The sequence below is a fragment of the Cryptomeria japonica genome, chromosome 8 (genome assembly GCF_030272615.1).
Source record: "Cryptomeria japonica chromosome 8, Sugi_1.0, whole genome shotgun sequence".
NCBI classification, from domain to species: Eukaryota; Viridiplantae; Streptophyta; class Pinopsida; order Cupressales; family Cupressaceae; genus Cryptomeria; species Cryptomeria japonica.
The window spans coordinates 603877794-603949882 of NC_081412.1; the positions used below are offsets into that span (position 1 = coordinate 603877794).

The 72089-nt window shown below is 35.8% G+C and overlaps 1 protein-coding gene across 1 annotated transcript; it reads left to right on the forward strand.

The window, feature by feature from the left end:
- Positions 1 to 5735: 5735 nt before the first annotated feature.
- LOC131071751 (ATP-dependent helicase BRM) lies at positions 5736 to 38910 on the forward strand. Its single transcript, XM_058007696.2, has 14 exons — positions 5736 to 6472; positions 12940 to 14286; positions 14459 to 15793; positions 15881 to 15993; positions 16099 to 16186; positions 16402 to 16488; positions 19150 to 19242; positions 19326 to 19409; positions 31538 to 31741; positions 33481 to 33723; positions 33811 to 35469; positions 35565 to 36137; positions 37473 to 37712; positions 37844 to 38910. The coding sequence occupies exons 1-14, from the start codon at positions 6236 to 6238 to the stop codon at positions 38510 to 38512; spliced, it is 6972 nt and encodes a 2323-aa protein (XP_057863679.2). The 5' UTR covers positions 5736 to 6235; the 3' UTR covers positions 38513 to 38910.
- The last annotated feature ends 33179 nt before the right edge of the window (positions 38911 to 72089 follow it).

Genomic DNA, 72089 nt, shown 5'->3' on the forward strand with positions numbered 1-72089 from the left:
TGATGGAATTGGCTTGTTTATGATACTCATGCTCATATTTGGTCATTTGGTTTTGGTCTGGTGATCAAATGCTATCCTGTTTGCTTGGAAGCTTGGTTTCTGATTCCGGCGAGGGTTTCACCGACAAAGCTTTTGATGAAGATCTTCGATGAATTGCATAAGTGGTGTTGGTGTAGCTTCTGGTGGAGTTTTAGGATGTTGTTGGTGATCATGTTCAAGACTTGGCGGATAAAGATCATTTTTGTAGTGTGTGGACCTATACCAGGTCCCGGTTGATTTAGGTTATGGACCGACTTTAATGTAACGTATGGATTGGACCTCTCGATGTATTTTTGGGATGTCTTATGTGTTGCATATTACTTGTTTGGTCCAAGGCCGACATGGTTTGCAATTATGTAATTGGTTTATTATCTAGTGGCCAACCTAATTGTTTATGGTCGAGGGTTTGTATATATAGATGTAAGATCTCATTGTAGATTATCATGGATATGTTAGAGGTCATGGTCAAAGGAATGTAATGTGTGAATAATTTAATATCATTCAGGCAGAGGAGTTGGTCGATCATTGGAGATCGAATTGGGTTTATGTAAGAGGATTTAGTCCTCCGATATTGAGCTTAACCGGAACTGTACTCAGGCATAGGAGATGCTATCTTTTGCAGTTCAACACTTCTCCGGATTGTAGTCTAGATTTCTATGTAGTCAGTGAGGCTCCTTTTGTGATGAGCGCTCTAGGTTGTTGGCCTTCCTGCAAGTGCAGGTCCCTCAATTGTAATTCACATACTTACTGGAAAAGTATTATTTGACTGTGGGTAGGCTTCCCACTGTGGTTTTTTCCTTTACCGGGTTTTCCACATACAAATCTTGGTGTTATGTGGATGGTATTTATTCTGTGATTATTGTTTATGCTTAATTGGTTTAACTGCTATTCCGGTATTAATGTTTTAGATTCTGATATTAAAGTTTTAAATTACTAATAGTTCTAATAATCTGTGACAACTGATTCACCTCCCCTCTCAGTTGTCTTCCGGTTATTTGAACTGTCTAACAGATGCTAGGGAGGACTACTTTCTTCTTCTTTTGAAAGCCAAAAGTTAGCCATCGTGGCATGCTCTCATCATGATCCTCACCTTGGGTTGTCACCTCTATCGTGACCATACGTAATTCTATGAGTTGTTCTTGCCCATCATCTTCTTGTTGCTCCTCCTCACGAAGCTATTCATGTATTAGTTGATATATGGGGTCGGGCCCCATAGTGGACGCCATAAATGTATGCCGGAAATGTGGTGTCAACCTATAGGAGGAGAAAACAATTCAAACACACACATGAAACATTGCATTAGAGGTTAGAAATCAATCAAAACAACAAGTTAAATGAATCTAAACTCTTTAAAATCGTTCCATGTTCCTCTATCTTAAAGGATCTTCAAGATTCAAGGTGGCTCTTAGCTTGGAAGAGCACTTGATTCTTTAAGATGACAACCTAAAGAACGAGATTTAAATGATTCTAAGATCTAAATGGAATGCAACCAAGATCCTAGTGATGATTTAGATATGAAACTAGATGATGATAAGATGCAAGATATTGATATGAAGCTTAAACTAGTATGAGAATGATACTAAGATGAAGCTAACATGATATATCTAAGATTAGAATGCTATCAAAATGATCTAACATGCTATTCTATCAAAGAGAGATAATATGCTTAATGTTATGAGACTATAATTTTGATGCACAAAGACTTGATTCTTTTGAAGAAGGAATGGGCTCTATTTATAGGAAAAATGGGGCAATGGATGGTCAAGATTGGATAATCTTAACAAGGGCCAGGATTGAAAGTTAATCAATCCATGTTCACAATTCTCACCAATGAAATGGTGACAATTGTCAACAAGAGACTGCTTGAGAGGAGATGTAAGAAGCATTAAATGCTTGAGAAGACCTCATGGTTACCTTAGGAGGTAAGGGTTAAGGTTAGGTTAAGGTTATCCATTGGATAAAGATTTTACCCAAAGGATAAACTCTTGTGCAAGGGTTAAAAAAATTACCATGGTCAAAGCAATGAATGCTTGATGAGACCCTTGGGTTAGACGAGGGTTGAGTTAGGCAAAAAGTCTATAACCATGTAAGAAGGTTGAGTTAACCATTAATGGTTTGGAAGACTTTCAAGGTTAACTTGTTGAAGACATAAAACCTTTAATGGTTTTCAAAGACTTTGAGGGCTTGAGAAGTGACTTCCCTTTGCTTAGGGATGTGACAATATTTAGGAAATGGGTTAGCCTAATTTAGAAGTGATTAGAAGAATCCAGAAGGGGGTTTAGAAGGCAAGTGGGAGATGTAGGATTTTGCAAGTGGGTGGAGAAAATAGAATTTAATTAAAATTAAATTAATTTATTTCAATTGTGGTTGCAACTTGCATTTGTAGGATTTTGCAAGTGGGGGGATTTTTAAATAAATTTAGATTTATTTAAATGCAAATGAGATTTTAATTAAATGTAGATTTAATTAAAATGGGAAAGGGGATAAATTGATATTTTTAATTAAATGTAAATTTAATTAAAATGGATAGAGGGGGAGTATTTAATTAAATGTGAATTTAATTAAATGGCTTAGATAGTGTCTACAAGAAGAATAAGATTAATTAGCTTAATTAAATAATTAAAAAATTATTTAACCAATTAGAGAAATAATTAATATATGATCAATGAGAGATTTTCAGTGTCTACAAAATGTATACATCTTTCTTTTGATATCAAGATTAAAATTTAAGATGAATTATTGTGAATGGTGAATTATTTCCTTTTTTTTAGGCTTCTACTAACCACAAATCATTTACAATAGAAGATGAAATGCATGCATAAAGCTTTTAGAGAGAAGAAACTAATTTTTATTAGCCATTCATATGGAGGTTTGATTGTAAAATGCTTTGTCTTTTTATATAAGTAGTTCATTTGCATGCCATTCCTTATTTTCCCCTCTTTCTAGTTGTATTGGGAAAAGATTGTATAAAAGGATTGTATGTATGCTATTTGTTGTAACATGAATTTATTTTGACAACACTATATCTTTAGCAGTACTTGAGATGACTACCAAAAAACACAACATAAGGACTCATTTAGGATTTAAAAAGAATTATTTTCAATATGGATATCTCATGATATTTTTCACATAATTTTTTCTAAATATAGGTATACTAGTTCTCACAATTTTTATAATATATTTTAAAAAGATTGTTTGTGTTAGTATAGTTTTATTTACTAATATATGCATTATTTCATAGGGAAGTTATAATAGATTTAATTCAATTTGTGTTTATTACATTAAGAAGAAGACACAAAGTCTCATGTCATAACTATTTACATAAAAACCATGATGTAATTTACATATGTTAAAAATTTTAAATTAAGAAAGTAAAAAACATAATGGACATAATAGAACATAGAAATATAACAAAGTAAATATATATTTTATTTTATTTTATGAACAAAAAAATTATATTATAAATTAATTAGTTTTTATTTATTACAATGGTTAATATTTATTTTTTAATTATAAAGATATTAATATTTTAAAATTTATATTAATATCTACAAATGAAACTATTAAAAAATAAGAATAAAAAAATACTAAACAATAAATAATAGTTTTTTCAAAGATAAAATTAAAAGACATTAATTTTTTTCAAATAAAAATAAAGTAAATAACGTAAATAAAATAAAATAAAACAAAATAATTCACAATAAATAAAATAATTCTAAAGTAAAATAAAATAATTATTAATTAAATAAAATAGTTTCTCTATGTATCCAAGAAAATAGTTTTGAAGTCAAATAAAATGATTGTTACATCAATTTTTGGTTTGTTTTATATAGATATATCCAAGACATCTATATTAGTTTATCTATCATTGTATGTGTTTATTTATTCATTTTAACTATTCACATTATAAGAAACAATAGTTTCTTTAAAAGATAAGAATAATTATTTTCATAAATCTAAATTCCAAAAGCTTTATCCATAACATTTAACTAGAGTTTTCAAAGGTGAATTTCAAAGAAGCACTAGAAATCCCTTTGTGAAGAAAAATAGGTTCCTATACAAATACGTTTAATTTTTTGAGACACAAAGAAACTATTTTAAGATTTTATATAGAAAAAAATATTTTTCTTTATGTTTTATTGTCAAATAGTTCTTTATGATCTTAAAAAGCAAAGATTAATTTAGTGTGATTAATATAAATATTCTTATATGAGAAGTTTAATTATTGCAAAAGCCCGAGCTTTATCTACACATCATTTCTTTGTGTAAAAGTAAAGAAATAATCTTTTTAATAATTAAATTCATATAAAAAAAGAAAAAAAGAAAAAATGATAAAAAGAAAGAAATTTTATTTAATTTACTGAAGTTAAAACTTAATAATTTAATTATTGGAAACAATTATATTAAAATAGTTTTTTTTTTTTGTTGGTTAATTTGTTTGTAACTCAAAAATAAAATCAAGAAAATGAATAAAAGCACCTTTAGCATCATAATTAAACAAACAAAAAATATTTGAACACTTTTAAACTTTAATAAATAAACAAATACTCAAATAACCATCAATGATTGGCAAACCACATCAAAATTATGAGATTGAAACTTGCAATCTAATATACCTTGAAATTCAATTAGACTTAGAAAGTTGCAAGAAATGTGTTCTTGTTCATTATTCACCTTTTATAAAACAAATCAATAGAAGAGCGAGCCAAATAATAATCCTATTTGTTTTGGGAACTCTACAATCACATATACAATTAATGCCAACATCAAGATTTTGCTTGCTTCATCTTGATGCACTACATTACTAAACTAATCTATTCGTTTTGGAAACTCTACAATCACATATACATTTAATGTCAACATCAAGATTTTGCTTGCTTCATCTTGAGGCACTACTGGACTAAACTAATCATTGACTTGTTTGCTTGTAAGGGTATCCACTTCACCTTCTAGTATCAGGACCATAACCTTAAGCATCTAGTCATCCATCCATATTAATGTATGCCAATTTTCATACATATATGATCATAGATAAAATAATACCATTTGTCAACTTTCATCTAATCATCTGTCCACATTAATATATGCCAATTTTTATACATACATAATCAAATATCATTTGTCAACTTTCATTCAAACTACTCCAATCTTTATACTACTTGAATATCATACACCTAAAACATAAAAGAAAATGACACAACTATACAAATTTCACCATTAAAATCTTAACCTTCCAATCTATTCCCACCAAACCCATTATAGAAAAATCAAAAATAAAAAAACAAAATTTCAGCAAGTAATAAAATAAAAAATCATTGGAATCTCAAAAGAAAAAAACCAGCAACTTCCTTTCATTGTGTGAATTCCACAAAATAATATTCTCCACATAAAGTTGGCAATTTGTTAACCATTTACACACCTCTTTAATTTAGAAAACGACAACCTCCCCTTTTAAAAAGCAAAATACAATGCGGGCCAACTTAATAAAAATATAAAAATATAAAAATTTGTTGTCTTTCATTTACTAAAATAAAAGATATTTACTATATATAAAACCCATATACGACAATATTTAATTAAGCTCCCACATGACCACAGGCAATAATAATAGGCCATATGAGCGCCCTTCATTAGTATAATTACTTCCCATGTGACCGGTAGCCGACTATTCTCTCCTGCTTTTAACAAACCCTAGGCCCGTGAAACCCTAGCTCATTTTTTTCCCTCTAGATTTTCTAAAAAATTTCCGCTGTCACGTATGGTAGAGAGAGGGGGCCTTTCCTTTGACCGGCTAAATCCAGACAAAGAAATGCCGTAGGGAAAAATAAAGGAGTGGGGGCTTAATTATTTTTTCTCTAGCCGTAAAAAATCCAGAGCAAAATAAGGGTCAATGGCAGCGCAAATTCCAATCCCCACCACCAACAAACAATAATAGTGCCCGCCACTACATTTGAGTATTCGTCCGTGATTTTATCTTTTCCCCCAAATAAATTTCACCAATACCCACTTAAAATTCCCTCAGATCTAAGGATTTGACGTCGTTGGGAATGGCGGAAGAAAAAAACCGTTAAATCGGATGATAGAAGACCGAGATTTGGATTTCTGGTGCCATAAGGAGGCCAAAAAAGCAATACCCACAAGTTTGTTTTTTAGAAATAATTCAAATAAAAGAAGGAATTGATTGGCGGGTGGGTGCATGCAATCCGCAGCAGCATCCCAACAGCAGGGGCTGCAGGGTGGCGTGCCCCCCTGCCGCTCCTCCTCTTCTTCTTCACCTGAGAATTCATCTTCGTCTTCTCCTGCTGCTGCTTCTTTGCCCACATCTCGTCCAGGGTTCGAATCCATGCAACAGCAGAATCATCATCATCAGCAGCAGAATCATCATAATCAACATCAGCAGCAGCAACACCAACAGCAACAGAATTTTCGTCAGGTTAGTTTTGCCTTCTCCTTTTTTGCCTCTTGGGTTGACCCCTATTTATAAAGTTTCCTTTTGGGGTCGTACTTGTGTATGCGCATTTTTAGGGTTTTGACCTTGGGTGCTTTTTCAAAGCATTTGTGTGCTAAACAGGGATAATTTTGGCACTTGCCCACTTCACTTGAAGCTCAATATGGTGTGTGGTTGGTCCCATTTCTGATATTGTGTACACTCTGTGTACTTACTGGGACAATTTTGGCACTTGCATCCTTTATTTGAACTTGAGTTTGATGTGGGATGGGTTTTATTGTTGATTTTTTTTGTTCCTGATGTTGCTTAGTTGGAGTTTGAAGTGAGCTTTCTCACATTCTGATTATCTAGCTACCTTATTTAGTCTTCAATTTGATGTGGTGTTGATCCCATGTTTGGTATTTTGGGCACTTAAGTGTTCTAATCAGGGATAAATTTGGCACTCTTACCCTTTAGCTGAACTTGACTTTTATGTCAGATGGTTTTCACTTTTGATGTTTTTGGCAGTTGTTATTGTGTCAGTGGGACTTTGAAGGATATTTATTGACTATCGAGATTACTGAAAAATTAGACACGTGGCCACCTTATTTATGCACCAATTTGATGTGGGGTTGGTTGCATGTTCAATACTTTGGGCGCATTTTTTGTGCCAATCAGCTGCAATTTTGGCAGTTGTATTGTTTAGTTGAGCTTGATTTTGATGTTGGATGCCTATCTTTTTTGATCGTTTTTGCAACTGTTAATTGCATCAGTTGCTGTTGAAAGTGGTGTAGCTGACATTAGTGATAATTTAGACACTTGGACTTCCTTATTTAGACTTCGAGTTGTTGAGGGGTTGGTTTCATTGAGGGGTTAAGAATTGATTTCATTTTCTGATAACTTGGCCACTTGCATTGCCATTTTTTTAACCTGAATGTGGTGTAAGCTGGGGGGACCTCTGAAAAAGTAACAGATATTTTGGTCAATCCAACAGCAGTATAGTCACACTTTATAGAGAAGCTTTAATGGATTGAAATTTGTTTGATTGCTAAATTCGTCTATACTCGGTGACTTTCGTCCTAGATGTCATGACAGAGGGATATATCTTCCTTTCAAATTCAACCAAGAGTTGCAGCTGACCTTGTCTGTTGGGTTATGGCACACCAGTGAGTTGGATGTGGGTTTTAGCCCAGTATCTAACTTTATCGTGTCTCCTTGGGGTTTGAACCTGGAAGGTCCACAATTTTATCATTTGAGCTCATTCTCTATAATGCAATGTCTCGTATCTAGTTATATTCTTGTACAATTATGTCCGCTGCCTCATTCTGGGAAACATACACCAATATTGTTGCTGTATGGTCTCTCTAGAATATTTTAGTCTCATGGACTTAAATAGAGTTCATATTCTTACTCATCTCATTTTTAACTTGCAATCAATGTTTAGATAGTTCCATTTCGATTTTTTTGTATAAATTGTCCCTTGAAACGGGCTTCTTGAGATTTCAGATAGTTTTAGCACATGTCCACTTTATTTAAAAATGAGAATGATGCTTGTTTGGTTGCTTTTATTGACATTTAAGACTTGGCTTCCTTTTTTTAACAGGAACTTGACCTGTAGTTGACAATATTTCTGTTTAATTTGATACTGGCCTGAACTTTAACTTGAATTTGATGTTGAGTGGCTACCATTTTTGATGCTTTTGTCATTTGCTATCTCATTCTAACTGGAATTTTAAGTGGGTTTTGGGCAGTTTGTGATAATTTTGGCATTTGCTACCCACCTTTTTTTGAATTTGATATGGGTTCACTTGGCACTCTTGAAAATTTCTGTCTCTGCTCCTACCTCCATTCATTAGAAAGCAATATTTTTTGCAGTTCATTTGGGTTTATTTTTTGATATTTGTTAATTTTTGCACTTGCCATCCTCCATCCTTTGAAGAAGAGATTTTAGCAGAGTCAGGGAAAGTTCTAACAAAAATCAACAGCAGAAGATCCACCTTAGTTGATCATGTTAGGAAAAATTAATAACATAATTCTATCCTCAGTGGATTGTATTTAAACATGATATTGTACAATGCTTTATTTATTCATTCACTCTGCAACAATTATCTCAATTTTTCTTGCTCTTTTGTTCACCTTGGCAATTATTTTATAATTAATGTAGATAAAATCTTATTTTTTGTCTTCTATGAGGTACGCTGCTGTTTTTGGTACCAAAGGTTATTTAGTCTCGTGGATGTGAAGAAAATTCTGACTTCTTAATTAAAATTGAAATTAACATTGGTCTCTAGGGATAATTTTGTCACTTTTCTGCCATGGTTCTGAATTTTTAGCTTGATTAAGTTATTGTATATTTTAAGTGGGCTTTGCTGCATTTCTAGTAGTTTGGGCACTTGCCCTACTTATTTAAACATGGGTATGATATGGGGTTAGTTTCTTTTATGATATTTTGATTGCTTGTATTTTAAAAAAAAAATGGCACTTCTCCCCTGTTTAATCTTGCATGTGATGTGGGATTGCTGCTATTTATGGTTGTTATTCAGTTGCTATCTACATTTTAGTGGAATTTGAAGTGGGCTTACTGCAAATTTTTATGATATTGACTCGGGCTCTGTCCTTAACCTTGCATTCCATTTGATGTGGGGTAGCTGATTTTATTATAATTTTGTCATTCTACATTTCTTTAAGATTGAATTTGGTTCAGGGATTGATAACCTAGCCATTCCATACCCAATTAAAACTTGCATTCGATGTTCGGGTTGATTCCATTTTTTAAATTTCTTGCACTTTAGATCCACTGAAAAAGTAGATTTAGTAAGGCAAGGGAATTCCTGACCAAATCTTAACATTAGAAAATTCACACTTCGTTGACAAATCTACAATGACTAGTATCTGATCTGCTATTGAAAGTCTTCATATATCCTCACCCTTGGATAAGTGTATTGCATTAGTGTTGCTTGTTTATTGCCCAATAGACATTTCAGTCTGATGGACTTTAATGAAATCATGTTTTTGCATTTCTGTTAATTTTAGCCCCATGCCTACCATCTAATTGCAAATTTAATTAAAGGTTGTGCCATTTTTTGATAATTTTGTCATTCCATCCGTACTTAAACTGAGTTTGGTGTGGGAATGCTGCCATTCTGGATAAGCTTATGACTCCACTGCTACTTAGCATTCAAACTTAAATTTGATGTTTGGTTGGCTGGATATATTTAACACTTGCTGTTTGCTGCATTGATGGGGTTTTTTGGGGTCTTTGCCCTTCATTGACTAAACCAACTGGAACATATATAGGCCCAAGTTTTCAAAAACACACTAGCTGATAAGAAAGATTCACTTATTGTTCTACATAAAATATTTGTACAGTCAGGAAAATTAGGGCAGATGGAATGCACATTCAGTGAAAATAATTTGATGGAGTAGACTACAGTGTTAAATAGATGGACACAGGTGCATTACAACTTTGCACATTACACACCATAAAAATAAGTGTGGGAATTAAAAACCTTCAAGAAAGATGATTTTTTCCAAGTTCTCAGGCTAAAGTGATATAATTTCATCTTGAGATATTCATGTTGATTGTGACGTGTTGCACTAAAAGACACTCTCTAAGCTGCAAATAGTGCAAAGATCTGCTATGCAAATTGCTTTTTCGATAAATATGAGACCATAAGATTAACCCAAAGGAGAGAATAATGAGTATTAACCATTGACAATATAATCAAGGAGCCAATCTTGAAAGAACTCTTCAGTAATTGCACCAGCAATCACCTGTGGATCCCCTTCAACAGCTAGCTTTGTAGATCCCGAAGAACAAGCAAACTTAAAATCTTTCACAATCGCTCTCAATTCTGTGCTGTTGTTGGTGGCACTTACCATGTCAAGAGAGAAAGTGTGTAACTGTATATATTAAAAACTTAAAAAGTATACCAGATAACATTGAAGATTTAAGAATGCTACCTGCCCCATGTGGGCCAGGATTCCTGCAGGATGCTGAGTGTGACCTGCCTGGCTACTTATCATTGGATCCCTGCCACTTATTCACTTGCTTATTTGTCTGCTATTGTGAGATAAATTTATTATTATGCTTCCAATTAATGGGAGAGTACTTGTTAATTGTTCCATTCAATCAGAATTCAAAGCAGGTTTATTGGCATTTCTGATTATTTAGTCTCACCTAATTTAAGCTTGTAGTTGATTCAGGGTTGCTGTTATTTTCAATACTTTTGTCACTCGCTAACTTCTTTGACTGGAATTGGCTTTGCTTGCGATTCTGATAATTTAGTGACTTGTCCTTGATTTTGATTTGTGGCTGTAGCCAATCCTAATAGTTTTGCGGTGCATTCCTGTAAAACTTGCACTTCATGCAGTTATTGTTCCATTTCTTCTATTTCTTGGTATTTAGTAGCTTTTTTAAGTGGAGTTTGAAGTGGATTTGATGATATATCTGATAATTATGGCCCTTTTCTCGTACTTAAAGTTGAATTTGATGAGAGCTGTTAGAATACTTAATAGGCTTGGAGTTTCTTGTCTACTTTAGCTGGAATTTGATGTGGGTTTGCTGCCAGTTTTCAAAAACTTGTTATTTTCTGCATCTTAAAGTCAAACTTGTCAGCTCAAGTGGGTTGCTGTTTACTCGGACTTCAACTTCATGTAGTTTTATCTGCCATTCTTGATCATTGTGTCATTTCTGCTCTACTTAACCTGCATTTAATGTGAGCCTGGTTTCATATTTTGATATTTTGGGTGCCTATTATATGTTTTTAACAGAAATTTGAATAGGCTTGTTGACATATCTCATAAATGTATTGATTGGGTCCCTTCTTTTCCTTGTCTTTGGTCCTTGGTTTTCTCTATTATATGGTATTTGATATAGATTTTTGTGATATTTTTGTCATGTTTTTTCTGCTTTTAGTTTCAGTTGATGTGGACTTGATTCCACTTTTTACTCATTTTGATACTTGCTATGTCCCTTTAACTGGAATATGACTTGGAATTGTAGTTTTAATAATTTTGGTTTGGTTTGGTTTTTTCACCTTTATGATACTTTGGCCATTTGCTAGCTGCTGCTGAATTTGATTAAACGTTGCTTCTATTTGTAATGATTTTATCAGTACTATATGCATATATGTTTCGTTAGCATCCTACTCTCTGGTACTAGAAGAAATAGGCTTTGGGGTGTGAGTCCCCCGGTTGATGTGTTAACAGCCTCATACAGCTTCTCTCTCTCTCTCTCTCTTTTACCAATATATGCTGATGTCATCTTTCATGGGCCTTCTCCAGCTTATTAATGTTATCTTTATGTAATGCCTGGTAATTTATGAGTCACTGAATATGGTGGTGTGAGTCCCTCGGTTGATGTGTTAACAGCCTCATACAGCTTCTCTCTCTCCCTTTTACCAATATATGCTGATGTCATCTTTCATGGGCCTTCTCCAGCTTATTAATGTTATCTTTATGTAATGCCTGGTAATTTATGAGTCACTGAATATGGTGGTTTATTCCCATGATGTGATTCATTCCATGTTAATAATTAACCTCGCCCCTTTAATTTAAACATATTTTTGGATTAAATTTGTTAGCTCCTATATGCTGAATTTGATTAAATTTTGCTTCTATTTTTCACGATATTATCAGTTCTACTCTAAAGCAGATTTTGTGGTGCAAGTATTGGGGTGTTTTGTTAGCATCCCACTCTCTGGTACTAGGAGAAATAGGTTTTGGGGTGTGAGCCCTCAGTTGATGTTTTAATAGCTTCACACAACTTCTCTGTTTCTTTTATTAATATATGCTGATGTTATCTTTTGTGGGCCTTCACCAGCTTATAGATTTTATCTTTTTATAATGCATGGTAATTTATAAGACACTGCATCTTGTGGTTTATCCTCATGATGTGATTCATCTCATGTTAATGGTTAACCTCTATATTCTTAACTTTTTTTTGGATTACTTATTTTGTAATTCATTTTTTCACTCTATTCTTAAGTTTGAGTTGATGTTACTGATACTTTATGGTTATTTTTTCTGTACTCAACTTTAACTTGAATGTGATAATGGATTGCTTCCATTTCTGTCAACTTTACTAATATTACTATATTGGCGTTATACAAATGCTATGCTCAGAGCATGGAACTTAAATTTGCTTTTTGGTGCTCCTGCTCAAGCTAGAAGATTTATTCTAAACCTTGATCATTAGGTCACAGGCTTATCCTCAATACTAATGGATCTGTGAATACATTTCATAAAGATTTTCTGCAACTAAGGACATGACATTACAAACATAGGTTTAATGCTAAATTGATCTACTTAGATATTAATATTGATTATAGTGTATATGTGTGATAGTTAGATTTTAATCTAAATGTATGATATGTTTAATGCTAAATTGATCTACTTAGGTATTAATATTGATTATAGTGTATATGTATGATAGTCAGATCTTGATCTAAAATCGTCTATTGAATTTACAGCAGCAACAGCTTCTACGGAAGTCTCAGGGAGATGAAGGACTTCTCACTTATCAGGCTGGTAACCTTCAGGGGATTGTTGTGGGTAGTGGTGTTAGTGGGCCAGTTGGTCCAACACAAATGTCACAGCAAGCAAGAAATTTTATGGATTTAGCCCAGCAGCAGCAGGTAGCTTCCCAGCTTCAAGGTGAGGGGCAGGCAAAAAATCAAAATCAAATGAATGCCCATGCCTACCTCCAGTTTGCATTGCAGGCTGCCCAGCACAAAGCTCGTGCTAACATCCAATCTCAACAGCAGGGGAAAGCAGCTGCAATTGGTTCAACTGTAGTAGACCAGGAACTCTTAAACAATTTAAAACATCAAGAGTTAATGCGTCTTCAAGCAGCAAACCAGGCACAGATGTCTATGTTTAAGAAGTCACCTGGTCAATTTATGCAGATGGATAAGCACATGGAGCAGGGACAAACAAGTAATGATGTGAGAAATGAAACAAAGACCCAGCAGGTGCAGGTGGCTCAGTTACCAGGCAATGTAGGAAGGCCAGGGCATGGGCTTCAAAATCAACATCCAATGCAGAGTCTTTCGAATAACCAGTATGCAAATCTTGCTCAACTACAAGCTCTTCAGGCTTGGGCAATGGATAAGAATATTGATATTTCTTCTCCTGCAAATGCACACCTTATTCCCCAACTTTTGATCCAGTGGCAAGCCCGCATAGCAGCATTACAAAAAGCCAATGATGGTAACCTTGCTGCACATCAGGCTCGTCTCTTACCAGGAAAATCAGATATTGCTTCTTCTTCAGTCCAGGGTTATGCTCCTCCTAGTAATCCCAGTACTAGCCATAGCAATTCTATGCCTGAAGTTCATGCTGTCCAGGGAGGTTTGCAATTGCATCAAAAGCCTAGGCAGGCTGTGGCAACTGGATCAGCATCAGCAGTAGGGAGTCCAGCAATGGCCAATCCAAATGTTACTCAGATGCAACACACAATGCCTCAGGTTGGAGATTATCAGGTGGATAGGGTAAATAGGCATCAGAATCCTGCTACAAGTACTATGGCCTCTATTCATGGACTGTCCTCATCTCCTTCTGTAGGTCAGGTGGGAGACTCTTCAGTACCAAAGAATGCCCAGGTTTCTCCAGAATCTTTACAAATGCAATATTATAGGCAATTGCATCAATTCCACAGACCTCCCATGCACCCGGCAGGTTTGAATGAAGGATCTACATCAACTCATCTTTCAAATCCACCAGTAAATCATCCAGCACCAGTTCAACAGCAGTATGGGTTTACAAAACATCAATTGATTGTTCTTAGAGCTCAAATACTAGCCTTTAGGCGACTCAAGGTAAGAACGTGGGTAAACTTTATGGCCTTGGTTTTCTGCTATTGGTAACAAGTTTGGTATTTTATTTTTGCATTCTTTCATTGAACATCTTAGGTTGGAGTATTGGAAAAGACAAATAATTGTTACTTTTGGTTTTATTTATACAACTTATTCTATTACATACATTTTGCAGCGAGGTGAATCCACACTTCCTCCTGATGTTATTCGAGCAATTGTTCCACCTCCTCTTCAGCCTCAGCAAGGCCAAACTGTTGCAGTACCTAAAGAGAAGAATTTTAATCAAAATGCTGCAGATCAACCAAGGGCTGTAGATCCAAGTGATGCACAACGGTTTGTGGCTCCAAATAAAGGGACAAATGTGCTCAAAGAAGAGAGAGATGTGAAAGAGCCTCTAATGAGCGAAGAGAGGAAACCAACGTCAAATGCATTCCCAGGGATAGTTGTTAGTGGAAAGGAGGTCTCACCAGTAGTAGTTTCGGAGAAGGAAGAGAAGATTAATAAAACCCCAGTAAAAATGGAACAAGAAGCTGAACAAGTCACCCAGGTTAATACACCCACAACAAGTGAATTGCCTGTTGATAGAAGTAAGACTATTGTATCAAAACCTCCTCAAGATGTATCTGCTCAGGTGAAGAAGCATCCTGGTGGAAACACTGCACAAGTTCCTAAGGATATGAATATCATTAAGAAGTACCATGGTCCTCTGTTCGACTTTCCACCATTTGGGAAGAAATTAAATTCTTTCTTGCCCACAAATTTGAATGGTAGTAATGGAGGATATTCACTATCTATAGGATATGATGTAAAGGATTTATTGTTTGAAGAGGGTAAAGATGTTCTTAATAAAAAAAGGACAGAAAATCTAAAAAAGATAGAACGATTATTGGCAGTGAAACTGGATAGGAAACGGATTAGACCTGATCTAGTGGTGAAGCTACAAATAGAAGAGCGGAAGCTACGTCTTCTTGATCTTCAGGCTCGAATAAGGGATGAACTAGATCAAGAGCAGCAGGAGATAATGGCTATGCCTGATAGGCCATATCGCAAGTTTGTTCGCCTATGTGAACGACAAAGGGCAGATCTTGCCAGACAAGTTCAACTTTCTCAAAAGGCAATAAAAGAGAAACATTTAAAAGCTGTGTTTCAATGGCGCAAAAGGTTATTTGAAGCTCATTGGTCAATTCGTGATGCTAGAACCACTCGCAACAGAGGGGTTGCTAAATATCATGAAAAAATGCTGAAGGAGTTTTCTAAAAGGAAAGATGAAGACCGGAATAAAAGAATGGAGGCTCTGAAAAATAATGATGTTGACAGGTACCGTCAGATGTTGTTGGAACAGCAAAGTCAGATCCCAGGTGATGCTCAAGAGCGATATCTAGTTCTTTCTTCTTTCTTGTCACAGACAGAGGAATACTTGCAAAAACTTGGAGGAAAAATCACTGCTGCAAAAGCACATCAAGAGGTGGAAGAAGCTGCAATTGCTGCTGCTGCAGCTGCCCGTGCACAGGCATGTAGAAAATGATTTTTTTCTCCTTATTCAAAATTTGTAACTTGTTCCATTATTGTTTTGCTTATAAAATATCTTTTTCTGCAGGGTCTTTCGGAAGAGGAGGTTAAAGCAGCAGCAGCCTGTGCAGGACAGGAGGTGAAGACAAGGAATCGATTTTCAGAAATGAATGCTTCTAGGAACAATATGTCCATAAACAAGTGAGTTTGCATTGCAGTTGACACACTAGCTAAGGGTAGATTAATATTTTTCTGTGATATTCTTTTAAAGTTCAAAAGTTTACTCACCTGTACTCATATGTCTAGGTACTATAATTTGGCACATGCTGTAAATGAGAAGATTTTAAGACAGCCGTCTATGCTGCGTGCTGGAACGTTGCGTGATTACCAGCTTGTGGGTGATTTCCCAGAAGATGAACACATGTTATTTCTAGCTGTTTAGGCATTTCTGAGATGATAATTTTATCAAATATGAATTCAAAGTTCAAATAGAAATCAATTTGCAATGTAGCAATAGCTAAGTAATTTTAATTTTTCTTGAAATATAATGATATAGAATGCCTACAAAAATTGTTTTAGTTCTAATTGGCATATTGATTGAAATTGCAGGTTGGGTTGCAATGGATGCTTTCTTTGTACAACAATAAGTTAAATGGAATTCTTGCAGATGAAATGGGTCTTGGGAAGACTGTACAGGTAATATATGTGAGGTTGTTTTGGTGTTGATTTGGATATATCAGTTACATGTTGTCCAAGGTTTTTTTGTTATTTCTTTCAATGGAAAGTCATTGTATGAATTTATGAGCACAAAGCACAGGGAAGGAGGAGGAACCATTCTAATTTTTTTTTTGATTTGTGGCAATTGCAAATCCTTATGTTTTATGGCCTAAAATATGGAACTTGAAGAAATTCGTTTTATAATGCATATTACTAAGAAAAGGTGATTAGTACTGCATGAAAGATGATAACCTATATGTGCGAAGCTTATTTCTTGAATTAGGCAGTTCCCACCTTTGATTGAATACACTTCCAAGTATGATGGGTACGATCGATCCTTTTGTAATTACAGGAAACATAATGTTACTGGATCTACTTTATTAACTTATTTTCTGTCATTCAGCTGCAACATGATAATGTCCTGTGTATTAAAATTACTTTCTGTTTGGAGAAACTAATGAAGAAAACATCAAGAAGGCATTTACTATTGTGTGATAATGTTAAGAATTTTTCAAGGATAAATATGGCACCATTTTTATCATCAATGTTAAGGAACAGACTAGATAATTGTTAGTACTTAGTAGTATTTAGTATTTACTATGTATTTTTGATTTGGTTCTAGTCTAGTTTGGAATGTAATGCACTCATCACATCTGCCAAGACTATTATTTTCATTTCTCAGGAAAACCAAGTTGTAGGGATTTATGTGTGTTAAACCTGGCTTTTATATGATAAAGGCACCAGTTCGAACTAAATATAATGTTACACATTGAAAGCACTTCAATTTGTACATGCAGCAATTCGCTTTTTTTTTTTTGATGCGTAAGAATAGATTATATTGATCAAAAAATTGATTACAAAATGATGTCCGGGGGGGACATCCCAGGATTGACTTCTGAAGACTTAACCCCAAATGCCTATTCCAATATTGACCACGCAGGGCCATCAGAAATAATTATAACTGAGGGCCCTAAATACCATTGCAAGATGATACAGAGGGCAAAATCACACGCGTTACCAAAAACGTGCCCTGAAATTTGAAAATTTACATATCAGATGTGCACAATGGCACAACTCAAACAGCCAAAAAAGGGGACTAACACAATACTAGACCATCCACGGTCAGCTATCCCAAATAAACATTGCACTGTTAGAGCAGGGGGACCTCAAGATCACTGAGCAGATTCACCATCTGAATATGAGAGAATCTCTGGCCCGAACATCCACGGAACTAACCAATGCAGCAATTCACTTTTACATTCCAGAAAGCTTTTTTTTTTCCTGTAGAATAAGCTAGAAATATTACTTAATTTTGAGGAAAATCACAGAAAATTGTTTTCAAGTGCGCTACATTTATATGACAATTTGGTTCATTCATCTCTAATGTAGTTCACATAGGTTGACTTTTTTCATCAGTCTAATTTTGGTGCCATAGACTTATTTTTTATGTTCTGTTAGTTTTCTGCCATTTTGAATTTTGTAAATTGAAAATGGAATTTGGCAAATACATGATTTCTGCACAAAATAAGTAGTAATAGAACATCTTTCTTTAATATTGTGGGAGGAGTGTTGATTTTTTTCCAAATGAGCTATAAGAAAATGCTTGTTCCAAATAGGAATGTTCAAATTGGAGATCTAAGTGCCTGAAAAATTGCTCAGCAAAGAATTATATTGCTACTGTTTTACTCAACCATCAGCCAGTGCAACTGATTCAAATCTCTCATGTATGAAATTACATGTTTCAACTATATACTAAATAAATGTTCATAGCTTCCTAGACAACCATAATTCTCAACTGTAGTTGAGACTTACCCAAACTTTATATTAAGAAGTCACCAATTGGAAACACCAGTCTGTGCTAAGGATTATTTTTCACTACAGTTGAACCTTTTCTAATACAGCAGTTTTCTTCTGATTTCTATGGTTTTGTCCAGGGTTCAGTTCTTGTAAATATAAATATAGTCATTTGAATGATCTTAGTAACTTCTGCCTTTTAGCTTTTTGTTAGCTTTAATAGCTGCTATTTACTTTAGGCAGGTGCATATGACGGGCAAGATAACCAAATTTCCTGTCAAGCAAAGTCTTCCCTGTGGAATTTTGATAGGCTACAAAAGTAAAAAATGTTGTGAAATGCTTCAAGAACACTAGAAAATGAAGAGGGCATATGCCCCTTGGCATTCCTGGTTCATTTCCAGCAATTTACAATACTTTTTATGCACAAAAATATATATTTTTACAGCGTGCAGTAACATTATTTTGTCATTCATTCATACCATAATTTTGCTTTGGATATAGTGAAATCATTTTCTGTTTGGAAAACCATTTTAAAACACGCATGGGACACGAGGAATCAAATTTGCAACCAGCCAGTGAAGAAAATATAAAAAAACATTTTTACTGTGTGATTATATTAGGATTTTCTGCCCTAATGATAAACATGACAATATTGGCCTTTATCATCAATGCCAAGGGACTGTTTATTTGAAACAATGATAGATAATTTCATTGTTTAATCTTTTCCTTTGCATTGTTTTGAATTTGTGTTGTGTTTAACATTAGAACATGTGTTGTACATTTAACGGGGTATATTTTGAAGTACACATCCTTAGATGAATTCTGATGTTTGATAGTGTTGTGAAGGTAATGGCTTTAATAGCTTATCTTATGGAGTACAAGGGGAATTATGGTCCACATCTCATAATTGTGCCCAATGCAGTCATGGTCAACTGGAAGGTAGTAGATTCATTTATTCATTTGGGAATTTCTTTTTTATTCTTAATAGCCTGGATTGTAAAATGATCTGTAACATTTTACAGAGTGAACTGCATAATTGGCTTCCTACATTGTCCTGCATTTATTATGTGGGCAGTAAGGATCAACGAGTGCGACTCTATTCTAAGGTATGCATTGGAGAATTAAATGTCAATGTTTCTTGAATAACAACCACTGATTTGCGTTACTTTCACATTTAATTAAGTATGAACTTAATAGGTCTCAGCAAACCATCTACTTTAGTTAAAAATAGTTGTTGATGCAAATTTTAATGTAGTTAGTATTAAAAATAAAGGATACTGAGTATAGAGGAAAGATTGTACTAGAAAGATTTGATTATAGATATTTGATATCCCATCCAACAATATGTTCTTTATATTGTTGATTGTGAATCTTAATTGCCATGGTATTACATATTAAACATAACTTGAGAAATCAATCATGGGCAGAAACAGGCTAGCATGACAAAATACTAATCAAGCTATGTGCATGAATATCTCGGATGTAAATTAAACACTATTTAATAAATTTGAATGTTGTACAACACAAACTTGGAAATTTTTTTTTCGTTGATAATTCAAGGCTAAGCTCTGGCCTTAGCACAACTCAATATACCCCTTTTAAGCTGTCAGGAAAATATAGACAAACAAATTTTCATAATTATGCCCAACAAACATGTATATATATATATAGTTTTCACCTCATATTTTGTATATCATAAATGGTAAATAATATGATGTCCTGTTCCCATCCAGAATACAAGACATCATGGCTTCATGAAAATCCAGATCTCAGCTTTAACCTAGTCAAATGAAATAAAATGGCAGTGATCCTATAAGGAGGTTGATAAATGGCAAGAGGCTTTTGTGGAAAGTAGGGATAATGCTGTTAATATTATGAAGCTGCCATACCATAGGGGCAGCCACAGAATCTGCCTAGAGGATATATGAAAGCCGTGTCTATGGTTTGGATGATGTTAGGATAAGGAATTTAGAGCACATACATGGTGCCAAGTGGAGTCCACCTCTGACTAAGGCCTTTGTGGAGAAAGTTAGAGGTTTGGTTAGTGAGATTGTCCTACGTGAGTGTATAATTGAGGTGACATATACACTCAGAGGTGTAAGTGATGAAATAATGCCCCTTTTTCTGTTTCTTGGCACATATGAGATTCTGGCTTCCTTGCAGCCTGGGCCTGGCTAGTCTGATGGTAGAGCATACTCACCTGAAATGCACTACTCAGGTCATCAATCTGCAAATGATGAGGGGGCAAACGACCCTCACAAAATTTGGAATTAGTTCATTTATGGTCTAATTTGGAACATGGAGAGAGTAGTGGCTGTGAAAATAACATATATTGATTAGGGTCCTTTGATAGCAAGACCTGTGACGAGTAGAGAGCATGATAAGACCATCATGGTTGTGGGTGTTTCTAGATGCCACTTACTCAAGTGCCACTTACTCAAGTGCCACTTACTCAAGTAGTAAGTAGGAAGTATGAAGGATGAGTGCTATTTAGAACACACTTTAGCAAATAAAAACACTTGAAGCAGCATTGAGAATGGGTTATGACGAATTGGAACACAAAAGTTCAAACTGCTGGCAGCTTGCATAAGAAAGGATTTCTAAATGTTCCACGTCCCCCAATTGCCAAAAGACATCAGAAACCATAGAGCACTTATTCTTTCATTGGTCATAGGTGAAAGGTGACTCCTGAATGCCCCCAGAATCCTTCCAAGATCTAGATTCTAAACAACTTAACAAGAGAGGATGACAAGAATAGCTTGCTTCAATAGCAAGATTGGTTGATTGAATATGAAATATGCAATGAGATTTTTTGCTTATAAAGGCAAGGTGCAAGGTAGGATTAGATAGGATGTTGACATGCATCTTAATCCTATACAATGATACAACTAAGACCTTCTAAAAACAACACTTAGGACCTAAGTAAACTTAAGCCATATGATTAAGTCCCCTACTAGGAACTAGCAAAAACACTAGGTACAAGACCTTTACAAGGTACGAGACTTAATTCACACCAGCAAAAAAATTATAGGAGAAAGTTGGCATGCACCCCTGAAATCAAGCTTCCTAAGCTAGATCATTGCACTTTCACCATCCTTATATAGACAAATAGAGAAACAATGATGCTAAATTTACACCAGCAAAAGAATTATGGGAGAAAGTTGGCGTGCACCCTTGAAATTAAACTTCCTAAGCTAGATCATTGCACTTTCACCATCCTCAAATAGTCAAGTAGAGAAACAATAATGGAAATCACCGGCACTAGTCCATAAAAAGTGAAGGGTATCTTGCTTCTAAACAACTTAACAAGAGAGGATGACAAGAATAGCTTGCTTCAACAGCCAAGATTGGTTGATTGAATATGAAATATGCAATGAGATTTTTTTGCTTATAAAGGCAAGGTGAAAGGTAGGATTAGATAGGATGTTGACATGCATCTTAATCCTATACAATGATACAACTAAGACCTTCTAAAAACAACACTTGGGACCTAAGTAAACTTAAGCCATATGATTAAGTCTCCTACTAGGAACTAGCAAAAACACTAGGTACAAGACCTTTACAAGGTACGAGACTTCATTCGCACCAGCAAAAGAATTATAGGAGAAAGTTGGCATGCACCCCTGAAATCAAACTTCCTAATAAGCTAGATCATTGCACTTTCACCATCCTCATACAGACAAATAGAGAAACAATGATGCTAAATTTACACCAGCAAAAGAATTATGGGAGAAAGTTGGCGTGCACCCTTGAAATTAAACTTCCTAAGCTAGATCATTGCACTGTCACCATCCTCAAATAGACAAGTAGAGAAACAATAATGGAAATCATCGGCACTAGTCCATAAAAAGTGAAGGGTATCTTGCTCACCGGTCATCAACTATGGATATAAACTTGAAAAATGTTGCACCAAGCCCAACTTCCTAAGCTAGATCATTGCACTTTCACCATCCTCAAATAGACAAGTAGATAAACAATAATGGAAATCACCGGCACTAGTCCTTAAAAAGTGAAGGGTATCTTGCTCGCCGGTCATCAACTATGGATATAAACTTGAAAAATGTTGCACCGAGCCCAATTCAGTGATCCAATAGGTAATTTCCTTGCACAAACCTGCAAGTCCACACATACTATTGCATAGCAGTGCAAATTCAATTCTATGAATGCTCCACCTCTTGCAAAGCAACTAGCATAACCGTCAACACAACCTGCAATGATTAATAAAAGAAATGAACATTCACAAGACATCACAAGAGTCATGATGCAAATGATTTACCTTGGAGAATATAGATAGGAAGAGGACTCCAGTAAAGAATCCAATATGAAAAATTATTGCTCAAATAATCAGATCATTTATTCAACAATATACAATCGTATATATAGAGATTACAAGACGATGTTCTAAATTAAGAACTAGTTGTTTAAGGGAAAACTAAAAAGCTTAAAATACTGAATAAAGCTAAAAGCTTAAAACTCTAAAGCAAACTATGTGTTCTTATAAAAGAAGCAATAGTTGACTAATAACTAACTAAATGACCATTAATAGAACCACAAAAGAAGGTAACTGACAAAAAGAATTAATTATTCTAATACCCTCCCTTAATGGTCATTGTATCAACTAAGTACTTGATAGAAGACACTGCAGGTCTTTTGATCATAAATGCATTGCAAAGAACACTCTGCTGCTATGAAGACCCTCCCAGGATCTACAAAGTGGTAATGACCAAGAATAGCTGATTCTAGATGATTGATGTAACCCTCACACACGAATTATACAGCTCGCACACGCGAATTATAGAAGTCTGAGACCATGATTTTGAGGAAAAATCGGCAAACTCTGCTGCTACGAAGACCCTCCCAGGATCTACAAAGTGGTAATGACCAAGAATAGCTGATTCTAGATGATTGATGTAACCCTCACACACGAATTATACAGCTGGCACACGCGAATTATAGAAGCCCGAGACCATGATTTTGAGGAAAAATCGGCAAACCTTTTTGCAAAAGAGTACTGAGCACTATCGCTCTAGTAACTCCAAAAACAAATTGCAAGATACCATGGTTGTAGATGTTCGTCCCGGCAACTCTAGGTGCGACCCAAATTTGACTGCAACAAAGAACGATTTTTGAGGAAAAAACCGTCAAACCTTGAAACAGAAAATCCTCCAAAAGAGTTCACGATTTTGAGGAGAAAATCGAAAAACCAAGAAATCTGAGGTTACAAATCATCGTTTTTGTGGAAAAAACGGTAAAACCCAGATATAACCAAAATCCAATAGGAACATCGCAGATTGCAGATGATAATTTTTAAGGAAAAAATTGTGTAAACCCTGCGAAGAATTTTTGAGGAAAAAATTGTGTAAACCCTACAAACAATTTTTGAGGAAAAAATCGTGAAACCCTACAATGTCGCATGGCAAAACACTAGACATCATGTGGCAAAAACCTGAGTTTTGAGGAAAAAATCAAGCAAAACCCTCCCCATGATTTTTTGTGGAAAAAATCAGAAAACGGACAAACAATTTTTTAGGAAAAAATTGTGAAAACCCTGGGACCTGTAGGACGAAAGGTCTGGCCCAAATCAATCTTGAGCAAGGCAACGATACTCAAATATCGTGAACATGCACTGTTTCCAGGTGTTGTTGCAGCTATTGAATTTTTGACTGTGCTCCAACATCATGTTGGTCAAAGATGCCATCACGAAAACCGAGGTTGAACAAGGTCAGCCTAGTGAAGGCACGAGACAGAAGAATCTGATTAAAAATCAAAATAGAAACAGTTGCACAAAAGATCTGAAACCCTGGAACGGAATTCGAGGCACAAATCCCAATGCGCGAATTACTGAACACAAAATTTCCTGCAAACCTGAGGTCAGAAAAATAATCAGCAAAAACATTGGCACAGAACCCAAAGAATGTCTGCTGGCACGAATCAGGCACTGAAATTCTGGAAAACCCAGAAAAGCATCCGGAAAACCCAGAACGGTGCGCAGAAAAAAAACCCTGATTTTTCTGATAGTTTTCTGAAAAAAAAAACCAGAAAATATTATTTGCAAGAAAAAAATCAAGAGTCTGTGAAGGCACAAACAAATCGTGCCCTAGCCACGAAAATCGCAGAGCCCGCAGAGTCGTAAACCCTAGCAGCTGCCTAGAAAATCCCACTGGAAAAATGCGCGATCAGAATCGCAGTGCCCAGAAACAATTTTTGCGAGCAAAAAAACATGAAACCATTGAAATCGCGCACGAAGCCTGCCGAAAATCGGAGAAAAACACGAAATATTTCGCGATGGAAGCACGAACACAGGTTGCTGCCAAAAACGTGTGCTAAAAATTGCGGGGGGCTAGTAAATGGTGCTTAGAACACCAAATTGCAGAAAAATCGTGATGGAGAGTGCAGACAAATTGCAGAATGAAACCCTCGATGCCTAAGGAAATCGTGAGCAGAATGTCGGCCTGCCGAAACCCTTAAGAAAATATCGTGCATTGCCTCTGAAAAGAAACCACAAAAAAAATTGCACCCAGAAATATGCGAAACACAGAATATAAAAACCCTTTTCGAAAAGATCGCGCTGAACAGATAAGGCAGAAAATCGTGCCGCTGTGGAAAATCGTGTCGCTGCACTGACGGGTCCAAAAAAAATGTAGCGGTGACAAACGCGGCTCAGAAAATAACGGAATCAGGTGTACACACATGAATGATTGGTTCCAAAAAACGAAAAACGAAAAAATCGCAGCTCCAAAATCCATTGCGTCTGATAGTAAACACGGGCAGGAAAAGAAACGATGCCACAAAAACCTCGAACCAGAGATATCTGCCCCACAAAATAAACGGCCCAGCTCACATGAACCAGAAAAAAAACGGCCACGAACAACAAAAAATTCCGATAAAAAACGCGGCGAAACACCAGAAATCTCCGCCAAAACCCTAGCTTGCGATTTTCCTCCTTCAGCAAGCACTAAAAATTAAGTGATTTTTTTCATAAAAAAATCACTTAAATTTCTGGATTATTTTCTAGGTAGGAAAGAGGCTACAAAATTTTAATTAAAAATTCGCCAAACTTTAAAAAATCCCATTGATCTGCTCTGATACCATGAAAAATTATTGCTCAAATAATCATCTCATTTATTCAACGAGATACAACCGTATATATAGAGATTACAAGACGATGTTCTAAATTAAGAACTAGTCGTTTAAGTGAAAACTAAAAAGCCTAAAATACTAAATAAAGCTGAAAGCTTAAAACTAAAAAGCAAATGTGTTCTTATAAAAGAAGCAATAGTTGACTAATAGCTAACTAAACGATCATTAATAGAACCACAAAAGAAGGTAACTGACTAAAAGAATTAATTATTCTTATAGAATCCAATATAGCAGAGACCTTAGTATGATGCCTAAACCAGATAGCATCAGGATGCTAATATAAGATAATATCCTCCTGCAACCAATCTCTATAGCTCAATGGAAGGAAGTGCCAAGCAAGACAACAAGTATCAACCAGCAACACCATTCTCAAATTAGTTGTCCGAATCTCATCACTTTTGAATTAAATAGGGAAAATGCATCGTCCAAGTTACTCCACCTAGCACACACTAGTTGAAGCAACAAGAATGTACGAGTCAAAACTCTTTGAGTGTCAAAACAATGAACAGGGAGGTCTTACAATCACTCCCAACGCTCCTCTTGAACTGCATCTGTATTTCAAATGCTGCTGCTCAACACCTTTCTCTCCATTTTGATGTGTCCGTAAGGTAACAACAGGAAATCAAAAAGACAACAGCAGATTGGAATGCCAGAAGACACTTTTCTGGGATGCTTTCAATCATTTGAGTAGTTGCTGAAATATTTTGGCTGCATATCCGACGTGGATGATGAAATAAAAATGATTGCAGCGCATGTTTGACATTTATTATGAAGGCATAGTATTTGTGCTGCATTTGGGAACCCTACAAAATGACCCAATCAAATTTGTAGGTTAAGAACACATCTAGCAGCAACTGTAAGACATCCTGGAGAAAGTTTAAAATCTCCTGGAGAATGGGTCCAGGTTGCAGAATATAATGCTTCTCTTCATCCTTTCATGCTGTGGAGCACAACTTTGAACAAGGATGAGTGGTGAGAGTAAGTGTCAATTGGGTTTTGCTTCATAAAGGAGTACATTCAGGAGTAGGAGGAGGAGAAACGTGTAGAGAAGGAAGGTGGTACGTACAGGAGGACATCTGGGTTTCGAATCCAGATAAGAAATAGAATGTCTAGTTTGATAGTTTTTTGATTGCTGGTAATCCTGGTTAAAAAGCCGAACTTTATAAAGACAGGATGATAGGAATAAAAATGGGGGATGATAGCTATGTATTCAAATGTAAATTTTGCCTATATGGTATATGGGTAGATAGATAGTTGGATTTGAAGATGGTTATGATACTCTGGATATTGTAAATTTTGATTTCAATACAATACTATGTCAACTTTACTGATAAAAAAAAATGTAATGCACAGATTTGTATCAAGGAGATGCATCAGAATTACTGTCATAATCTGTTGCAAACATCATTTTACATTAACTGCAAACTTCATACAAATCTGTGAGCCAAACTGGTGCCAAATCTCACAACTAGCTGAACCAGTTTTCAGAGAAACTTTTCAAACTTCACAATAAAGTCTTATTTGACAAATATGATAATATCTGCAAAATACAATCAAATTATAACAAACCCACGGCCTCTAAGATACCATGAACTTCTGCAACACTTACAAATTCAAAACTGAAGAAATCCTTAACAAATCAGCACAACGATAACCTCTGGATGAGATTATTTTACGGTAATCCTTGACTCCCATCTTAGATCACCTGGTAATCCTTTGACTACTGTCCTTAGATCACCTGGAAGCTTTCAAGCCTCCGTTCTACAATTTCCTTCTCCATTGGTTTATCATCCACTAAAGAAACACGCCAAAGTTCAAACTGAAAATCAATTTCTGAATGAATTGCAAATGCCCAAATTTGTCAATATATATGAAATTCAAATTCAGAATCAAATTGGGCACCCAAATATCACAAGTTGACATGGAGAAAACTTGCATGAAAAGGAAATATGATCGTTTCTGGCAACTTTTATAAGAATCCATTAGAAAGCCACTAGTTGCTAAAATTGCCCAAGGATGCTAAGGAAACTTTAAAAAAACCACCCACTACTATAGCCAACTTGCCAAAGCCAACAAGATGCTTCTAAAAATCTAAGCCCAAAAGAAGAAGCTACTAATTTAACATTGTTTGTTGTGAGAATTTGTATTTGCAACAACAAACAAATATTAAATTAATACTATTTCTCAAACTGTCAAATGATCCTGATTTACTATTTTGGGATAGTTGGGCTTACTAGTTTTAGTAAGTTCTGTTTTTTATTTTTGAAAAAGGGACATGACAGAGAGATTAAAGGTGCATTGGCCATGGTCTGGTACAATGTGGCGTGTCACAGGGTTTGCCAAATTTCATGCATGAAATTCGAAATTCAGTGAATTCCAATAAAATTTAAAAAAATTGTTTTAATTCGCCCTGAATTCGTATGAAATAACGCTAGGGTTTTTTTCAGCCATCTGTTACACATTGTGGAGAAGGAAGCGAGAACCTCAGATGCAAAAAAAGAAAGCTATCAATGATGTTCTTGACCTTGTCGTCCTCTCATGCAATGCTGGAACACGGGCATTTTTCCCACAAACCCAATGAAAACGGTCACAAAAAATGCCAATGATTGCAGGGTATGCTCGAAGACTACTAAGGTTCCGTTGTCGACCCGATGAAAACCATCGTAAATAATGCATTCTGAAGCGATGCTGGATTCTGTAGTTGTCAAAGCCCAGCCCGTAGAGGAAATTTTTGAGGTGTGTATATATGTTAAATAATAAATATATTATAAGGTTGCGATGGAGTTTCCGAGCTTATAATATATTTATTATTTAATATATAATATTTAACATTTTTATTATTTATATATTAAAAAATTTAAATTAAAATTTTAAACCAAATTATATTATAATGATTTTTAAATTTATTATAATGTATACAAAATTTAATAAAACATTGGTTTATTTTTAATTATTTTAATTTAATAAATATAAATATTTTATACTAATTTTCAATTTAATATAATATAATAGTATTTTATTTTAATAAATAATAAATTTGATATGATATTATTTCAAAACCATTTAGCAATGTTAAATTATTTTGATAATTTAATGAATTCATTGTTTATATATTTTAAAAAATTCAAATTTATATAAAGTGAATTTGATTTCGAATTTTTCCGAATATATATATATATATATATATATATTATAAATGGCCCTCAGACTGCTGTGCCTGAAATGTGCCCCCCTACTGACCCTGTCACTGAATCGTCATGGAACAGAAAAAAGGGCTCTTGGCATTGGTGCTGTAGTGTCCTGTCAGCTACAAGCAGCCATTTTTTTACTTACATATATATATCTTTCTTGTTAAATCCCATAAAAAATGCCTGCTATAACTAACTGTGCCTGTCTCAAGCTGTGTCGCTGCATATAGATAATATTGATGGCTATTTCAAATGAATTTTTAGGGCTTTTAAATTTTTGCTGGATTTCAGTTATGATAAGGTCTGGCAAACTCTGTGACACCTACTTGGAAAATAGTGTACCATCTTCATCCATACACATAGGTATGTAAACTGGCTAGAAATTATGAATTGTACACAGAAACCTAGAAATTTCCTATTATTTTTCAATTTTTGCTCACTCATACTAACATTTGTCATCTGTTACATTTGTGGATTACTGAGCCAACATTTGCCAGTTTGGACTTACTACCTATGTATATTAATCTTTACATATCCAATTTAATGGATTCATACAGATCTCTCAACACCCCATCCGTGAAAGAGTAAGCTATCCATCATTTTCAGGGCTTCTTCCAAATTAAAGCATGACAATCTTTGTTGCAGCCATGCAATCACCTCATTTTCTACCTTATACTGTGCAAAATGTCATTTCTGCAATTGAATTCTTCTTCCAGAAAAGTTGTATAGGATGCAGCAACTTTGCATTGTTTTACAAACCCAAGTATCACTCATTCCATTAATTAACACCCATCATGGATAAATAATAAAGTTGTATAGGATGCAGCAACTTTGCATTGTTTTATATTCAATGGATGCTGTTGGAGCAGCAGAATCTGTTTTAACAGTTTGATGGAAAGTCAGCAAGGGTGAATGTAGCTAGAACTCTTGCTGAAGCTGCAGGATAAACTGTTACTCAGTATTCTGCCACGTTAACTACAGAATCCATCTACTTTCATGCGAAAATCTTTAACAAGTTATGGCAGTACTCTGAAGGTTTTTAAGTAATTCAAGTCTATACCTATCTAGGAAGCAAAGAATTGAAAAGCTTGTGTTCTTGTTGTTTAATACAATTCCCTGCACATCACTGAATGAGGATGTTTCTTTAGTCAAGTACTGAATAAGCCCTAGTTTTAGAGCACTTCCTCTAAACCATTCGGTCCTTAACATGCAATTTGCCTTCAAGCAAGCCACTCAGGGGGTACAAGGCAGCCATGCCATATAAACCCTTAATTGAGTGTAGTGATGAAGCACGATGGACACACAGTGACCAGAACACTGTGATGTTGAAGATGGATTTTCTTCTTTGCATCAACAGGTAGTGTCAACTCTGTCAACCATGCAGCATCATGAGTTATTCACAATGTATTGCAGCAGGTACATGTTTTACAATCTCACTTTGAAAATCTTATTATACTTCATCCTTGTGTAGGCCCTCTTGTTGAGGGCAAGTTCTTTTTTTATGTCCTCAAGACTGCAAGTTCTCTATTTATTTTGGCTGTGAAGCTATGTGGCATCTGATGCCATTCCAATTCACTAGATATTTGCCTGACTGTTCCAGGTCAAACCAAAAGAAATTCTATTGGATCTCCGAAGGTTCTGCAAGCTCTAGGAGAATCCTTGAACTAACTCTCAATGATATAACTCCTATTAACATTCTTCTTTTCCAGAAATCGGCCCTGAAAAATTGAACATAGTAGCAGAAAGGGTGAATGAGCCCACTCTGAATGATTCAGACCCAAAATGCCATTTCAGCCAAGCCTGGAGTGGAGAAACAGTGAATGCCCTGGTAAAGAATTGTACATCTTTAGGTCCATGGCTCAACAATCTGCTTTGTACTGGGTCTCTCAGGACGTCAACACAAATGAAGGGGAAAACTGTGTGCAGATCCATATAGGTTCACATCAGGGTCCATTTGATCTCATTCTATTCCTCTGTATTTTTCTGGGTTTCTAAATGCTGTTTTGAGTAACTGAACAAGAACTAGAAACTGTGTGCCCAAAGTTGAATTGTGTGTCAATACTCTGTCACCCTCTGCATATAATGTCACAGGCATGACAATAAAGTCAGTTTGATAGCCTTTATATTTAAAATGGATTCCAAACTAAATGTATTAAATTTGGCAAACCCTGTGAAAGAGGTTTTAACCATAAAAATCATGATAAACTTGGGAAAAAAGTCGTGGATTACAAGTTTTGGTGATTCGTGGCAGTTTTTTGACTGTACATGCAATTTTTTTTGAAACCAATCCTGACGCAATTTAAAAAAAAAACACATATTAGTTCAGAGGAGAGAACATTAGTTCAGAGGTAGTGAGAAGGGCATATACAGAGAATCCTTAAAAATGAAAGTTGTTTTTGCAGGTAAGAATCTAGAGACTGATGAACAATAATACCACATATCAGTATTACAATGAGCTGAGCATCACAAACTGAAGCTTGCCAATATGAATAAAACAAAATAGAAGTTGGTGCTAAGTATGCCAATTTTATTTTGTCCTTTTTCTTCTGGGATATAATGTGTAATTTTATGAGTTTTTGATGTTTTTGAAATCTTTCTTCCTTATGAATCTATGATATGTCTAGGAGAGCACAAAATTTGGAATTTATTATTTAATCAAATGTGCAGTTGATCCCAGAAGGTATATGAAATTTTGATACACAATGCAACAAATATGTTTAAATCAAAGACGATTCTTTTCTTAAATCTTGTTATATTCTGGCCTTTAATATCATATTTTTGTGACATGGATTGATCTATCCATTATATTTGTCCATTGTATTCTTGTGATATACAGTTGTATAGATGTGTATTTGTGATATGCAATTTTATGGGATTATTCCCTTGTGCTTTGTTTTCCTCTGCAGGAGGTTTGCGCTATGAAGTTTAATGTACTTGTCACAACGTATGAGTTCATTATGAGAGATCGGGCAAAGCTTTCAAGGGTGGACTGGAAATATATCATTATTGATGAGGCACAGCGAATGAAAGACAGGGAATCACAACTTTCACGTGATTTAGATAGGTTTAGGTGTCAAAGGAGATTGCTTCTTACTGGAACACCATTGCAGGTGTGTGGATTATTGTTCTTTTAATTTTTTTTTTCAAATTATTAAATTAAGTTAATCACTTTATGTGGCATATTTTAAGGTAATATTTATGCTCTTTAAGTAACAAGAACTATCATAACTAATTGATTCTTGTGTTTATATCTGATTCATTGACACACTGGAAATTTTTTGACCTTAGAATATTTGGAAATTCAAATAAGTGCTAAATTGAATTTGATGACATTTTTCATTTCTGCAAGGTTACAAGATCATGCCTTATTAAGCACATTTTGGGTTCCTCTCGTTGCATCTGCAAGCAGTCTGCTGAATTAGGGCCATTTACATTTTGTTTATTAAATTTATATATGATTGGAGACAGACTTCTTTCATTCCATATACTCTGCTGTTGTGGTATCTCCCAATATAAAAAATACACCATTATCTGTTTTCAGGGAACTCTGATATGTTTTATATCTATTGATTTTGTTCACTACCTGGAAATATTTTAATCCTCTGAGTCAACTATTTCAATAAGCAGCTATTTCATTTTATGTTTTTAACTTGCATATATTTATTAAAGATAACGAGGCATGGCTTACAGAGCACAATTTCTTTGGTATGGGTGGTAGCGACAATTTTGTAGAAATATGCACTAGTATATGAACATTCTTTCTTAGCCTTAAGTAGCAGATAAATTTTTTTCTACAGAAGCAACAAGCAGGTTTCAAATTTATATCAGAGCAAATGTGCCTGTTAAAATTATAAAAAAAGCAAAAAGTATATTCTCTATGAGTGCAGATATCCAAATCGATAGATTCTCAGATGTGCCGACAAACCTATCAAATTTATCTTCAATTATTACAACTTAAAATTGTATTATTCTTATACTTGCATTAAGTTTGTCAATTATTCATCGTCCATTTTATGGAAAAGATTCTCTTGTAGAAGAGGTTACAAAGAAACTGAGTGGAATTTTTTTAAGGTACATTACCTGCTTTTATTGTACAATGATAAGGGCGTAAAAGACATATTAGATTTTATTATTTTTCCATCTTAACTTACATTATCATGCCATTGTGAAGGTGCACACAAATCATGAAATGGTTCTTCAAGAACGTCCAGTGGGATTATTTTCTTTTGTCTTTACTAGCTACTAAATGGATCGAATTTTAGCTGCAAAAGCTTTAATATACATAACCTCAGCACAATTAATAATTAAAATGGTGTCCCCGATTATTATCTTAGTTTAAGAAGTATTTTTCATCGTACTTGTGCAATATGTGATTACATTGCAGTTTTGTACAGATTAAACTTTTCAATGTCAGGGAGGAGAAAAATAATTCTTTTTAGATGTAGTTCTTGTGTATAAACTTAAAGATAATTGCTGGGTATGTGTCTTAATCATATGGAACATGAGCACTGTGCTTGATACATGTGACGGGACACTAAACATAAAAGAGACACTGGATATATAAAAATTGGAAGACCCTCATAAAACCGTTATACTCCAACTGCAGATCTCCATACACAATGGTTATCAATATCATAATCTGGACTATTGGGATAAGTCTGCCAACAAGATGATTTAGATTTATAATGCTGTTGTTTGTTATGGTGTAATATGGCACCCACATCAAAAAAAAGAAAGAGACTAAATAGTAATTATTGGCAAGGCTTGTTTGTTTCCCTGGAACTAGCTTATGGTATAATGTAACTTTTTTGCATATGAGGCTTAAGTTGATTTGTTTTCTTGTATGCAGAATGATTTGCAGGAACTGTGGTCCCTTTTGAACTTGCTTCTACCTGAAGTATTTGATAATCGGAAAGCTTTTCATGACTGGTTTTCTAAACCCTTTCAAAAGGATGCGCCATCTCAGTCTTCTGAAGATGATTGGCTTGAAACTGAGAAGAAGGTTATCATAATACACAGGTTGCATCAGATATTGGAGCCTTTCATGCTTCGGCGCCGAGTTGAAGATGTAGAAGGGTCCCTTCCGCCCAAGGTAAAAATTATCAAATCTTGTTTCTGTTACTCATTGTTCCTCATTGATGCTTTTTTTCTGATTATCTTATGTTTCTTTCACCAACAGATATCTGTGGTATTGCGCTGTAAAATGTCAGCCCTTCAGGGTGCTGTTTATGATTGGATTAAAGCAACAGGCAGTCTTAGGCTTGATCCACAGACTGAAGCCAGGAGAGTAGAAAGCAATCCAAAGCGACAAATTAGGGCGTATGTACCATTGCAGAACAGGTGTATGGAGTTGCGGAAGGTCTGTAACCACCCCTTACTAAGTTACCCTTATCGCCAAGATTATTCTAATGATTATATGGTGCGATCATGTGGAAAACTTTGGGTCCTTGATAGAATTCTTATCAAACTACACAGAACAGGCCACCGTGTGCTCTTATTCAGTACTATGACAAAGCTGCTTGATATATTAGAAGAATATCTCCAATGGCGACGTCTTCAGTATAGAAGGATTGATGGCACAACAAGTCTTGAAGACAGAGAGTCAGCAATTGGTGATTTTAACAAGCCTGGTTCTGAATGCTTCCTATTTCTACTGAGTATTCGTGCAGCAGGAAGGGGTTTGAATCTTCAATCAGCAGACACTGTGGTCATATATGATCCTGATCCTAACCCAAAAAATGAAGAACAAGCTGTGGCTAGAGCTCATCGAATTGGTCAGAAGAGAGAAGTCAAAGTTATATACATGGAAGCTGTTGTTGAAACCATAACAAGCTACCAGAAAGAAGATGAACTCCGAACGGGGGGCACTGTGGATGATGAGGATGAGCTTGCTGGTAAAGACCGATATATGGGCTCTGTAGAAAGCCTTGTTCGTAACAATATTCAGCAATACAAAATTGACATGGCAGATGAAGTCATAAATGCAGGGCGTTTTGATCAAAGGACGACACAAGAGGAGAGGCGTGTGACACTAGAGACTCTTTTGCATGATGAAGAAAGATACCAAGAAACTGTCCATGATGTTCCTTCATTGCAAGAAGTAAATCGTTTAATTGCTAGAAGCAAAGAGGAAGTGGAACTGTTTGACCAGATGGATGAGGAGTTGAATTGGCCAGGTGAGATGTTGAGACACCATCAAATTCCGAAGTGGCTTCGTGTGGGTTCTTTAGAAGTAAATGCTGCTGTCAGTTCCATGTCCAAGCAGGCAATGAAGAGGGGATTGGTGGTGCCAATTGGTACCAAGGAGGAGGAGGATAGGTTATGTGCTATGTATCCCAGTCCTGCCCCTGAAAAGAAATTGGAGAACATGAAAACAAATTCAAACAAAAGACTTCCTAGATCTGAATCAAATAGCAAAAAGCAGCTACCTCATAAACATAGAGATATTGCAGCTGTTAATAATGAAGGGGAAGACAGTGAAGATAGCTTGGAAGAGAAAGATGGTTCGTCAACGCATGAAGAGGAGGGAGAAATTAGGGAGGATTTAGAAGATGAAGAGAATAGCAGAGCTGCTGGCCCTGAACCTAATGATAGGGTCCAATCTGAAGAAGAAACTGAAATAGAATGTGATGAGGGCGACAATGAGTTATCTAAAGCCATGGATGTTGCCGAAAAGATTGTTAGGGAAGGTATCGAACGCGAGGCTGCATCCTCCGAGTCCTCATTTCAAAATGGAAAGTTAAATACACGTCAGGCTTCTTCCCCCACAATATCTGCCCAGAAGTTTGGATCTTTGGCTGCCTTAGAAGCAAAACCTGTGGGACATCCAAAATCAATGGTCAGTGAAGATTGTGGACAAGTGGTTCTAGCACATTTGATTTCTTTTTCTTCTTATGTATTCATCAATTATTTATTTTGGTCATATGGACACAGGTGGAAGAGCTTGAAGAAGGTGAAATTGTTGCATCTGGCGATTCTCACATGGACTTCCAGCATTCAGGAAGTTGGGTTCATGAGCGTGAGGATGGTGAAGAGGAACAAGTCTTGCAGCCAAAAATTAAAAGGAAGCGTAGCATGCGCAATCGTCCTAGACCTAATTCAGATAAGCTGGAGGAAAAGCCTAATGTTGAAAAGCGAGTATTGCACCCGGGAAACTTCTACCAGCAAAATTCTAATCAGGCAAGTTATGATTATGGACGACAGCTAGGACTAAATAAAGAAGTTGGAGCTTTCAGTGAGTCTGTCTATGACAAGTCTGAACATTGGGGTGCCAACCTTAAGAGGAAGCAGCTTGTGCAATCAAGAGTTGATGATGGTCTGCCAGAGACAATTGCTGTTTCAAAGCAACATGTTCTGCCTAAGCACAATAGAGTGAATGGGTTTGTTGAACCTAACCAAGATGCCACAGAATATCCTAGAGAAAGACGAGATTCCAAACTGATGCACTCAGGTGGATCTCCAAATTGTATTGGAGGGGGGCACATGGCAGAGATCTATCAGAAAAGGGTAAGGATCATATTTTGTTTGGTTATAATTTGTTATTCTAATTATTCTTTTGCATGTAGTTTTTGTAACTCTTCTCTTTGTTAAAACTTGGCATTTTATATCTATATATATTTCACATTAAGATTTGGAGATCATATTTTGTTTGGTTATAATTTGTTATTCTAATTATTCTTTTGCATGTAGTTTTTGTAACTCTTCTCTTTGTTAAAACTTGGCATTTTATATCTATATATATTTCACATTAAGATTTGGAGATCCACAAGAATAGGACACAAAATTACACAAATGTGTGTTGAAAATAAGTGTACCTTTTTTTTGATCAGCCAACATGGAGTTGCAATGTGTTATCCAGTTCTAAAATGATTATAATTAAAAAAAAAAACCAAATTACCGAGAAATGAAAATATTAACTAATACCTGATGCCCATATTTTTCATTGTTCTTCAGAGTTTTTGATATATACATATGCTTTCCATATGGAAAGCAGCTGACAAAATATGATGTTTAAAGCTTAAGCCAGCCAACTAAACACCCAAGACCACATTTGCACCAATTACTGGTTAAAATTAAAAATTATATCAATAAACTTAAAGCACAGCTTGTATCTCAACAGGAAGATCAGTAGCTCACTGAAACTATTGTAGAAGTAGAGTGGCATGCAAAAACCTTTAACAATATATATAAAACAGAGCTTATCAACTTAAAATTTACAAACAGTAAACCAGCAAACAGACACAGGCTTCATGCACATCACATAATGTTTAACTCATTTTCAAAATTTGGTGTACTTTTTAAAGTTGAAAATGTTTTGGACAAATTGTTTTTCCTCGATGAGAAAGTTGAATGGTTCAATTGCTAGTGCTTCCTTGACGAGTTCCATCCAAAAAATTTTCATCTTCTCCTTTTACTAATCTCCTTTTCATAAATACACCCAAGTTTTGAGATTTACCGTCTGTCCCTGGGTGCAAATATGACAATGGTATTGTTTTATTTCATGTCATTGTTATGAAACTTCCATTTGAACAAGGTAGCTTTCATTATAATTTTTAATAATTCTGTGGATTTCTTTCAGGCATTTTCTTCCTATGTTTTAGCATCAAAAGATTTGCATTACCATCTGAAATTTCAAGCAGGAGTAATTGATTTTCACCTACTTTTGCCAGCATATTTTACTAAATTTTGAGACAATATTTGATTGCAACCTGGGAAATACCTAAACTTACAATTTTTCTGTCAGTTGTTTCTTTAATTTGTGATATCAAAAGAATCCTATGTTTGAGATTGGATGCTCCCTATATAATCCATCTTAAGAAACACGGTCTATTCTTCTTGCAGTGCAAGATTGTTCTCGACAAACTTCAAGCTGCAATAAATAAGTCTGGGGGACTCATAACAGTACTTTTTTCAGAGCTTCCCAAGAGAAATGAAAATCCAGGATATTATAGGTGTGTTGTTAATCCCATTGATGCACGGACAATTGAGCAACGCCTTGACCGTTATGAATATGCAAGTGTATTGGACTTTGCTGCTGATGTGCAATTGGTTCTGGACAATGCTGGGCGTTATTCTTCTGAGGTACTGTAATGTGGTTTTTTTATTCAATGAAAATAAATACTAGACATTAAAGTTATTCTTGATAAATTTTTGTATGGTATTAATATTGATGGAATTGGACTTGTGCCCAATATACTGCTTGTGACAAACAGGTTAAGCCAGATGCAAGGAGGTATCAAGCTATATTCTTTCAGCGTATGGCTCTGGCCTTTCCTGATGTTGATTTTAGTTTTGTCAAAACACGAAGCTTGGTTTCTCTTGGGCAGTCAGCAACACCATCGACATCATCTCCCAAGCAACAGTTAAACCCTTCTCGGCTTCTCAAGTCGCAGGATGGTCTGAGTCTGGCATCTGATTCAGGTGCTGGGAAGTATTTGGCACCACGTAACAGTAGTGCTGTAAGTGAGGAGATGCGGGAGAAAGCAACACTGAAAGAAAATATTTCCAAAATGCCAAAAGAAACTAGGGTGATGTTTGCAGATCGGGCACAAGACAGGGAAAGAGGTAAGGGAGATGAAGTAGATGAAGTGACTCATCCTGGTGATTTTGTTATTTGCAAAAAGAAGCGAAAAGATAGGGATAAAGTAGTAGTAAAACCTAGGATGGTTAACCAAGCACCTGACATTACTCAGGCTGTAAGAGGCTTGCCACAGAAAGATATCTTACTTCCTGGGCATGCTAGACAGGCTCAGGGATGGCCCCAATTTGCTAGTACTGAAAAGAATGGTACTAGTGGGCTTGATACTGAAGATGTTCAGTGGGCTAAACCTGTGAAGAGGTTGAGGACAGATACTGGCAAGAGGAGGCCCAGTCATATTTGATTTTGTAAATAATGAAATCATTTATTGCAGTGTCTGCATATTCTGTAACCGAAAATCTTCGCCATTGTTACAATGTATTTTAGTACATGTTCAGCAAAGCGCTCTTGATTTAGAGTTTCACGTTGTAAAGTATGTCTTGTAGAAGATTATGCATACTAACCTATTCCATTGAAGTATTAGTATAACGTCCAATGATCTCCAGCGTTAATGTGTGATATATTTCACAATTATTCTCAGTCACCATTTCCGCGTTGGATTTGTAAAGACTGAAGAGTCGGGCGAGGACTCTCGTCTTATTGCTAGAAACTAAATTTTTATTTGGCTTCTTTAGCTGGTTGTCCTCTAATCTGAAGATAAAAAGAAGATGAATGATCTCCACTAGAAGTTAAATTAACGGATGTAATTGGTTCTTAAGAGTCAATTTCATCGAGAGTATTTATTTTGGTTAAGTGAACTGCTCATTTACAAGCTGATTTTTATTAAAGAAATGATGACTTTTTTTCAGTGGGCAATCATAACCTCTCATGCTTGATGTCATTATTGGTCCTGCATGAGTCTCTTGCTGCTAGATTGCTCTGAAGTGCCTTTTCAAGGTAGTATGATTAATTCAACAGTGTAAGTAAAGAATGTGTAGGGAAGTTTGAATCTTGTTTCCGTGCTATGAAGTATCCTAATCAATTATTCAATTTTCAAGTCATAATTTACTCTCTAAATTTCTTGGCTTGCATGTACCAGCAACATAATATTGTAAATTGAATTCGTTTTGTATGTTCTAGGACATCTTCAATACAATAATGCTTCAAGTATCATCCACTTGATTTTGATGCTAGGTGTATAACGTGCACAATTCTTATGGCCTTTATAATGTCAGAGACAGCACGTCTTTAAGTTGCAACGTGTGTTGTGGTTCATGTATCTCACTGGGATATCTCACTAGTCCTCACCCGACTATTCAGATATCTTATAATAGAAGGGAATCTGATGATTGCAACAATATTAGTAGTATAGAAGAGTTTCAAAAATATGGATAGTAATTGAGTTACTTAAGTATGTACCAGCATTATCTAAGAGGACAGCATGAATCTGGAATTTAGAATAGTTAGATACTCACAAAGCCAATCCCACTCCTCCACTAACCTCTCAACTCTACTTGATTTTATTGATTGTTACCTATGACAATCTTACACTATCATTTGAATTTAACGGTTTCATATAGTTGGAGACAAGTGGTGATGGTTCTATTTTATTTAGAGTAATAAAAAAACACCTCCACAAAAACCAAAAGACACATTTCATGCATTTACCCATCATTTGCATGTCAAATTGTTTCAAAATTGAATTTTTGTTTACAGACATTTTGATATCATTGTAGATGCTTTTCGGCATAATAAGATAGACCAACACAATTGAACCCATATGTTGATCTCAAAATTTATGCTTTAGACAATTATAAATATAATCTCCCATTGACTATATTCATGGCTCTTGATCGCATTGGTTTGTAGAAACTTGAATTTAACTATAAATAATTTTGGATCTTTGGGCACTTTGTTTTTATATCTGCACGCCTGTGTGTTGCTGTTGTCAATACATGTAGAATACAATATCTGTGTTATTGGTCATGCATATATAGCAAAAAGATTTTTCAAAATATATTAAATCTTCATTAAAGTACATTGCAAGTTTTAAAATTGACATGTCATGGTGTCTAAATGATCGGGAGGCAACAGATCGGAAGGAGGTTAACCTTGAACCAGTCAACTTCTAAGGTTCACAGACTCAACTGGTAATCCTTGATTCCAAAAATCCGTGCACAACACCAAGTCAAGCAATGGTTCAATGACACAAAACATCACCTTGGACAACCCCAAGGCTCCACTGTCCACTTATAGACAACTAACACTTATCAAGTTCTTGTGTGACTACACACCCTTGCATATAATGAGTGGGCTACTACTAGGCTTAAGGGTTCAAATGGTCCATTTGACCAATTCAATACAATAATCCTTGAGGGGTGTTCTCACAACACCTGAACACAAATGAAACATGATTTCATGGTTTAGATCCACCGGAACATCGATTTTGACTCATTCGCCCACAAACCTGAATCGATTGCTATTAGGCCTCCTTTTGAAGACACCTTGAGGATCTAGAAAAACAAATTATGTTTTCGGATACCCTTTTGGGAGTTCAAAACAATATCTTAGTTTCTGGTACCAGAACAACTTGCAGATATTCCAACCGGTGTGCACTAACAGACCTAATAGGGCTTTTAGACCTATTTGACTGAACGCCTTTCACAACCTGGTTTGGTTCTCCTAATGGGTGACTATTACTGACCATGAAATGTCATGTAAACCTCCAAAATACTCATTTACCACATTCAAACCTTTTCCCAATGTTCCACCTCTCAATTCTCACGCGCTGCACTCATCAAACCGGTCTATCACATAGAGATGCCAAACTTAGGGTTAGTTCTCCATCCTCTTCACCTTGATTTAACCTCTTAATGGATTTTGGTATTGACATATGATACAGTGGCCTATCATTTCTTGTAATGACAGAGTGTTCAGTTAAGGATTGATAGGCCAAAACCCATTATTGCAGTCAAATCCTAGGGGTTTAAGGAATTTAGGCTACTCGGTAAAGATTTGCTTGTAGAAATGGGCACCAATCACTTCAAGGTTCCATATTAAATGCAAAACAAAGGTAAGACAATATAATTGTAGGATCTATGTCATGAGCATTCTTACGAATCCACCTTCAGTATGTGATCAATAGAAATTAGACGATTTTTCGAGTTTCCAACAATTCTTGATGCTTCAAATTACTTTCCAAATCAACCAACATTGTTAATGCATGATAGCCTCGGTAAGATAAATGATTGAATGAGAGATAAATGAAGTCTCTCATTCAAACATTTATTATCGCGAGGGGGCACGATCAAGTGATGTCTTGATCGGCCATGTCCAAAAGACATGGCTGGTCATGGCATCGTTTGACCGTACCCAACCCACTACATATACCAAATGAAATATGTGAGAATGGACATTGAAATAAAAATGCTCCTCCTTTCCTGCAACATAAAAGAAGACAATCAGATTTATACAACAATTCAGTGATGGATAATACATAGAACAAGATAAATTTTAATTTTGATCCACAAAATTAACATGGTATCAGAGCCAGGTTTCCTTCTATAAAGCCTAACCGCCTGAAGGAAGATCCGATTAAGATCAGATTGATATCTCCTTGAAAGTCTCGAATATGGCCACATTGCAAGAACTTGTCCTCTCAAACTTAAACTACAAGCGTCCCTTGCTGAAGTCGGAAATTCAGACGTATGTTCAAAAAAATATGTTCTCTAGAAGAAACTCAAGATGCCTTGTGATTGAGAGGGAGCTTACTAATCAAGATTGAGCACTTCTGAGGTAAAAATTGTAAATATTGATTATTATTATTAATACTAATAATTATTTTATGGGCCCTGTGTAAATCATAAGGAAGTGACGACTTCCAAATGATTTCCACTTGTATTTTTGAGGTTATTGGAAGGTGACGATCTTACAATAACTCAAGATTGTGGATAGAATCGCCGACAGAGGCAATCCACGTAAAAGCTTGTGGATGGAATCGCCGATAGAGGCAATCCACACAAGAGCTCATGGATATAATCGTCGACTGAGGCAATCCATGTAAGAGCTTGTGGATAGAATCACCGACAGAGGCAATCCACGTGAGAGCTCATGGATAGAATCACCGACTGAGGCAATTCACACAAGAGCTTGTGGATAGAATCGCCGACTGAGGCAATCCACACAAGAGTTTGTGAATAGAATCGCCGACAGAGGCAATTCACATCTTGAAACTATGGTCCCAAGATAAGCATCATACGATTTATGAATATCGCTCCCAATACCGTTTACATTTATCTTACCTAGCTAAGAGGGAGTGTTAATGCATGATAGCCTCGGTAAGATAAATGATTGAATGAGAGATAAATGAAGTCTCTCATTCAAACATTTATTATCGTGAGGGGGCACGATCAAGTGATGTCTTGATCGGCCATGTCCAAAAGACATGGCCGGTCAAGGCATCGCTTGACCATACCCAACCCACTACATATACCAAATGAAATGTGTGAGAATGGACATTGAAATAAAAATGCTCCTCCTAACCTGCAACATAAAAAAAGATAATCAAATTTATACAACAATTCAGTGATAGATAATACATAGAACAAGATAAATTTTAATTCTGATCCACAAAATTAACAAACATAACCAACATACATTCTTCGATGTTTGGGGCCTTTAAAGGGGTTTCCCAAATGACCACAACCTCCTACAACCGTTTTTCAAACCGACTAACCGTTGGAGAATCCTGATTTACAAAAAGTACAAAATTGTCATGACAACAAATTGACAATATGACAACTTTTGCATAATTCGACCAACTTAGACTCCAGACTGTCCTAGTCCCCCAAATGATTACATTTGATTTTAAAACATAAAAAATGACTCAAATAGACTTGTAATCACTTGATCCCACAATTTAGACCATTGTGACCCTTATTGACTCAATTTGCTCTACCAAACCCTAGATGACAATTTGACCCAAACATGGACAAACTTGTCACACTCCTATGATATTGAATTACAAAAAGGACCCATAGGGTCTTATTACATTGCTTCTAACTAATAGACAATCATCTTGCTTCTGGCTCATGCCTTCATAGGTAGGTGCTCCTGCACCATACTCCCCAGGTGAAATTGGCCGAAGCTATTCTGGCTCCAAAACAGACCTTTCGTACAACGTGATAGCGACATGTTAGTCAATCGCAACCATTTATTGCAAAATTGACGATGTAAAACGCGCGACTAACATGTGTGCTAGTTAATCCGTACTGCTGTTTTGGAGCCAAAATAGACGCATCTGGTGAAATTTGTCTCAAGTCCTCTTAGAGACTAACTATTGCAAATCACCACCCTGCTTTTTGATATCTTCTTCCAGCATCCATGTAGCTTCTGAGTCAGGAAAGCCCTACCATTTGACTAAGTGTTCAAAATAGGTCTCGTGCCTTGTTTTCTTGGCTTCCTTGCTATCCAAAATGTTCTCCATTTTAGGCAGTTCCTTAGATGGTAAGTGTTTTATCCATTCCTCACTTTCCTGAATAGATTCACCTACACAGTCTCCTGCAGTAGGATTCCTATACAATGTTAGATCAAAAACATTAAATATAGGTGAAATAGCAACATCATTAGGGAGTTCAATTTTGTAAGCATTAGGACCATATTTATCCAAAATTTTACAAGGTCCAATTCTTCTCATCCTCAACTTCCTATGGCTTCCCTTGGGCAACCTGTCCTTGTTGAGATGAACGATGACCATGTCACCCACTTGATACTGCACATCTCTCCTCTGATCCACTCTTGCTTTAACCTTTTGACTGTCCTGTTGTAAGGTATCTCCGACTTGTTGATGCACCTCTTTCATAGCCTCTACAAATTCATTAGCATGTCCACTCCTCTTGTCCAATCTTTGGACATCTCTCAATTCAAAGACTCCTCTTGGATGACTACCATAGACAATCTCAAAAGGACTCAGACCTATACTCCTGTTTATTGAATAATTATAGGCATACTTTGCTCAAGGTATCACCACATCCCAACTACTTCTATGATCCTTTGTCAAACATCTAAGAATATTTTCCAATGACCTATTCACAACTTCAGTTTGGCCATTGGTCTGAGGGTGATAGGCTGAGCTAAAAGACAAATTTGTACCCAACCTTTTCCACAAGGTTCTCCAAAAATGCCCTACAAACTTGCTATCCCGGTTAGATACAATATTCAAAGGCAACCTATGGATTCTAACAATTTCTCTGGAAAACAATCCTGCAATATAGCTAGCATTATTTGTGGTTTTACAAGGAATAAAGTGAGCCATCTTACTGAACCTGTCTACCACAACAAACACACTGTTATGACCTGTCTTTGTCTTGGGGTAATCCCATAACAAAGTCCACACTCAAACTTTCCCATGGTCTACTCGGAATAGGCAAATGTTGGTACAATCCTGCATTGGTTGAGACCCCCTTTGCTCTCCAACACATAGTACAACTCTCCACAAACTTTCTGATATGGGTCTGCATCTTAGGCCAAAAATAAAATTTCCTACCTAGGTCCAAAGTCTTATTTAACCCAAAGTGACCTCCTAAACTACCACTATGTTTCTCCTTTACTACATTATCCCTCATTGAACATCTAGGGATACGTAATTGACACCCTTTGAACAAAAGACCATCCTGCAAGGTATAGTCAGAAAATTCCCCATGAAAAACATTTGCAAACTCACAACATACCTTATATATTTCCTTGAAATCTTGGTCCTCTTCATACTATCCTTTGAGTGCTTCAACACCCATACTCTGCAACTGCACTTCTTGCACTGTCAGCACCCTCCTACTTAGAGCATTTGCAACCTTATTGGCTACCCCTTTCTTGTGCTTGATGATAAAGGTGTATGCTTGAAGACTTTCAACCCATTTCATATGTCTATGACTGAGTTTCTCCTGTCCATTCAAAAAACTAAGAGCATGATTGTCAGTATACACAATAAACTCCTTACAAAGCAAGTAATGCCTCCACTTTTTTAGAGCTTGTACCATAAAATACAACTCTAAATCATATGAGGAATACTTCCTCTTTGCTTCATTTAGTTTTTCACTGAAAAAGGCCACCGGTCTCCCCTCTTGGCTCAATATTACTCCTATAGCCAAACCACTTGCATCACATTCAATGGTAAAGACCTTACTGAAATCCGACAATACTAGGACTGGGTACTCGGCAACTTTATGTTTTAAACATTTAAAACTCCTATCTGCTTCTTTGGTCCACACAAACTTCACCTTACCACCACCCTTGATGGTTTCCAACATAGGTGCACAAATATCACTGTAATTTCTAATGAATTTCCTATAAAATGTTCCCAAACCATGAAAACTTCTTACCTCTCCGGCTGTCTTAGGCGTAGGCCAATTCAAAATAGCCTCTACCTTGGAAGAATCCATCTTCAAGTCACCCTTAGAGATGACAAAACCTAAGTACACCAATTCTTGCTTCATGAAGTCACTCTTTTCTAAATTTATCATCAACTTCTGCTCTTGTAGCCACTTCAAGACTATCTCCAAGTGTTTCAAGCGCCCTTCCTTTCTCTTACTGAACACCAATATGTCATCAAGGTAGACTACCACAAATCTCCCTATAAATTTCTGCAACACTTCATTCATTAGTCTCATAAAGGTGCTAGGGGCATTTGAAAGGCCAAAAGGCATCACAAGCCACTCATTAAACCCTTCATTGGTTTTAAATGCAGTTTTCCGTTCACCCCCCTCTCTTATTCTTATTTGATGGTACCCACTCTTGAGATCAATTTTAGAGAAATAGATAGCTCCCCCTAAATAATCCATTAGGTCCTCTATCCTTGGAACAAGAAACCTATATCTGATGGTTATCCTACTGATAGCCCTAGAATTCGTGCAAAGCCTCTATTTTCCATCCTTCTTTGGGGATAAAACAGTAGGCACTGCACATGGGCTAAGGCTCTTTCTTATCAATCCTTTATCTAGGAGCCTTTGAATTTTCCTAGCTATCTCTTCATTTTGCTGTGGGGTCATTTTATATGCTGCCTTGTTAGGAAGTACCGCTCCCGGTATGAGGTCAATCTGATGACTAATATCTCTGATAGGTGGCAGGGAGTCTGGTATGTCTTCTGCAACCACTCATTTGTACCAGTCTAGTAGTTCCCTGACCTCCTTAGGTCCTACCTCACTCACACCCTTCTTCCTTTCTTCCTTGGGCTTCACAATCAAAGCAAAACCTACTCTACCTTCCTCCTTCAGTGTATTAAGGACTTCTTTTCCCCCTATCATCATCACACTAGATCCTACATGCTATGGATCCCCTTCTACCACTGTCTGTATCCTAAAGGTCACACCATCCTTTTGGAAGAAGTAAGCATTATTTTCTCCATCATGATGAGCCTTTATGTCAAACTGCCATAGTCTGCCAAGTGAAAGATGGCAAGCATCCATTGGAAGGATGTCACACAAAATTTTATCCTTATACCCCCAAATACTGAACTCTACCCATGCTTGTTCATTGATGAGTATGTGTTGCCCTTTGTTCAACCAATTGACTCAATATGGACAACTATGGGGTATTCTTTCCAAGCTCAACTTGTTTATTGCTTCCAAAGATGCAATGTTATCAGTAGGTCCTGAATCTATGACAACTTTACAAACTTTACCTTGAATCTTGCAGTTGATTCTAAACAAAGCCTTTTTTTGGGGTGGTCAGTCTTCACTGGTTCCTTGAGCAGTGTCCTCTTGATCATCAGGTTCTCTCCCATCTCTGATGTCAAATTCACTTCAGGAGATGTCACACTCCTTGCATCTTCTTTAGTCAAAGTGGTTCTCCTCTCACCACCATGAGTAGTTGAGGCCTTCTCTGGACACTTGTAGGTTGGGTGCCCCATCTAGTTGCAGTTATAGCATCTCATACTAGAGAACTTGGATCCTCTCCCTGATCCATTTGTCCCACCTCTTCCATTAGGTCTTCTCCCACGGTAGCCTCCTCTGCTACTCGTGTCCCCAACTTGATCTCCTTGGCTAGACTCACCACTAGACCTTTGGTTAGGACTTCTTCCTCCAAAACTGCCTCTGCCTCTGAAACTTCTCCCTCCTTTACCTCTATTACTTTGCTCACTTCTTCTCTTTAGTTTCTCTTCTGCCCTTCGAGCCAATTGAAAACACTTGTTCACTGTCTCCGGTGCCAAGATGCTGATATCATCTTGGATATTCATCCTTAGGCCGTTCAAGTACTTGGCCACTTTCTCTGACTCTTCTTCTTGTCTCTTTGATCTGAGACTGAGTTTATGAAACTCCTCCGTATAGGCATTCACATCAAGGTCTCTCTGTCTGAGGTTCTACAGTTTTCTATACATGTTCACTTCATAGTCAATAGGCATGAAATGTGCCTTGACTTTAGCTTTCATCCTTTCCCAGGAGGTTATCATACTTTTTCCCTCCTTAACTTTCTCTCCTTGTACATAGCTCCACCATGTAAGAGCAAACCCCTTCAACCTTGCTTTTGCCAACTTAACCTTCTTATCTTCAGGGATTTCTTTGTACTCAAAATGACTGGTCAATGCCTCAATCCAGTCTATCACCTCTTTTGCTTCCATACTTCCACCATATATAGGCAACCCATCAATGGTGTCCCTATTGATTGATCTCAAGGCATCTACAAATGCCCTATGATTTGTAGGTATCTCCTTTACCCGCTTAGAGGATTCCCCATTTTCTTTATCCCCTTCTTCATCAGTGTCACTTCCATCTTCCTTATCCTTAGTCTTTTTCAATTCTTCAAGCTTGGACTCAAGCATCTCTTCAAGCAACTTCTTCACCGCATCTTGTGACATACTCTTAGGAGGCATTCTGTCAGCCCCTATTTCAATCTCTTCCTCTAACATACACTAAGACCACACCACCCAAGTGATCTTCAAAATCCTACTCTGATACCAATATGATTGGGAGGCAACAGACCGAAAGGAGGTTAGCCTTGAACCAATCAACTTCTAAGGTTCACAGACTCAATCGGTAATCCCTGATTCCAAAGATCCGTGCACCACACCAAGTCAAGAAATGGTTCAATGACACAAAAGATCACCTTGGACAACCCCAAGGCTCCACTATGTCCACTTACAAACAACTAACACTTCTCAAGTTCTTGTGTGACTACACACCCTTGCATACAATGAGTGGACTACTACTAGGCTTAAGGGTTTGAATGACCCACTTGACCAATTCAATACAAAAATCCTTGGAGGGGTGTTCTCACAACAACTAAACACAAATGAAATGAGATTTCATGGTTTAGATCCACCGAAACATCAATTTTGACTCATTCGCCCACAAACCTGAACCGATTGCTATTAGGCCTCCTTTTGAAGGAATCAGGTGATAACTTTTGACACCCTAAGGATATAGAAAAACAAATTATGTTTTCGGATACCCTTTTGGGAGTTCTAAACAACATCTCAATTTTTGGTACTAGAACAACTTGCAGATATTCCAACTGGTGCTGCACTAATAGACCTAATAGGGCTTTTAAACCTATTTGACTGAACGCCTTTCACAACTTGGTTTGGTTCTCATAATGAGTGACCATTAATGACCATGAAATGTCATGTAAACCTCCAAAATACTCATTTACCACATTCAAACCCTTTCCCAGTTCTCTACCTCTCAATTCTCACGCACTGCACTCATCAAACCGGTCTGTCACATAGAGATGCTAGACCTAGGGTTAGTTATCCATCCTCTTCACCCCATTGCAACCTCTTAATGGATTTAGGTACTGACATATGATACAATGGCCTATCATCTCTTGTAACGACAAAGTGTTTAGTTAAGGATTGATAGGCCAAAACCCATTATTGTAGTCAAACCCTAGGGGTTTAAGGGTTTTAGGCTACCCGGTAAAGATTTTCTTGTAGAAATGGGCAATGATCACTTCAAGGTTCCATACTGAATGCAAAAAAAAGGTAAGATAATATAATTACAGGATCTATGTCATGAGCATTCTTACCAATCCACCTTCAGTATGCGATCAATAAAAATCAAACGATTTTTTGAGTTTCCAACAGTTCTTGATGCTTCAAATTACTTTCCAAATCAACCAACATAACCAACATACATTCTTCGGTGTTTGGGGCCTTTAAAGGTGTTTCCCAAATGACCACAACCTCCCCCAACTATTTTTCAAACTGACTGACCATTGGAGAATCCCGATTTACAAAAAGTGCAAAGTTGTCATGACAACAAATTGACAATATGACAACTTTTGCATAATTCGACCAATTTAGACTCCAGACTATCCTAGTCCCCCAAAATGATTACATTTGATTTTAAAACATCAAAAATAACTCAAATGGACTTGTGATCAGTTGATCCCTCAATTTAGACCATTGTGACCCTTATTGACTCAATTTGCTCTACCAAACCCTAGATGACAATTTGACCCAAACATGGATAAACTTGTCACACTCCTAGGACATTGAATTACAAAAAGGACCCATAGGGTGATAGACTTATAAATGAATGAGAGGGGGGGTGAATCAGTGACACCAAGAACAATACTACTTTAAACACTGACTGGTTGATATACTTAACAAGTTTATTCAACACTATGCATGCAATCCAAAATGATATTAAAGCATCCACACTAAGTAAAACATCCACCATAATACAAGTGTTTATATGTGGAAAAACCAAATTATAAAAACCATGGTGAGATGGGACTCACAAGTTAACTATCTACAGTAATAGGTAACTGACTAGTTCATGTCTACAAAAGTGCTATGCTAGGAGCGAATCCTATTAAAGATCCCAAAGCTCTGTTAGGAGTTATACCCCGTTAAAGGTAGTACCCTGTTAAGAGTAACCTTAGTAGGGGATTTTAGAGTCCAAACTAATGGATTGACTTGTTAAAGGATTTGTACAATGAACATTGTTAGAGCCTATCCAATTAGGGGATTTGACTATTATAGTGATTAGAAAACAACATGTGGTGTGGTCTAGAAGTAGCACAACTTGCTTGAATAGATCCTCTTCCGCACACTCAAAATTGCATCACCAACATATTCTGCAACGCCTTTAACAACTTAACACTTCTATCTTTGCATCAAATCATCTCATATCATATCCTCAAAATAGTTCATCATAATGTCAATATATAGACATTTAGATTTCATGTCGGTTTAGAAATTATATCACAATTTCCTAGGTGCAGTGTATCTGGACAATCAAACATAACTCATCACAAATTACTACCTGAATTTGTCGGTTAGAGTAACTCATCAGGACCTGTGATAAATCATCACACAATCAATGAATACCAGTTGGAACACCGATATCGGTTAGAGTTAACCATTTCAACATGTAAACCGATTGTCCACCATTGCTTCTTTGATGGTCTCCACTGAATCTTCAAGTTGATGTCAAGTTATTTCCTACATATACCAGTTATCTCCATGTACCGGTTGACACTCTCTAAACCATCATAAACTAAGCTTCCAATACCGGTTGCAATACAAGTAACTTTTAGAAGTAATATCGGTAGACAATGTGAACATATGTGTGTGTACATGTTCCATCAATGACAACATATGAAGTCATTCATTACAATCATCATCAAGCCAACAATCTCCCCCTTTGGTATTGATGACAACACTTAGAAATTTTTACAACTTTACAACTAAGTGTGCTTACAAAAAACAATTGTACACATATATTTCTACTCCCCCTTAAGAATACTTACAACATTTTCACAACACATACATATTTCTACTCCCCCTTTGACAACAATGCCAAATTGAAAAGTAAAATATATATATAGCAAAATTTGCATCAAATGTTTACATATACAAAAACTTAAAAGTCTGTATTAAGGAGTGTTCACTTCAATTTGCAAGAAAATGTCACTGAAAGTAATCTTCATTTGAGAAAATCATTTTCCCATGTTTCCAGTAAAGTGTCAGAAATCTCAATGGTTGTCATAATCTATGCAGAAAATTCTTCCATTGCATCAAGTGTACTCATCTTTGGAGTCACCAAAACCGTTTCTGCATCCTTGTATACTCGTTGCAAGATGTCCACCTTCGATCTCAATAAATTCTTTAACTCCTTTAGCGATCAAAGTCTCTTTGCCTGTTCAAAATCATAGAAATCTAACCGTTTTTTCAAATCATCCACAATTTTGCCAAAAGCTAAGACTGAGTCCTGCAGAGGTATGTAGGCATTACATATCTTTTCCAGTTCCAATTCTGTCTTTGTTTGCTTCTTAACTATATCGACATAGAAAAATGAAACATAAGATGTGTAGGTTAGAATTCTGCCTCCTGACTCAATAACTTTTCTCAAAAGATCTTTATTTAGGGATAAAGGAATCTTCCCTGTATCAATATGTTTCATTATTTGTTCTCCTCTTTTCTTCCTGTAGTTTTTCTTAGCCATAGTCTGAGATGCTTCCTCAAGGGACTTGAGTTGGTCAAAAGCATCAACAACCAACTATCCAAGCTTGTCAATAGGAGTTGGCAAATTCCCTATACCAGTCTTCGGTAGAAGACTTGAAAAAATCTTCACAATAGTTTGGATGGTTTTTGCTTCCTTCATCTGTTCCTTAAGCCTCTTCTTCTGTGCTCTGGATTGCATCACAGTTGCAAACTCCAATAATTTTGATGCACTGATGTTGTCAACATTTATAGGCCCTTTGATGCCAAATGAGTCATCATCATCATTCTGCTGCATGACTAATGCCTTTTATGGTTCAACAGATATCTCCTTCTCAGTTTTCTCTTCCTCTTGTTCTTTCTCCTTTTCCTGTTTAGAGGACTTTGCTGCAATTTTTGCAATGGGTTACCGGTAGTTCTTTAAACCATTCAATATCACCAATTCCTGGTAGAAAGTTTTGAAAGTAAAAGAATAAACCAATCAATAATTGACCAAATTTGAACTTCTGATTGTTGTCCTTCTTAATTGACTGAAGATTCAACATTAATTGACTCCTTATGGCCTCACATAGGTCATAATCTGTATTCTCAACAATCATTTTATAGGCTGTATGCACTGCTATAGATGGCACACTGTTCATTCTATTGGAATAGAATATCCTATAGCCTATAACCATAGTAGCTAGTTTGACCGCTGGGTCCTTAATGTTATTAACAGAAAATGCACGCCCATCAGAGGTAGATGAGGTTAAAGTGGTTATAGTCTCTTTAGAAATCCGCCTCAGCTTGGGAACTTCACCGGTTGACCAAACACCAGTCACAACATGGATAGCTTCCTTGGTTATAGTGTTTGTCCTTTCCAGATACATGTTTTCACCATGAACAGACTAAGAATGATTCTTATGTGTTCCTCTTCAAAATCCTCAAGAAATTAAGCTGCATTATGAAAACCCTTCTCATAAACCCTAATATACTCGGGTTGGAACTTTCCACACTTATCGCAAAGGGATTTCAATTGAGAATAGATTGATGATGATCCTAAATCTTTGATTTTACAATCAATATAGCTAGACAAATCACCTTTTACAATGACACCATCAGGAACTTGAGATAAAGCATTGTAAGACACTATTCGTTCCGATTCCACAACCTCCATAGGTTCTGATGTGATAATTAGCCTCCCTACTTGCTTAGATGACAAAGCCATTCAGATAAACTAGATTCAAAAAGGGATTTACACAGAAATACCTTAATTCTTGCGTGTTGCCTCGGTTACTGGTTGATTACTCAAATGCACACCAGTTCCACCATCACCAATCTTCGAATCAGCTTCAATCACACAATTCACAACACAAATTCGACTAAGACTAGCTAGCAATTCTCTCTTCGCTCTGCAAGTGCTCAAGAATTCTCTTTCAAATGCATTAGGGTAAAAATAAAATAGTAAAAATTGCTTTTATCCTTTTTTACCTACTGCATTAAATGCTTGACAGCTAGGGTTATAAACCCTAATACACCACTTAATGATGCATACAATTTTAACAGGTGTAAAACCGGTTGATAAACTTTCAAAAAACCGATTGACAAAAGATATCAAGATTTCACACATAACAGCTCAAAAATTCAAGCTCTTCTTACCACTCATCTTTCAAGGGGTCTAGAAGTAGATTTACCGCTATGCTCCCCTTAGCCCTGTTAGAAGGCTCAATTCACCAATGCAAGATTCTCCACATTGAGTGAAGGATTAGGTTCTTTTGCAGGTATATCATTACTCTTCTTTGTCCATATTCGGTTAATCTCTTCTCTGGTTTCCTCAATATTTACCTTCTGCTTACCTTTTTGATCTACAAATGATTAATTTGTTTGTTCTTTCTGGATCTACAAAACTTTGCCATGTGTCCTGGTTTATGACAATGATAGCAGGCCATTCCAGATGATCTCTAGGGTCCTGCATTGCCTCTTCCAGTCATCCTTCTGCAATTCATAACCACATGACCATAATTGTTATAAATGGTGCAAATGACATTAGTTACCTTTTCCATCTCAAATGGAATAAACCGGTTGACATAGGGTCTCTGCCAGTTCATGTTACCCCAGTTGTCATAGGTTCTCCTCCAGTTACCATTAGGTCTAGATTCATGTGAGGTACTAGATTATTTGCTCCATATATGCATTCAACTGATCTATGTCCATACATTTTGCATGTAAAATAATGACCTTCAAATCTATGAGATACATACCTAGTATTTGTATTGTAGCTTGTATTCCCATTGGGTCTGTTTCTACACACATTTGCAATATGTCCAGGTTTATGACAGACAAAGCAAATAGGTTTAAAAAATTTCTTACTGGTAGGCTTGTTAGCCTTAAAAACATTTTTGTCCTTGTGAATGTTGTTCTTTGTACTAGAAGACTCTCCTTTCTCAGATGTATTAAAGCCTAGTCCAGATGTATCACCTTTCATCCTCTTTGATTATATCTACTCATCCAGCATATAAGAACTTTTCCAGCTTTCCATTAGCCTCAGTGAGCTCTCTGGTAAGATCTTCATTGTGTTTAGTAAGAGTCTCTCTTAGGGATGATGCCATTTCAAGATCTAGTTGCAAAGCCTCATTTTCTTCTTTTTTAGCATGCCAATGCTCATGCAAGGTTGCATTCTCTTGTTTGATCTTAGCAATCTCATGATCTCTTTCTTTGACAAGGTCTTCAGCTGCCCTCCTAGCTTCTAGCTTTTGAATCATGCAGATAGTTAGGGCTTCTAACTCTCTTCTCAGATTTAGCTTTTCACCCTTCAATTTTTCAACTTCTTCAGCTAATGCATCAATGTTAGCTTCATCTGAAGAACTATTATCAGATATTTCCAATAGTTGTTCAGTCAACTCTATCCTTTTGACTTGTGAAGCTTTAAATTTGATCCTTAGGGTTTCAAGCTCATCCTTGGTAGCTTCAAGCACACTTGCCATCTCAAAGTAGCTCATATCCCCCATGGTGGCTTTAGGGTTTCCTTCCAAGTGATTAGTCCTTAAAGAAGTTAGGCTCTGATACCAATTGATAGACTTATAAAGCACTGAGAGCGGGGGGGGGGGGGGGTGTGAATCAGTGATACCAAAAACAATACTACTTTAAACATTGACCGGTTGATATACTTAACAAGTTTACTCAACACTATGCATGCAATCCAAAATGATATTAAAGCATCCACACTAAGTAAAACATCCACCATAACACAAGTGTTTATACGTGGAAAACCCAAATGGGAAAAACCACGGTGAGATGAGACTCACAAGTTAACTATCTGCAGTAATAGGTAACTGATGGGTTAAGGTCTACAAAAGTGCTCTGCTAGGAACAAATCCTGTTAAAGATCCCAAAGCTCTATTAGGAGCTATACCCTATTAAAGGTAGTACCCTGTTAAGAGTAACCTCAGTAGAGGATTTCAGAATCCAAACTAATGAATCACCTTGTTAAAGGATTTGTACAATGAAGCTTGTTAGAGCTTACCCGGTTAGGGTATTTGACTGTTGTAGTGATTAGAAAACAACAGGTGGTGTGATGTAGAAGTAGCACAACTTGCTTGAATAGATCCTCTTCCGCGCACTCAAATCTGCATCACCAACATATTCTGCAATGCCTTTAACAACTTAACACTTCTATCTTTGCATCAAATAATCTCATATCATATCCTCAAAATAGTTCATCAGAATGTCATTATATAGACATTTAGATTTCATGTCAGCTTAGAAATTATATCACAATTTCCTAGGTGCAGTGTATCTAGACAATCAAACAAAACTCATCACAAATTACCTCCATAATTTTTTGGTTAGAGTAACTCATCACGATTAGTGATAACTCATCACACAATCAATGAATACCCGTTGGAACACCAATAACAGTTAGAGTTAACCATTTCAACATGTAAACCGATTGTCCTCCATTGATTCTTTAACGGTCTCCATTGAATCTTCAAGTTGATGTCAAGTTATTTCCTGTATATACTGGTTATCTCCATGTACCGGTTGACACTCTCTAAACCATCATAAACTAAACTTCCAATACCAGTTGCAATACAAGTAACTTTTAGAAGTGATACCGGTAGACAATGTGAATATATGTGTGTTTGACATGTTCCATCAATGACAACATATGAAGTCATTCATTACAATCATCATCAAGCCAACATAGGGTCTTATTACATTGCTTCTAACTAATAGAAAATCATACTGCTCCTGGCTCATGCCTTCATAGGTAGGTGCTCTTGCTCCACTAAACAAAACTAATTTGTTTGTTGGGCATTTAAGTGACAAAAAATAGAGAACTACATAATCAAATTACTATCTACAGATGGGAAGAGGTGTACAAGTGTGGGCTAGAGCCCTATCTGCCTTTCACGTATAAGAGTTACCTAGCAACAAAGAGGGTAAGAGAAACAAGTTCATTATTTGTTCACTGTCAATGGTTGAACATTTAAATGTTTGTCAATTACATAATGACGATGATGAATATAACTGAAGAATATATTTTAGAACACAAAAAGAAAGATATGCTAAGGCCAGAGGATCAATGGAGGAAGTAAAAGAAAGAGGGACAAAAAATGAAGAGAGTGACAATACCATCTTCATTCAGTCGACTCAATTCAATAAGACCACCTTGTATGAATTCTCATTCAATTTCCACTTAACCAATAACTAACCAAGTTGATTAGGGCATGATTAATTTGAACTAAGGAAATATGAGGGATATAAAATGATATACATATATTTTAACTGATGGTATGATGAAAGAATAAGTATCTGGTAGATTACGAGGAGGGGGGGGGGGGGGGTGAAACTGATACAAAATTCCCAAACTTAAACTCAAACTCACAAAGTAAACTTATTAATAAAATATCACTGTCAAGATCAATACTCATAAGAATACTCAACATCAACCGGTTAACTGTTATAGCAACTTAACAGTAAACAACTTCAATCTTGTAAACTTCCAAATGCTTAATCATATATCAACACACTCCATCTCTCAATGCTTCCAGTTATAATGCCTTATCAGAATAGTTAAGTAGTTAATCAAATCGACAAATAAGATCATAACCACAAAAACATTCACCACATGACACAAATGTTTATATGTGGAAAACCCAAATAAGTAAAAAACATGGTGAGATGAGACTCCCAAGATAGCTATCTGAACTCTTCTGAAGTTCACCCTGTTAGGTGACAAGCCTGTTAAAGATTTTACAATAAGTCCTGTTAAGAATTGATCTTGTTAGGAATCACCTGGTTAAGGGATTTACAAATGCCTTGATAAAAAGAAAATACCCCGTTAGGAGTAACCTCGATAGAGGATTTGAGAATCCAAGATAATGGACCACCTTGTTAGAGGATTTAAGAAGTAACCAAGCTTGTTAGAGCTTACCCGGTTAGAGGATTTCAATTCTTTTGTAATTGTTAGAAGACAACAGGTTTTTCTTGATCTGTCTGAATATCACTACATTTTCTTGATCAGATCCTTTTAAGCTTCAATCCGCCTTTACTCAAACTGTAGATTCATTCTCCGGTTAGGCAACCACACACTCAACTGATTTTTGCCAACACCTTTTGCAAAACAACTTCATCGACCTTAAATTCAAATCATTTAGGTCAGTAACACAACAAAAACCTAATTCTCTCATAGAGATTACAAACAAATCGGTTGAAGTGTGACCGTTGGATTTACATAGCACTCTGTACACATTCTTCAAGAAAATTCCAACCGCTCCATGATCACTGCTTCATTGGACTTGTAACTCATCACGCGCTTTGCATTAGATGCAATCCACTTTTCTCATTCCCCAGACAATCAAACAAACATGCCAAAACAATCTGAACTTATCTTCATACAATGACCACACGTATCACCATCATTACCGCTCAATCATTAATAAACCAACATAACCATTTCAACAAACTTAATCGGTTAGGGTTTAACAAAAAACAACTGGTAGGGTTTACCAGTTACATTGCATAGAAAGGGTTTAACCTTATACACCGGTTACCAGTTCAACTCACATACTTACATACCGGTTTACAACATCTTCCTCAAAGCTCTTCCTACCAGTTACAAGACAATATCAATAATAACAACAATATCATAAACACCATTACCGGTTCAATTGACATCAATGACAACGTAACATATCATTAATGCAATCTTTATGCAAATGCCAACATTAACAAGCGTACCTTAGCTCATGTTGAAGTATATTCATGATTATATATGAGATATGTGAGCATGCTAACAAATTCCCTTACAATCCAAGTTTCAAGTCATGTTGATGAATCTCTTAATGGATCCATCTCACTCTCATCTTGTGACAAATAAAGCAAAAGGGTTTCGATAATTTAGGTACATGACAATTGAGTATAACCTCAACAACAAGAAATAGATACTACTCACAACTTTACACTAATGCACGTGTGGGTTGATCAACGCCTTGTCACCATAAGCTGTTAGAACCATAAAACATAGTGACTAAGCTCTTGGTATGGATTTCAAACAACTGCTCAAATGATTTTGTAAATTTTGACACTCTACTGCAATAACTTTTTGATTGCTATGCAAAGCTGTCTGTAAGGATAGTGAATTTGGAGTCTAATTATTGTTCCAATCACCCTCTTTAGTAATGCTTATTGTAAAATCATGACATGTTATGTCCTATCATTAATTACAACCACTTGAAAATTTAGAATCAATGTTTAGAATTATATGAATTCAATGTTTAGAATCAAAAGACCTAAATGGTGTTTTATTGTAGACACTTAAGTGATTGATTATACTCTAGAAGATGCCAATTAGTAAGGTACTATCTCATTTGTCTATTAGTTGCTATCATTTAATAGAAGTTGTAATTGATGTGAGCAAACAATGGAACTCATGGCTAGTACATAATCTTTGTGACAACTAAAAAACAATCATCAAAATTAATCTCAAAATTTGTTAGAAGGGTTAATCTCGTAATGTGGCTTCTATACCATTGCCAACATGGCCAATCAACCCTGATTGATATTCTCCTACTTGTTGGGAATAAGACAATAGACTTAAGCACTTGACTATGAGGGTCTCCGATTTTGTTGTAGAAGATGCTTTGTTATAGAAAACTTGACTTTGACTTTCCCTAGGTCTTGTTGCAAGAAAGGTGAGGCAATTTGGTAGAAAAATGCCCATTAATGAGCATTTGATGATTAATTTTTTGATTTTGAGGAGGCAATGTTGAAGGACTTGGCCTAGGAGTTGCAATATCTTCCACGGGCCCTTTGGTCATTCCACCTTCAACTGCTTTGATTCTAAGGATCGAATCTGGGGATCATGTCTATGGATGCTTCAATAAAGCCAACAACTCTTGTCTCATCGTCTTTAGGGGCAACAAAGGATGGTCCCCCCCTCTCTCGATTTGAGTCTTTTGATGATATTTCATGGAATATTGTCCAAAGAAGGAAACATGGTCATCCCAAACATGCTTGTGCATTGCACATCCAAGTTTTGAGTTTTGGGTGTTTGGAGTGTTAGGAAGGGCCCATTCGTGAACAAATGACCATCCTTATTTATTTTAATAGTAGATTTGGTTCAAATGTGTGTTGGGAGTTGTTTGTGACAACTTGGTTGTTGTTTATTTTAATAGTAGCTTTGGTAGTTTGTATTTTTTGGTTACTTTTTTGTTGTTCTCCAACTACGTTCTATGTCTCTTGTTGCAGAGGGTTTCAAGGCTCCTTCAAAATTTGTTTTCCCACTAATTGATGCATTCAAGATTGGGGGGTTTTATGAAACTACCCAATCTTGCAATCTTAACATGCTAACCAATCTGCCATGTGAGAACAAAATCTAAAACACATATTTATTACAACCTTCATATATTCATTCATACAATAAACTCCTCAATAACAATAACATCTATGAAGGATTTCAACATTAAACATAATTCAAAAATTTTACAAGGCTTTTTAGAAACATCTTACCTACATGTCTTCAAATCCTCACATCTTCAAATCTTTTTGGCTTCATTCATCTTTTGAAATATAATTTTTCCTTTCATCTTATATATCCCATGGCTGCCTTGAACACCTATAACACACTTGCAAAAATATTTTTCTCTTCTTTTCCTCTCCTCTTTGCAAGTTGATTTCCTACACTTCTTTATGTAATTCTCTCACAACCTGCAAATTATTTTTCCAACATTGCTGCTATTGATTGATACTGCTTAAGACCATTAAAGGCTTCATTTTATAGAGGTTAAGACCTCTGTAATGCACCAAACAGAGGCACCCAAATCTATTCTTTTATTTCCCTCCAATTCTTTATTGAATTTTCTTTGTATATGCATGAAATTCTTCATTAAATGCTTCCAAATACGAAACTAATCTTTTTGCACCATATCCAATGTCTTACTATTGTAGATCTCTTTGAAAAATGAATAAAAACATAAACCAAATCATCCTCGTTTGAAATTTATAGTCATTAATTATTTTTTCAAAATTCATTTCCTTTTCCCTCCATTAGGTAAGACAATAATGAAATGTCAAAGGTTAATTTCTTTATGAAAACTTCCATAGGCATCCAAATTGAGTAAATTAATTGATTTTCAACTCATAATATGCCAATGAAACCCTTTAACCCTTGAAACCTTGAAATTGTGCAATATAATACTTTTGAAATCACATAAAACACCTTGTTTGCCTCTAATTTTTGAAACGAAAGTCAAGTATTGATAAAAAAAATATTTTATCCTTCAACACTCCAAAATATGCTCTTGAGCTTCAACCTACACCAAAAATGCAAAAATTAAACATGAAAAAAAACTAGTTTTTTGGTGATGCAAAATTGCTTATGAGCTTGGATGCTCCTACATCACTAAGAAAAGATATGGCCAATAAACAATGTATTCAATACAAGTGGTATTAATCCATTATCTAGGAGAATGTTGCATCATGATTTGAATCAATTGAGAAAATGTGTTAATCATCATGTTGACATCCAACCGATTTCGAACAAATATCTACAATGACAAATATAAGTTAAGCACAAGTTTTGTTAAGGTGTAAACATAGGTGCAACCAACTCAAACCATTACACAATTAGGAGGATCAAGGACATGTGAAATACCCACTAATCAACATTTGCAATCAACCATCAAATACAATTATCACATGCATGGAGTCACACAATCATCAATTTGAATAAAGTGAAAGATCAAGTAAACATGAGCTATTACTTAATAAGAATTTAAAAAACTATCACAAGGCATCGTTAAGCCAACTTTGGAATGTAGCATCTTGACAAGTTCAATTGAGCCATAAACAAGCCATCAATAATAGTTTGTAATCTTTGTAGCAACAATCAACAATGTTAATCTCAATCTGACAACTACTAGTCACTGAATAAAATTAACTTGTAATACGTACAACACAATTTCTTATTAACATCAAATCAAATTTGTTCTTTATAAACAAAATTTATATACAAATTTTCTACTTGAATTTAGTACACAATATTCCTTGTTATAGATGAGAGAGAATGACGACAATATCCCCTCAGATGGAGAAATAGAGAACACCACATGAGTCCTTGAATGGAAAATACAAAAATAAAATATCTAAAAATAAGTGATTATACCAAAGGGTTGTAGCTCAATTGATGAGGTTGATGGTATGTTCCTTGATTATGCCATCCATAAAGGTTCAAATCCCTAGTGGTGTGATATGTATGGGATAAGGTAGAGATTGTACCTGAAATGACTTTGGTGGAATAGGCATCCCTTAGTCCTTGGATCTCAATCAAAGCGGTATTAGCATAGGCTCATGTTGCCATATAGGGCATCGAATCAATCTTGTGGATGTCAGAAAATCTTTCAAAAAAATAAATAAAATGAAGTGATTACAAGTGTTAAAATTTAGTGGTCCTTTTAGATTTTCAACTTAATGAGAAGGTTTAGTTAAGAATTCTTTTGAGGTTTTAACTTAATGAAATATGCATACAAATAAATAATCACAAAATTGATAAACAAGAGACCCTATACAAATCACCAACCTCAAACATATAGTCTGAAATATAATCAAATATATCTACATAAATTGTTGTATCTTTCATCCTAAGACACATAATGTTAAACTACATCAAAAAAAGTAGGGAACCTAGCATAATTGATTCCCATACATTGGAATTTAGGCCCAATTTTGAAAGAAAAGATCATCTACATCAAAATTAGGTGCATAATCCATCATCTAACATAGTCTCTAACATAGGTACCACATTTGATGTATCTATGATAGAATCCTCAATAATAAACATAAATGAGGGATCAATGCCATACACACATTCTTTTAGAAATGGAAAGAAGGGTATGCATTCTGATCACTTAAAGAATGGGCATAGGTCAAAATTGATGAAATAACATGTTTGCAATGACCACAATGGGAACATGACTTAGCTTTACCTATGAACAAATTGTGTAATTGTACTTCATCGACCCATACATATGAAGATTCAATGAAACTGTAGCATCAAAAATTGTAACCTTGTAAAATTTACACCATTTTTTATGCCCCTGCACAAGTGTGACCCATTTTAGCTCTCATTCAAGCCTGTTCTTGGATTTTTACCACCAAAATAATGTCATCTATATTCATGTTGGTCTAAGCATCTGTCTTAGGCTATGTGCACCTTATCTTCGACCCGTTCACCTTGTTTTGGGTGGACAATGGTTCTTGGGGCACACTTGTCCCCCAAAATTAATCCCAAATTTGAATATCTTGGTGTATGCTTCATGTTAGTTGGCTCTTGATCACGATGCCTCAATTTGACTATTGGAGGTTGGACTAATCAGGGAAATACCTTGAGAACTCTATATAAGAGAATTCTTCTAATTCATTTTGACATCCACATCAATCCACTTTCAGGCATCATCGACTTACACTCACATCAAACATTCATAGAGAATCAAGGTGGTATTTCATCCCACCACATCCTTCAAGCATTCTTCAAGATATATACATCATGAGCATAAAATTACGTTAATTATTATCCAAGCATATGTTTATGATTAGGTCATTCATGTCTTGTCATGTTATTGCATCAACACTTGTGATCACATTCAAAGAGAGTTGCATCATTAACCTTCAATCATCCACGACAAATTTGAGGTATAATATTCAACATTTTACTTTAGTATTTCAATTCAATTTAATTCCAAACCAGGGGTTTGACCTAGCCAAACTACTATTCCCAACATCTTCGTCTCTTTTGTAGGAGTAGGTTACAAGTTTAAACACTATAATTACAAAATTAGGTGGAGTAGATAGAGACGATCAAATTCAACTTTTGCAAGATCAAAAAGAAGAAGACATGGTCACCCCACACACCTATGTCAGACAAATTTTTGATGAAACTTCTTAGTTAGATTCTAAGCACCATTATGGTTCTAAAAAAATATACCTTTGTTTGTGTCAAACATTTTGAGGACAGGGTTGCCCAGAGTGTCATTGTCCCACATTTTCAAGCTTAGATTCTAGTCACAAGTTCTACTCATGTTCCTTATTCCAAATGTTTGTGTCTATATATCAAATTTGAAGCTGTTGGTTCATGTTAATTTATGTCAATTTTTTGTCCTTAGTCCTAGATCTACCCTTCAATACACACCTTTGAATTATCCATTTCAACACAAAGGGACCACCTAAAATCAATCAACATTCATCCATTGGAGGTGAATGTTTTGATTTCATCCCCCTTTAATGTAATTGGTTGCATGAAATAGGCTCATTCCTTGTTTACATAGCTAAACTGGTGAATCCCTATTTCACCACATTACATTTTGGTGAACTAGATGCTTTTAATATTTTTCATATTTCTGATTAGGTGTTTTCAGATCTAATTTTTTTCATTAATTTTATTGCATACAATGAGCGAACATTGTTTTGGTTATTGATAAAGCATACCATAAATAGATTTGATAAATGGAGTTGTTATCTTGCTTTGCTAGTTCAATCTCAAATATTATACAAGATCTTCATGATGTCCTCTTTTATGCATATGATGATAGCTTATGTTTTCCTTAAATTTATAACCACGATTTACCCTCTCCCATAATTGGTCCCACCCCAAGGATCATTTGGTGCAAGAGGATGATATTGTGGCCATCTTTCCTAGTGATACCATACCTACTTTTCATTTCAATGACCTTCCCTCTAAAGATGAAGCATTGATGAGTTTTTGTACTTCTCCTAAAGTATCTTTTATTCTGGAGGAAAGAATCAATACTCCTATCACAACCTCCCGAATTGAAATGCAATATTGAAGAGTAAAATTGAACCATCCTCTTCTCAGAAAGATACTTTGGTGCAAGAGGGACAAGGTAAACATGTTAATCTTAATACAACTATCCCTCTATATCCTCCTTCTCTTAGAGCTTATCTTAATCATCAACATTTTTTGAGGCAAGATTTCATTTTATTCATACCCTATCTCCTAACATAGCATTGAGAAAATATGAAGCTTTAGATGAAGAGAATACTTGTTACCCAGCTAACAAAGTGGATATGAATAATAGTGATAGAAATGGGAATCTTAATGTAGTGTCATAAATTGTCACCGAGCCAATTTACACCTCATGTTTGTGCCCCTAATTTAGCATGTCTCCCCCTCATCTCCCATTTGGGTCCATTCAATGCCTTAACTCCAGTTTTGATGCCATATACACATGCCAAATGACTCTTTAGAGGGGTGTCGTCCTCTCTGGGACTTAACTATGGTCCCTGATTGAGGAGGACTAGAGCACCCAATACCCCGGTCCCCGTCAATAGGGCCCAATTTTCAAGTGGAGGATGGGACCTATCTCTCAATCGGGAATGAAATTGGTGGCTCTATATGACTGTTGGAGGTTGGCCTAATCGGTAAATTGACCTAGGATCTCATATATTGAGACGTTTGATCAACCTAATTTCATTTATCTATTCTAAGTCTCCATATCTTAGAAATCAAGCATTAAGCATTCATCATCGAGCATTTTCAGAGGTCTTCAAGGTTGCATATTATTTATTCAATCATTGTGGAGAAAAATTACATCATTCATATGCAAGCATGTGTGTGTGATTAGGGTTTTGTAATGTTGATGCAATTTCATACAAGATACATGATTACATTCAAGAATCAAAGCATCATTATCAATCATTATAGATCTGAGGTATCTTTCCATTATTTATTTCAATATTTGTAATATTTTATTGAAGGTTAATTCCTAAACCAAGGTTTGACTTAGGAAAAACCCTATTCCCAACCTACTTCCCTTCTCTATTGTGCACAAGAATAGGTATGGAGTTGCGATCTTCATAATTGGCTTTATTTACAGAGTCGAACATGTTCCTCTTTGAGTGATGAAAAGTGTGGAGAACTAGAGCGATGGGAATTTTGGTCCTGACAAATTAGGAGCTCCTTCTGGGAATAGATCCGAACACTTTTACATTGCCCAGATCTAGGTTTGTGGCTCGATCTGATGACTGTAGCTCACTATTTGTGCATAATTACTTCAATTCCAACCCATTTACCCTAATTCCAGTACTTCAACAATTCAACTAAAAAGAGGGCAATCAACCCAAAATCCAATGAATCTAACAAGAATTCTTAGCTGTTATCCTTGCTGATTTGTGGCTAGATCTATTAGATTCACCCCTCTTTTAATGTAATAGTTGCTAATCCTTAAATTAGCTGTTTCTTCTTTTATTGGGTGAAAACCCTAATTTTTCACCATTACATTTTGGTGAAACCAACTCCTTACACCCTTAATTATAATTTATGTCCATAGATATGAGTATTTATGCAATTTAAAATTAAAATTTGCATTCATAAGTTTAATTTCCAATTGAATTACCAAAATTTAGAGTTTAAATTCACAAAAACCCTAATTTATAATTGTAAAATTGAGCTTGTGAGTTGTCTAATTTGGATTAATTATTTCAGATCTAATTTACGAACATTTTAAATTTGAATTTTGCATTCATAGATCTTATTTTAATCAAATTACATAAATTTAGAGGTTTAAATCACAAAATCCTTAATTTATTTTGGTTAATTTAGTTTGTGAGTTGCATAATTTTTCAAATCAAATTTCAGATCCGATTTTAAACATTCATAATGGCACTTAATAGATTTAATTTATTTTCTATTTCACATATGATTACTGTAGTGTCATGAAATTGCAACCTTTGCAATTTTCGACCATATTAGGGTCTTTACATTGGTAAATCGAATCCCCAAGCCTGATCAGAGACCCAAGACTTGCTCAATCCCTGAAAATTACACTTTTTTGGCCCCTGCACTACTTGAACTTGCTTCCTGTCCTTATATAAGGGAAAGATAAGGGAATGGCACCCCTGTCCCTACCCTATTTATGGGCCCCTTTATTCAAAATGTGCATTGGTCTTTGCTTTTTCAGTGGGAAAACTTTCCCTATGTAAGCCTATGACGAAAAATCTGTCCAATAACCCTAATTGACGAATATATAAGTCACATTTTTTCTCTCATTTGCATAAATTCAATAAATGAAAAAGTGGGCATAAGTTCAAGCAATCAAGAATTCAAGAGCATTCAAGCATCCCTTTCAAGTATTGAGCATTCTCAAGTCTCCCTTCAAGGCTAGGTGTTGCATTCAAGTCAAGGATTCAACCATTGAAGAGGAGATCCCTTTCAACATTCAATTCCATACAAGAAAATCTACCTACATTCTATCTACAACCTCGCTTGAGGTGAATTACATTTCAGTCTTTCATTTACATTTATTTGCAAGTACTTTCTTTCATCATTTGGTTAATTCCAAAATTGGGGTTTGACCTGAAGGAAAACCCCCAATCCCAACCCCCTTTCCTCTCTTTTCTATGTAGGTTGAAGGTGCCCAACTGTATTTGTAGAATTGGACTCCATTCACAGAGGCCGAAAAACCCTTTTCGTTTTGCGGATTTTTTGGAGGACCGTGTGCACTTTCAACACGGTCCCAACAACTTTTCCTCCTATTCGCAAGGCAACTTCGTCTTGACATATTATAGCTAGATCCAGGTGCACAACTTCATCCCATGCTTCCATTTCAAGTTATAATCAGTTCTTTGCTACTTTTACACTTAGTCTCACAACACATAATTCAACCATCTTCCATTCTAAAAGAGGGGTTAGCTTGTCATTTCCATCTCATTATCAATTCATTTCGTATTCAATCTCTTCCCTAAGAGATTGGATCTAGTGAATTGCCCCCCTCTTTTAATGTAATGTGGATAAAGTGTTTGAAGGGAAATCTACAGTGAAACTTTCATCTCTCCTCAGAAGGAAGAAATGTTTTCCTCTTGATCTCTCCGCCATTTAGATTTTTCACCACATTACATTTTGGTGAACCTGACGTCTTGCATGCTTTAATCTGAAAATCATTGCAAATTTTTTATTTACAAGTTTAATTTTTCTGCAAATTTAGTGGTTAATTCATTCAGAACCCTAGTTTTTTAAAATTGAAATCGAACTTGTATTTGTAAAAATTGCTTGCTATTGTCTTAGATCTGAAAATTGCATAATTTGTCAAATTCAATTTCTTCATTGTCTTGTTCAATTTGCAAATCAAATTCACAAAAGTAAGAGGTTAATTGTCAAAACCCTAATTTTCAAAAATCATCTTGAAATTGAATTTCCATTTAATTTTCAGATTTGTGACTATTTCAGACTTATTCTCTTTCCTAAAATTCAAATTTTCCATTTCCCTCCTTTTTCAAAATTCAAAATTTCAAAAATTAAGTGGTTAGGTCCTAAAATCCTAATTTTCAAATTCACATCTAAGGAATTTAATACATTCTGTGAAGTGAATGGAATCAAAAGACAATTATCAACACCTCAGACACCCCATCATAATGGAGTTGTGGAAAGGAAGAACAAAACTATTTTGGATGTAGCTAGAAGCATGATATCAGAAGCAAACCTACCTCATGTGTATTGGAGAGAAGCAGTAAATACAATGGTTTACACATTCAACAAAGTTCACATCAAAGGTGAACCGGTAAGACCCCTCATGAACTATGGTTTGGTAATACTCCTATTCTTAAATATTTCAGAATATTTGGAAGTAAATGTTATATTAGGAGAGATGAGTATATTGGCAAATTTGATCCTAGAAGTGATGAAGGAATATTTCTTGGTTATTCATCTAAGAGCAAGGCATATAGATTTTTTATAAGAGATTACAGAAAATCATTGAGAGTGCAAATGTGAAGATTGATGAACAATTTAGAGGTAATTCAAGGTCTATGGACTCTAAACCAACAATTGAGATAATCACAAATGAACCTATATAGAGTGCACCGATACAAAATGTTGATCCAGTCACACCAGCATCATCTGAGAATTCCACAGTCACTGAAGAACAAAATCAAGTAAATACACCCAGGTATGTAAGATTGAATCACTCTGAAAGTCAGATAATTGGGAATAAGTATCAAGGTGTAATGACTAGAGGAAGACAGGAAAATGAAGAGGTATGTCTAATTTCTCAAATTGAACCACATCAACTATTGAGGCATGTGAAGATAAACATTGGATTAAAGCTATGGAAGATGAATTGAAACAAATTGAAAAGATTAACACATGGACATTGGTTCCCCGACCTAAAAAAACAATGTAATTGGAACTAAATGGGTATTCAGAAATAAACTTAATGAAGATGGTAAGGTAATCAGAAACAAAGAAAGATTAGTGTGTAGGGGATATTCACAGAAAGAGGGAATTGATTACAATGAAACCTTTGCACCGGTAGTTAGAATTGAGGCAGTTAAACTATTTCTTGCATTTGCAGCACACAAGAACTATAAAGTATATCAAATGGATGTTAAATGTGCATTTCTGAATGGTGATCTTGAAGAGGAAGTTTACATTGAACAACCTAATGGATTTACTTAGACAAATGACAAAGATATGGTTTGCAGGTTAAGGAAAGCTTTATATGGATTAAAACAAGCTCCTAGAGCTTGGTATACTAGATTGGACAAATATCTTTTGAAGCTTGGTTACACTAAAGGTAATGCTGACAACAACTTATATTACAAAGTGACTAATGATGACATCTTGGTTATTGAAGTCTTTGTTGATGATATCATTTTTGGAGGAGAAGATGGATTGTGTAAAGACTTTTGTAATAAGATGTAGGAAGAATTTGAAATGTCTATGATTGGGGAGATAAAATTCTTTTTAGGATTGCAGATTTCACAGACTGATAAAGGTATATTCATATGTCAATCTAAGTATTTGAAAGAACTTCTAAAGAAATTTGGTATGGAAAACTCTAAACCGGTAAGTACTCCTATGACTACAACTGATAAACTATCATAAGGATGAATCAACACCTGTTAATCCGACAAGATATAAATCTATGATTGGAGGTTTACTGTATTTGACACAAACAAGATCTGAATTATGAATGTAGTATGTATTGTTTCAAGATTTCAAAGTAATCCTAAAGAAAATCATGAATTAGCAGTGAAAAGGATTTTCCGGTATCTACAAGGCACAACAAATCTTGGTTTATGGTATCCTAAAGATGAAAATTTTGATTTATGTGCATACACAGATGCAAATTGGGTAGGAGATGTAGATGACAGAAAGAGAACCACTGGCGGAACATTATTTCTTGGTAGTAGATTGATTTCATGGTTAAGCAAGAATCAGAGTTTCACATCATTATCTACAACAAAATTAGAATATGTTGCAGCAACAACTAATTGTACTAAGGTATTATGGATTAAGCAAATATTGAAGGAAATAAAGGTAAAATACAAAGAACCTATAATCATTTACTGTGATAATGTGGCAGCAATTGATATATCCAAGAATCCGGTATTTCACTCTAAAACTAAACATGTTTCTATCAAATTCAATTTTCTGAAAGAGAATGTTGAAGCAAAAGAAGTGAAATTAGTTTATGTGAATACTAAAGAGCAGATTGCAGATATTTTTACTAAGCCTTTGTGTAAGGAAACTTTTGAATATCTTAGAGAACAGCTTGGGGTAATACCCTCACCGCTAGAGACTTAGATAGTTGAAGCATGGCATCAGACCGACATGAATTAACAGAGAAATCTTTTTCCGGCTTTGATGCGGAGAGCTACTTCTCAGGGGGAGTAGTTGGATAAATTGGATAAGTTGGTATTTTGCAATAAGTTCTATGAACTATTTGTATCTGGTTTTTGTATTGCTTTGGCATTTGATGTCAAAGGGGGAGAGATATCTATGGAAAAACACATTATCTTTTGGGGAGAGGTTATTCCTAGGGGAGAGATACATTTTGTATTTTGATTTTTGGTAATTGATCTCTTTGGGAGATTGTTGGTTTTTGGTTTTTGGCATTTTTGCTTTGGCACTTAGATGGGTTTTCCCTCTTGTGTTGCCATCAATGCCAAAAGGGGAGATTATTGGTATTTTGGATGTGTTGCACTGGTTTTGTCATTGATGTCAACACTTATCAGCATTGGAGATCTTTGGTTATGTTCACCGACATGTTCAGTGACTTATGCACAGTCACTGGTATTTGGTTCACCGACAAGTTATATTGTTCACCGACACTAAGGATGATCTGTTAACATCTCGAGATTACTTGGTTATGTCAAAGATATTGTTTGGACACTTTGTTTTAGTGATTTGGTTATTGGTCTAATCGAGTTTGCATATTTGCTGTTACCAGCAAATAGGTCTAGGTTATGGACCAGAAAGCGTTATCTATTCCAGATCAGCACGCCACATTATGGAGATGATTTATTGATTGGATATTATTGTAAATGCATTGAGACGACATGATGCATCACATATTGATTCATTTGTAATTAATTTTTATTGTAATATTCTTAGTGAGCCGACCTACACATTTGGTCTTAGGTTTTGGTATATATGTAAGATCTCATTTGTGAGATTAATATGAGTGTGGAAGAGGAATGCAACAAGGTATATACGAATATAAGCAGAGCTATACACACAAACATCATTTGAGGATTAAAGGAAGGTATGAATAAGACAATCAGAGCTTAACTGGTACTGAATCCAACATATGAAGATGCTATTATGAGCAGTACTTTATCATTGGATTTAACCATCCAATCATAGTCAGTGTGACTCCCATTTTGTGATTGAGTAGTGAGCTCTAAGCAGTTGTCCTTTCTGCATGTGCAGACCCCATATTGTAAACATATACTATCTGTAGTAGTATCATCTGGTAATGGGTAAGGTTTCCCACCGTGGTTTTTCCCCTTACAGGGTTTCCATGTATAGTTATCTACGTCATGTGTTGTGGATGATATTTGTCTTTTTGTTTCATGCATTAAACTTTACCAGTATTGTAATTAACTATTAAACTGTCAACCGACATAAAGTTTGGTTTACCAGTATTATGCATCAAGTTTGATTAAGTTATATTTGGGTTAAAATTAATAGTCAACTGATTCACCCCCCTCTTAGTTGCCTTCGGGTCCTAACAATGGGGGAAATCCCTCTTCTTCATTTAATCCTCCATCTTTACCTATGTCTTCAATAAGCATTCCTATTATCCCTCAGCCAATCAATATGACACAAGGGGGAAATTCATTCAACAATTTTATTCCTCCTTTGAGTGTCCCTCTTCCTACTCAATCATCACCTATGCCTACTTATCATAATGTCCCACCACCTTATTCAATGCCTTCCTTCAATAACATCACACCACCTTCTCAATCAACCGTGTCTAACATCAATTATTCTACCGAAGCGACCATTAACAATCTTTCTCAAACCGTGTCTTCCTTACAACAACAAATTGCTTCCATGAGTCAATCCAAGTTTAGTGTGCCAACATTTGATGTTGCGAGCCCACTTTCTCTTGATATTGTAAAATCTGTCCCACCTAAGTGTAGTGTCATAAAATTGAGACCCTTGCAATTTGCGACCACATTAGGGTCTTCACTTTGGTAATTTGAATCCCCAAGGTTGATCGTAGACTTGAGAGTTGCTCATCTCTAAAAACTACACTTTTTTGCCCTCTGCACTGCCTGAAATTTTTTCCTATCCTGAGACAAGGGAAGGATAGGGGCATGGTGCCCCTGTCCTTGCACTATTTTGGGCCCCCCTCTGTCCTATCTTTGCATTGGAGTTTGTATAAATCAGGAAAACTTTCCCTGTGTCGGCATGTGATGGAAAATCAGTCAATTAACTCTAATTGACGAGTATATAAGTCGCATTTGTCGTCTCATAATTTGCATAAGTTTGATAAGAGAAGAGTGGGCATAAGTTCAAGCAATCAAGGATTCAAGAGCATTCAAGCATTCCTTTCTAGCATTGACCATTCTCAAGTCTCCCTTCAAGGCTAGGTGTTGGATTCAAGTCAAGGATTCAACCATTGAAGAGGAGATCCCTTTCAACATTCAATTCCATACAAGCAAATCTATCTACATTCTATCTACAACCTCACTTGAGGTTAATTACATTTCAATCTTT

Coding starts and splice junctions, on each gene's coding strand:
- LOC131071751 (XM_058007696.2), top strand. CDS start 6,236: ATGCAATCCGCAGCAGCATCCCAACAGCAGGGGCTGCAGGGTGGCGTG. Junction 16,489..19,149: donor GTCTTGGGAAGACTGTACAG/GTAATATATGTG, acceptor AGTGTTGTGAAG/GTAATGGCTTTAATAGCTTA. Junction 19,243..19,325: donor CAGTCATGGTCAACTGGAAG/GTAGTAGATTCA, acceptor AACATTTTACAG/AGTGAACTGCATAATTGGCT.